Genomic DNA, 72,089 nt, shown 5'->3' with positions numbered 1-72,089 from the left:
ACTTTTCTCATAAAAAAACCACTGAAAAGGCTTTTCTGATTTTTGGAAGACCTTTGGATGTCCCTCTCATGAGCTGTGGTTGGTCCTGGCTGAGGGTGTTCCAAGGAGCAAGGGACTATGCTGTTGGCTCTGGAGGTGTCTGTCCTGCCTTATGGCAATAGGGAAATAGGAACTTGGGGTGATCAAAGATTAAACCTATTCATGGCATCAAAGGGCTTTCCAGCATTGTCACCCCCAGTCCACCCCACTACAGAGTGGAGTTGAGGGAATTTTTTTCTGTGTATATTGTTTCAGTTGCCTCTGGGAAAATTACTTTGCAGGGAATTAGAGAAAACTGGGACCCAAAGAAAGCATAGTATTATAGAAAGATTTCTAGGCTAAAATAAATCCATCACTCTTAGGATAATTGGCATGGATGAAATGTACTCTACCACAGCTCCCTAAGCAACACACCCTGCCATCTCAGCACCTGCTGATAGGAGTAATGGAGGGGGGAGCAAGGGGAGACCCCACGGCCAGACCCTGTTGTGCTCCCTGCAGAAAGGGGAACTTGATGGTACCACACAGCTGATAAGCTGCAGAGCAGTTGTCACATGAAGAAGATACGAGAGGATGTCAACTGCTGAGCCAACCACTGAGGCGATGTGACTTTCCTCAGATGAAATAATCTCCTTGTAATACCAAGGCACACCTCCATGCCAAAGTTACCCACCTCCAAGGTACTACTACACCTCCCTGGGCACGGGATACCAAACAGTAACAACAATATGTATGACTGGAGTCACTTGAGCTCCACCTAAATGTCAATAAAATTAAGAGGGTCAGTACTGAAATAAGTCTGGGGGTGGTGAGTGTTGTGGGTGTTCTGAACTCCTGAATTACCACACTGATTTAGTGTTTAACTATCTGATAAACATCTCTATGAACAAAGTTAGGTCAAGCTGACGCACTCTCTGCGAATGAAGGGACTTCTGACCAAGGAAGTCAGCCTTGGGAAGGATGAGTGACAAAGAACAGGTGGTGAAAAGAACACCATTGCCAAAGGAAGGAGCATTCAAGCAAGGAAGTTCTGGCCACAGCAGAAGACAAGCTGGTAAGGTGTTTCAACCCTCATACATACTAAAATAAATAAATAAATATCAGTCAACAGTAAGACAAAGGTAACTGTGGTAGTCACAGATTGCAACCTCAAACAGCCCTCAAAAGAGGGCAAAACCCTGCTTGGGGGGCATGTGCAGTTAGTGAAAGCCTTCCTAGTGCTGCCTGAGGGTGACCACTAATTTACATCAGCAGTGAGAAACTTGTAACCTATCCTGTGTATGATAAATGAATAAGCAATGTACTATGAAGTATAAAAATGGACAATGAGGGGAGAAGTGAAGGGAGACTTCATCGTAACTTCTGGATCAGTCGATGGGCTGAACCTGTCATTCCCCCTAGGGACGCCTATAGGGTAAGAACTTCATTCTAGCACTAACTCACGGTAGCTGTTGCTCACTGTGTTGTTTTAAGCGTGTTTTGCAGTCAGTCTATCATTACTGGCATTCTTTGCACCTTACTCTGTCACAAACTTGCATAATACAAATCTTCAGCTGAAGTTCATTATGTATAAGTCTCTGGAGATGTGAGTAGTTATTTTAAGGGCTCTGACTAAGTGATGCTGTCAGTGGGGGTCCCTGGGCAGGTTGGTAGAGTCACCCTCGGGTACAGTGGGCTGTCAAAGCACAGATAGTAGGCGGGTTGGTCAGACCCAAGGGTCTCATCTGTCTTTGAAACTGCCAGGCTGATTAAATACAAAGAGTCTGAAGAAAAAACCCCTCTTAACATGACAGCACTACTGCACATCTGGGCTGAAGCCCCCCAGCTGTGGCACCAGGCCAGCTCTGCCATAAGGCAACCTGGTACCAAGTGTCCCCGAGCCCGGGGGTGCAAAGGCTTTGCTTCAGAGCAGAGACATGGCATGGGCAAAGGAGAGCTGAGTCTTTAGCCCTAGGACTATGCAATGAAGAGCTGAAATGGACTCTGCAGGGCTTACTGAAGCACTGAAGACATCCTCCCCACCCCTGCCTGTAGAACCACCAGACACACACATATACACATACTGTTTATGAGTACTTAGATCCTTTGCGGTGAACTTCCTGGTGTCCTGTCTAGTAATGGGTTAACAAAAGTTGATACTCATGCACAAAACTTTTTCTCCTAAGAGAAATGCCACTGCTGGACAGAAGTGTCTCTGCCCAGCTGAGGCAGGGAGCATCAGTGATCGCATCAGGCTGTTTCCCAGCAGGATCCCCTGCAGCCCCAGGGACACCTGGAGGGAGCCCAGAGAAGCAAGGCATGGAGAGCTTCAAGGCAGACTGTGGTGGGAGGATGCTGTGACCTCACTGGGGGAGAAATCTTCACAGCCCTTGACCCGGTAAGTCTGCGGCTGCAGGGCAATGCCTCTGCGGTTCCTACACGGGTCTGCAACAGCTCGGGCACCCCCAGCCTGTGGGACCGTGTGGGAGCATTTTGCTGCGGAGGAGGCCAGTGTGCTGCAGAGCAGGGCTTCCCTGCTGCAGCGTGGGAGGGCCAGGGCATGTGGGCTGCCTTGTGCCAGGGCCGGCTGCAGGACTGTGAAGGTGGGTGAGCAGCCAGGGGTGCCCAGGGCTGTCCTTGCCAGCAGGGTCCCTGCAGCCCAGGGGGCTGTGTGCTGGGGCAGGGCTCTGCTGCCTGCCAGGGGCAGCTCTCAGCCTGCCGGGGAGCTTCTCATGGTGCTGCACTGTGAAGCTGTGGGTGGAAGGACTGACCCTGGTTAAGACAAGGTCCTGCTGCTGTTGAGTGAGTGCTGCATGGGTGAGAGCTACTCGCAGTTCCAGCTCATGCCCAGGTCATTTCCAAGGGGACTTTTTATGACCACGTTCACGACAGGAGTTTCTTGCTTGGCTCTGTGCTTGCGTGAATCTCTGCTGCCACTCTTCTGTGGCTCAGCTTGGTGGCAATGGAAACTCAGCTGTGCAGGTCAGAGCAGGGGCTGAGATGCTTAAAGCATCAGAGTGAGGTTGACCAGGAAGCTCAGCAAGTGCCCTCCCTCCCCACCAGCCTGCAGATCAAACCAGCATCTGCTTTCCTTTTCCCTCTGCCTTTGGGGGACCTGTTCTTTCAGGCGTGCAGGGCAGAGCTGGGCACACAGGGGCTGAGCTGGGCTCTGTGAGCGCTGGCAGGGAAGAGCCAAGGGGCCAGAGAAAGAGCTGCTGGCAGGGACAGCTGCAGGCAGCAGAGCCCTGGGCAGGGAGGGGGGGAGATGCTGAGGGGAACCCTGATGCAGGGGAGATAGGGGCACCTCCTGGCCATGCCCTGCTGTGCAGGTGCCTTCGCTGAGCAGCACACCTCTGGTCTCCTCTCCCAGCCAGCACAGCCTTCAGGTGGAGGGGTTCAAGCAGTTACTCAACTCCTCTACCAGCAGAGCTGGGCAGCTGAGAAGGATCCTGAGGGACAGAGCAGATTCCCTGACTGCCCTAAGGCACAGACAGTCCCCTTGCTTCTCAGCACTCACTCTGCTCTCCCTGAGCACAGCACAAAACCCTCCTGAAGTGACTTTGGCCATGCCCGTTCCTCAGCACGGGCAGAGCCGATGCTGACAGGCCCTTCTGCACTGGGAGCAGTTTGGGCTGAGCCAGCCCAAGGCCAGGACTGGCCCCTGCCCCCAGGGTTCCCACGAAGCCCCTGCTGCAGAGCAGGGCTCACTGCTGGGCAGCCAGCGGGCACAGCCCCTGCTCCTCACAGCACACTCGGCCAGCACTCAGCACAGCTCCAGCCACGGCTCTGAAGGAAGCTCTCCTAGGAACCGGAGAGGGGGTGACATGGGGCGGCGGGGGTGGATCTAGGAGAAAGGGTTTTCACTTTGATCAGAGAAGTAACCTCTGTCTTCTTGCTATCTTTCCTCCTTGAGCAGGTCCCCATGCCCAGAGGCAGCAGATGTCCAACAGCAGCTCCATCACAGAGTTCCTCCTGGCATTGGCAGACACACGGCAGATGCAGCTCTTGCACTTCTGGCTCTTCCTGGGCATCTACCTGACTGCCCTCCTGGCCAATGGCCTCATCATCACCACCATAGTGTGCGACCACCACCTGCACACCCCCATGTACCTCTTCCTCCTCAACCTGTCTCTCCTTGACATGGGCTCCATCTCCACCACTCTCCCCAAAGCCATGGCCAACTCCCTCTGGGACACCAGGGACATCTCCTACTCAGGGTGTGGCGCACAGCTCTTCCTGATTTTCTTTTTCCTTTCATCAGAGTGTTCTCTCCTCACCATCATGGCCTATGACCGCTACGTGGCCATCTGCCAACCCCTGCACTACGGGACCCTGCTGGGCAGCAGAGCTTGTGTCCACATGGCAGCAGCGGCCTGGGGCAGTGGGTTTCTCTATGCTGCGCTGCACACGGCCAATACACTGTCACTGCCACTCTGCCAAGGCAATGCCCTGGACCAGTTCTTCTGTGAAATCCCCCAGATCCTCAAGCTCTCATGCTCACACACCTACCTCAGGGAGGTATGGCTTCTTGTGATCAGTTCCTGTTTAGTCTGTGGATGTTTTGTTTCCATCGTGCTGTCCTACGTGCAGGTTTTCAGGGCCGTGCTGAGGATCCCTTCTGAGCAGGGACGGCACAAAGCCTTTTCCATGTGCCTCCCTCACCTGGCCGTGGTCTCTCTCTATGTCAGCACTGGCTTATTTGCTTACTTGAAACCCCCCTCCATCTCCTCCCCATTCCTGGACCTGGTGGTGGCAGTTCTGTACTCAGTGGTGCCTCCAGCAGTGAACCCCCTCATCTACAGCATGAGAAATGAGGAGATCAAGGTTGCAATGTGCAAACTGATAGCTGGGTATTATTCTGAAGCAGTAGAATTATGAATAGCATTTATAATAACTCATCACTGACCCAGCCTGTCTTCTGATTTTTTTGTAGTTGCTTGTGTTATTTGATTTCTAATAAAGTTGTCGTCCCCATTCTAATTCATTCTGTGATTTTCTTTTCTGAAGTTGCTCTGCTCTCTCTTTGACTAACAAAACCAAAGGGCCATTAAGCAACTTTATTTTGCTTATTATTATTTTATTAGTGGGATTCTTTCTTCCAAGGCCTTTCTGGAGCTGCAGGGACAGTTCCTGTGTGCAGAGACGAAGGGGAAAAGGTTCCTGGCATGGCAGCACTGCCAGGGAACACCAGCCCTTGACTTTCCAATGCTGTCCTCCTTCCACTTAACACACTCTCTTTCTGACCCCTTGCCTTGTTGTAAGGCCTGACTGCTCTTGCAGCTTGGTCACAGCCGTGCTGTGTGGCAGTCCTGTGACCACAGGCAGGGACAGGCAATGGACAACTCTGTGACGGTGCTGGCCTCCGTAAAATGTTACTGATTCATGGAAACCACCTGAATGTAGCACTGGGATGTGCTTCCTTGAACCGAGGTCCCTGTGTCCCTTCGTCACGACGAGGGCCATCTCCGAGAGGTGCCGAGCAGGGCGCTACACCCCCGGGCTGAGGTGCTGCCAGCCTCTGGCAGGGGCAGCAGGAGGCCAGGCAGTCACTGTGCCTGCTGCAGTGCTCTGCCTCCACTCGTGCCTCTGAACACCGCTGTGTGCATGAGCTGGGGTTCAACCACACCAGCAGTGCATGAGGCCAGCTGAGGTGGGGACACCTCCCAGGGCCTGGCCGTTCCTGTGTGTGACTCCAGGAACAAAGGCCACTGTCCCAGGGAGATTCATCTCACCCGCCTTGGACGGGCTCATTGCAAGTGGCTCTGTCTGATCATGGCACCCTTTTGAGACGGTGCCCTCAAATGTGTCAGAGCAATTAGAGAGGTTCTGGGGTCCTCGCAGAAGGCAGACACCCAACCTTTGATCAGGAAAAGCAAGAAGGACAATTGGGAGAAATACAGGCTCGTCATCCTCACATTAGTGTCTGGGAAAATGATGGGGGAAATACTCCTGCAGCCATCTCCAGCTACTTGTGGGACATTAAAGGGATCGCTGCACCCATACGTATTGAGGAAAGAAGGGGATGGTTTGTACCTGGACCTTTGCAAGGTTTTTGACTTTTTCTCCTGCAGTTTCTTTATAGGTAGATTGGTGACTTCTGGAGTGAAGAAATGGAGGATATTGTGCGTGGGGAGTTGGCTGGGGGCTTGTGGCTATGTCTCGAGCTAGCTCAGCGGCGTCAGGGAGTGAAAACCGACCTTGGGAGAGAGACACAGTTATGCATGTTGGAAGGAAGCCATGGGATCAAGAAGATACGGAGTAGTCTGCAGAGCTTGTGGCCTTGTAGATAAAGGGAATTGCTAAGCTGCTGTGTCTATAATAAAAAGAGAGCTAAGAGTGGAAAATTACTGAGCACAGTTACGGGCTGACATGTCTGTCCCCTGTAAAGGTATAAAAGGCTTGCCTGACTTTAATAAAGTGTCTCCGAGGTGTCTCTGAGGTGTCTTCGAGCATCTTCATGCCTTCGATCCGCTCCCAGAGTCTGTGCATCATACGCCACAGGGGCTCAAGGCCAAATGTCACCAGTGGTCAAGTCCTCCTGGTGGCCACTGACTAGTGGCATCTTTCAGTGCAAGCACTTGGGCCAACTGTGTTGAATGTCTTTATTGTCTCCCAGTACAAGTTGACAAAGTGGCTTTTCAGACCCTTCTGTGGATGATGCCAAAGTGGGCAGAGCCCTTGAGAGACGGCATCCAGTTCAACCTGCCTTGAGCAGGACAGCTGGACAAGGGGATTTACAGGGGCCTCTTCCAACCTGATATATTCTAGGATTCATTCACTCACTTCCATGGAGAGCTAAATCAGGATGTGATAGCAGGAGGAAGAAGGAAAAACAGGTGCAGAAGCAGAGACAAAACATGGTCCAGTAGAAACAGAGCAGTTCCCCTGAGGAATGTTTCTCCACCCAAACTGTAGGTAGGAAATCTGTGAGATAAATTGGGTGAGAGAAGCTTCCCTTTATCTGCTGGGTGCTGGGCCATGGGGAGGGTGAGGGCTGAGGGAAGCTGGAAGTTGTTGTGCCACTGCTGTCCTTCACTGGGCATTGGATCCCCACCTTCCATGGTCCTCAGGAAGAGCCCTGAGCCCTGTGTGAGGGACAGCGTCGACCTTCCCACAGGCTGCAGGTCATGGCTTGGCCTTTCCGCTTCAAGCAAGCCAAGGCTTTTCTCAGCAGCAGAGTGGCCTGCACAGTGCCTTTGCCTACCTGCAATCACAGCCTCCAAGGATGGGCTCTAACAAGGCCATGGGGAGGCTTTCTCAGCCATGGCCCTCAGTGGGGCCAATTATCGCTTCCAGGGACTCTGGGGTTTGCTTCTGACTTGGTGTTCTTGAGAGGTTTCTTAGCCGCCTCTCATGACCTGAAGTGCACAGCACCACAGACACCCTGGGCTCATGACGAGGCAGAAAGCCCTGACAAGCCATGTCTCTTCCGTCAGGGACATCTGCTCTTCAGGGCTCCTGCACTTCATGAGGTAAGTTTCAGCAGTACAGTTAAAGAGGAAGGCAGGCAATGAGCACTTTGATGAAGAGACAGAAGACTTGTCCAATTGCTCTTGATGCAGAGTGTCCCCCGAGGAGGTGTGGCCAGGTGGGAAAAGCAGTCCCTGGAGCTAAACACTGCGTGGACAGCCTTGCTCCTCACCTCTCCAGCCCCGCTATTTCTCTCCTCAGCCCCATGGCACTTCCTTCACTTGACATCAGACTTCTCCAACCAGCTCTGGAGATGAATACTGCAGGTTCTTTGCAGCAATTACTACCTGCTTCCCTTAGAGACCTGTGTGTAAATAGGAATAGAACATGTTGGTTTTCTTTTAATGGGATGGCGAACGGGGGACAACAACAACTCAAATACAATTTAATAAATACAAAAATTCACTTCTCAGCTGTGTTATGGTTAGTTCAAGCAGATCCTCATGAGGTCCATCATCAGTAAGTGAAGAGTTGTCCATAGAGATTATTAGAGAGAGTACTGAAATACAGTCAAAGTTTACCTTTCTGAAGGACAAAGCAGAAACTAGGTAGGTGAGAGGGACAGGTATGTTCAAAGAGGAAGAGGAGGAAGGCATCTGAAGATTAACTTCTTTATCCATAGCTGTATGTCAGAAAACCAGATGTCAACTTATCTGAAACTTCTTGAAATCCATACGAGGTGTCGACATTCTGGATCCCATGTGAAATATTTCTATGTTTCTAAGTCTCTTGTGAGTCAGTAGAAAATCTTCTACTTTGATCTACATATATGCGACAACTGGTATTAACAATAGTACAGACTCCGCCTTAAGATGCCAATTTCATACCTAATGTCACTCTGTTTTGCAGAGCTATAGGGTCTGTTTCTGGAAGCTCTCAGAAGTTTCTCTACCTCAGCACTGTCACATTTGCCTGCCTGAAGTTCACCTCTGTCTCCTGCCCCTCCCTTAGTCTGTTTGTGGCAGTGCTATACAAAGTTTTGCCTCCAGTAGTAAACCCCTTTCATATGCAGCATGAAGATCCCGGAACTTAAGGATGCAGCTTGGAAATTACATGACTCTCTTTTCCAGAAGCTGTAGAGTGCCCATGTTCTTCAGCATAAGACTCATAATGTAATTCATTAAAAGCTCAGACTTCATGAGTTTTCATTGTTGTCAATGGTTTCCAGTGATTTTTTTTCCCTTTTCTGCTTTTTTTTCCCTTGTGATAATGCTGGCCCGAAGAAATGTGGACACCCCACTTCTACTTCATTATCTCCCTCACCAGTGTGACCCAGCAACAATGTGAACAAGGAGCTAGAGCCCTTCCTTAACTAAACAAAATAAAGGTACTTGCAGTGACTTCCCCACCTGACACACAAGCAACTACAAGAAAACCACAATTTCTTCCTCCTAAGTTCCCTACCAAGTTAGAGGGGAAAAAGAGGAGCTAAGACCATCTGTGGAGAAAAGGCAATGGGGCCATCACGGAGTTCGCCCCTCCTGTAATGAAGAATGTTGCTAGTCCCATCTCAAATCTCTTCCTCCAGTGTCTCATGACCTACATGGTGTTTGTCTTTGGGAAAACCCTCATCATCCCATGGGTGGTGACCAACCAGCATCTGCACAAAAAAAGTAGGGGAGGTAGAGGAATCTCAGCACTTTCCAGTTCCTATGGAAGATTTAATGCCTCCAAGAAAAGAGCTGAAGGTTAGAGTTTTGCTCTCCACTTTCTGTCACTATCACACAGAAGCCTCACCTGCTTTTCCTTCCTCTCCTCCCAACAATTGACCAAGGAATGGGAAGTAAGGAAGCAGAAAAGTCCTAGGGCTTGGAGGACCATGCTGTCATTTCATTGGCCACACCATCAGGAATCAAGCTGGGAAGTGAGCCTCATATTCCAAATCAACAAGGTCCATGGACAGGCAAGGCTGTGCCTATGGTTGTGCCTGGAGACCCACACACCTACAGCACAGATCACACCAGGGCTGAATCTCCTGCCTGGCTTCAGTGGCCTCCTGGAGCCATGGGGGTGGAGGCCCCAGGTGAGGCTGGTCAGGGCCAGGAAGGCCTAGGGATGCTCTCAGGGCCCTGCCCCTGCCCCCATGGGAACCCACCTGCAGTGCCCTCAGCAGGCCAAGTTCTCATTCCCTCCTGTCCAAGGGCTGTGCTCTGCTGCTCTCCTTCCCCACATGCCAGGGGATCAGGGAGACCACGACTTCATAGTCACTACAACCAAATCTGGCGCTGGTCTTCACATGCCTGAGCAGCTCTTCCTCTTTGGAGAGTCCCAGGTGCAAATAAGCATCAAAGTGGGTGGCCTGTTTCATCTGGGGAACTTGCCCACAAGCCCCTGGGCCCTTGGCATCCTTGCTTACCTGTGCAGTGAACACCAAGGAGACTGATTCCCCCAGAATAAACCAGACTATCTCAACCATTGTTTCTCCTGCATAGTATCTCACAACCCAAAAATTTTTTAATTGGAAATTAATTTATTTTTGGCAAGGCAACAAATCTTTTGCCATGATGAGGATTGGTTACTGATATCTCTGCTTTATCTTGACCCATGAGCATTGCTGCTTTATTTTATCCCTTTGTCCTGTTGAGTCAGGGGAGTGGATGAGCAGCTGGGAGGCTGGCTAGCTGCTGGCCAAGCTTAACCCACCACAGGACCTCACCGGGACTGCTGCACACAGAATGGGCTCCCCTACACAAGAAAGACCCTGATACTTCAAAACAAGTCCTGCAGAGGCTAGAAGGATGGTTGGAACCTGGAGCACATTATGGACAAGGAGAGGCTGAGACAGTTGGGAGCTTTATTTTAGAAAACATTTAGAGTGAAAGACTGGAGCGCTCGGCCCAGGCCAGTTGGTGGGATCTCAGTCCATGGCCTGTTTCAATATTTGTCAAAACAAGGCCATGAGCACCTGATCTGGCTGGAGGTGTCTGACCATGGCCTTGGGTGAGTGACCAACTGTGGCAAGAGCTATGGGACTTGTGTGTAACAAGTGACAGTAGGAAACTGGCTCCCTTTATATTAAAAATAGGCTGATGAAGTTGGGTATCCGTGAGTCATGGAGAACAGAGGTGACCATGCAGCAAAGGTCCCCCATTGTGGCTGGGATATATGACTAGCTATGGAAATGAGCAGTGTTTGGACCTTCATGGGAAAAAAATTCCCCCTGGCAGCTTCCCCATGGTGTCCAGGGCACACGGCACAGAGCAGGCCCCTCAGTCCTGCTCCTTTGGTGCCTTGCTTCCTTCACCATGACCCCTGGGTCTGCCCCAGGACCACCCTGCTGTGTGCCCCCACCCTGCACACTCACACAGCTGAGCTCTACACTGGTGCTTCCCTCTCCCGCGCGCTTCCCAGCCCAGCCCCCCACAGCTCTGCTCACCTCCCCTGCCCTCTCCTCAGCCCGGGCAGACACAGCAGCCCACGCTGGGCTGGCCCCATACAATTGCCCACCCAAAGGCTGCAGAGCTCTGGGCACTCACCCCATGGCCACAGACCCTCGCAAGGGCACAGCATATGCTGGTGGGCAGAGAGGGGACTCGGCCTCCCATTCAGCCCCGGGGATAGCACCAGCCATGGCATGAGATGACAAAGGCCAATGTCTCCCTCTGTCTGTTGCTCTTCTCTCACAGAGACCTTGATTGCCCATGACTGGCAGCCCCTCTGGGCCAGTCCCTGTCCCCAGCACCAGACTGCTGGCCTGGGGGCCCCCCAGGAACCTCCTGCTGCATCAGTGACACAGCAGCCTGCCCCAGCTGGGGCGTGCAGAGAGACATCTGCTCTTGCCCAAGGATGTGGTCTCAGGCATGGCCCTGAGCAGGCGGGGCTGCTGTGCAGGGCAGCGGTGCCCGAAAGCCCAGGGAGATGGTCCCAGGCACATCCCGTTGGTCACCCACCATTTCCATTGGTACTAGGCACCCACATGCAAAGGCTCAACACAGGCCTGTTCCCTAACCATTGCCCCATGCCCTCCTCCCCTGAGCCATGGAGAAACCAAGCCCAGCAGCACACTCCTGGCGGCAATACCTTCAGCCTGTTCCTGAGCTCAGTGTTGGAAGAAGGGTGCAACATCCAGAAATGGGCACTTAGAAAAAAAAACCCTCTTTTATTACAGAGATGACACACATGAGTCCAGATGCACTGTCCTCCCAGGCACATGTACAAAGTCCTCCAGGGTACACAGGCTGGGTTCATGCCTTTGAGGAAGTGCAGTGGATGCAGACATTCTGAGAGAAACAGGACTGTCACCGAAAAAAACCCGCTGAATATATAGGATGGTTCAGAGATGACCTGAAAATGCTCTGTGAAGAGACACAGGCAGCTTATTGCTGCTGAGAGACACCTGACTGCATCAGCTTCTTCAGTGCATCCTTGAGCTCCTGGTTCCTCATGCTGTAGATCAGGGGGTTCACTGCTGGCGGCACCATCGAGTACCGAGGCCACCACCAGGTCCAGGAATGGGGAGGAGATGGAGGGGGGCTTCAGGTGGGCAAAAGTGCCAGTGTTGCCAGTGCTGAGAAAGAGGGAGACCATGGCCAGGTGAGGGAGGCACATGGAAAAGGCTTTGTACCATCCCTGCTCAGAGGGGTTCCTCAGCACAGCCCTGAAAACCTGCACGTAGGACAGCACGATGGAAACAGAACACCCAAACACTAAACAGGCACTAAAATGAAGCAGCCCAATTTCCCTGAGGTAGGTGTGTGAGCATGAGAGCTTGAGGATCTGGGGGATTTCACAGAAGAACTGGTCCAGGGCATTGCCTTGGCAGAGTGGCAGTGAAAGTGTACTGGCCGTGTGTAGGAGAGAGTTGAAAAACCCACTGCCCCAGGCCACTGCTGCCATGTGGACACAAGCTCTGCTGCCCAGCAGGGTCCCGTAGTGCAGGGGTTGGCAGATGGCCACGTAGCGGTCATAGGCCATGATGGTGAGGAGAGAACACTCTGATGAAAGGAAAAAGAAAATCAGGAAGAGCTGTGCACCACATCCTAGGTAGGAGATGTCCCTGGTGTCCCAGAGGGAGTTGGCCATGGCTTTGGGGAGAGTGGTGGAGATGGAGCCCATGTCAAGGAGAGACAGGTTGAGGAGGAAGAGGTACATGGGGGTGTGCAGGTGGTGGTCGCACACTATGGTGGTGATGATGAGGCCATTGGCCAGAAGGGCAGTCAGGTAGATGCCCAGGAAGAGCCAGAAGTGCAAGAGCTGCATCTGCCGTGTGTCTGCCAATGCCAGGAGGAACTCTGTGATGGAGCTGCTGTTGGACATCTGCTGCCTCTGGGCATGGGGTCCTGTCATAGGAGAAAAATACAGTGATAATTAAGGGGTGACTTCTCTGAGCAAAATCAAAGCAATTTCCCATAGACCATCCCCCTGTCACACACAGGCATCCTCTTTTCTAGGAGACCTTCCTTCAGTTATGTGTCTGGAGCCCTGCTTGGAGCTGGCCGTGTGGGCAATGAAGAGCAGGGCATCTGCCCACGGGCTCTTGATCAGCCAACCCCACTCTGCAGCAGTGGATGGGGGCAGGGACCAGTGCTGGTGTTCAGCTTTGTCCTGTGAAACCAGTGCCAACGCAGAAGGGCCTGTCAGTGTCTGCAGTTCCAGTGCTAGTGCTAGGAACGGGAATGGTGAAGGCAGTTTAAGGGAATTTTATTTTTTTCAGAGCTCCCCCCCTCATCTCCCCTGCAGAGTATTCTTGGATGTCAGAAACCCCGAGCATTTCTGCTTCCCTCAGGTGGAACAGGGCGAGGTCTGCGAGTCAAGAGGATTGCCTGTGTGAGTGCACAGCGAGGGGAGGTGGTCTGTCCATCTGGTTCCCAGTTTCTCTGGTCTGGCACCTTCCTGAGGTGGAGGGTGACCACACTCAAATGTTACCCTGAAAAACCAGCAGGCACTGCTGAAAGCAGACTGACCAATAAAGATTTGAGTCTTTCATAAGATCTGAGACTCCACTTGTAGCCAAGGACACACATGGCTCATGTCACCCAACCAACAGCATTTTCTCCGTCACAGCATCTTTGTGCTTCTCTGCACTGTCAGATAAATTCAAGGTGCTTGCGATATGTTTGCATCTTGGAGGGCAACTCACAGCATTGAAGCACACCCCAAGGCATAGTCAAGTGTCCTCATATCAGCATCTCAGTAAGACAGAACCAGCACATTACCCAGCCCCACAGAGGGAATTGCCCACAGCACCACAAGTGAGAGGAAAGCTGGGACACTTGTTCCCATGGACACACCAGCAGGAGAGGACCCACAAGATCAGCGTGTGAGTCTGCAGCTGAAGCACCCATCCCAGAAATCCTGACAGCAAGAGCAATGGAACAGTTAAGAAATAATGGAGACAAGTGGAGAAACAAGGCAAAATACAGGGAGGGTGCAGCTGAGAGAGGCCAGGGAGAGCGTGCCGGGCACTGAGGGCAGCATTGCCCTTGCCCAGATCTGCTTGCCGCCTCCCACACACCAACACTGCTGGGCAGCTGCTCTCACCCCCTGTGCTCTGCAGAGGGACCAGGGCACGTGGCTCAAGAGCTGCCCCGAGCTCTGCTGGAGCTCTGGCTGCAGAGGTGGTGGCTCACGCGCCTCGGGACCTCCAGCCCTGAGGGCAGAGGCTTTGCTGTGGGGGAGAGCAGGCCAGGGGACTGGCTCAGAAAAAGGGGTCTGCACTGCAGATCATAAAGATTTTTCCGTTTCTTCCTCCCACAACAATTCTGTGTGAAGTTTTCTATCAGTCCTTCTCATATCCTGGCTGCCAGGAGATTTTCCTCATGGGACGTGTGTCTCTGTGCCAGGTCTCTCCCTGTCAGTGCTCACAGATCCCATTCCAACCTCTGTGCACTGGCCCTACACAAACCTGCCTGTCTGCAGGGCACTGGCTCAGTGCAGGGTCCTGTCCACAGGGGGAAGAGGGCAGGTCAGGGCCACCCTGATGTGTCCAGCAAAGGTGCTACGGCTGCTGCTGTTCATAGGCAGAGGAGTGGCTGAAGGGACTTCAGGAGTTTCCTGGCAGACCTACTGATCACTCACAGTTACATGTAGGAGTCTTGGTGACTTCTTCAAAGTTGAGATCTCCTTTTCCATCTCTCCCTTGCCACTCCTTCCCTCAAGAGCAGGAAACTGAAGACACAGACTGAGAAAAGCCCTTTTTTATGGTAGTAATCTCTGCACTGACCTTCCTTATGAAAAGCCACGCCCAGACATGTCCTCAGGGTAACCTACACCTGTGAACAGCACTGACACATGCAGCACCCACTCAACAGCAGAAGGATCCTTCCCTACCGGGGCTCACTCCATACACTGTTGGGAGCTCCCCGGCAGGCTGAGAGCTGCCCCTGGCAGGCGGCAGAGCCCTGCCCCAGCACACAGCCCCCTGGGCTGCAGGGACCCTGCTGGCAAGGACAGCCCTGGGCACCCCTGGCTGCTCACCCACCTTCACAGTCCTGCAGCCGGCCCTGGCACAAGGCAGCCCACATGCCCTGGCCCTCCCACGCTGCAGCAGGGAAGCCCTGCTCTGCAGCACACTGGCCTCCTCCGCAGCAAAATGCTCCCACACGGTCCCACAGGCTGGGGGTGCCCGAGCTGTTGCAGACCCGTGTAGGAACCGCAGAGGCATTGCCCTGCAGCCGCAGACTTACCAGGTCAAGGGCTGTGAAGATTTCTCCCCCAGTAAGGTCACAGCATCCTCCTCTGCCTTGAAGCTCTCCATGCCTTGCTTCTCTGGGCTCCCTCCAGGTGTCCCTGGCGCTGCAGGGAACCTGCTGGGAAACAGGATGAGGCAATCACTGATGTTTGGTCTCTCACCTTTCTAGTGAGACTTCTATCCAGCAGTGGCATTTTTCCTATTAGAAAAAGATTTGAGCATGAGAATCATCACCTTTTAACCCATCATTAGGCAGGACACAATGAAGTTTATAGCAAAGTACCTAGATTTTGTCCAGGCTGACAGGTGGGATGTCTTCAGTTACCCAAGTTAAAGCAATTCATTCTGGGTTTGTACTCTCAGGGCTACAAAGACTCAGCTCTCCTTTGCCCATGCCATGTCTCTGCTCTGAAGCAAAGCCTTTGCACCCACGGGCTCTGGGACACTTGGTACCAGGTTGCCTTATGGTAGAGCTGGCCTGGTGCCACAGCTGGGGGGCTTCAGCCCAAATGTGCAACAGTGCCCTCAGTCAGGGGCCCACGCAGAGGCAACTGGAGCCTGTCCTGTTGCAGACAGAGCTGTGACACTGGGGGAACAAAGTGCCAAGGCAGGTGGCAGAGCTCAGCACAGCTGCTCTGCAAGGACAGCAGCCTCCAACAGTCCAGACATCCACAACGGATTTTAGACCCGTGAGGCAATTCCAGGGAATGCTAAGGCGCATTCCCTCCTCCAGGAACAGTTACAGAAGAAACAGGGATAATGTGTGGTTGCTTCTGAATTGAGTAAGGGCAGGTGTGGGCACAGCTGAGATTGTCTCTGTCGTCTTCTCTGCCTTCCCCGGCAAGTTCTCCCAGGCCTCTGTGGCTGCAGGCAGGACTCTGGAGAAGAACACCTGACCATGCTGGGGGTCGGGCCCCGGGGGGGGGGGGGGGGGGGGGGGGGCTGGGCAGGGGGGGCTGCCGCACTGCCCATGTGCCCAGCACCGCTGCCCACCTGCTCCCGGCGCCTGGTGCCCGCAGCCTTGGCAGCGAGGGCGCCCCGCGGGGGGGACAGTGCACTTGGGTGCTCTCAGCTCCGCTTGCACCTGCCTGCCTGCTGCCTGCACGCTGGAGGGATGGCCTGCTTTCTTTTAACCTTTTTTTATTATAAACACCAACTTTGGGGGGTTGTTTTATTTTTTTTAAAGACTGTGACCAGACATCACCAGACCCACAGAGTTTTCTTAAGCTGCTGGAAATAACTCGTGCCCAGGATTTACAGCCCAGTTTCCACCCACCCCGGCCCCTGCAGACTCCAGCAGGCATGCACCGCCTAACAGGTTTGCAGATTTTTAATCATTTTTTCTGCTCATAGCTGTGCAACGACCGTAGCTTTGGGTTTAGTCGAAAACAGCCTCTGCCTGGGTTCTCCCCATTATGAAGGCTCCTCGATACCTTTCATGGGACCTTTAGGCAGACCATGGAACATTATATTTTATTTTATGGGGCCTTCAGTCGGGATCTTCTTGTGTGCATGGAAGCGGTCATACCGGAACGCGGGCGCGTGCAGAAAAAGTGTGAGAGAAGCCAGAGATGCTGTAACTTTTTGCTTGCTACCTCTTTGGTGTGGTATCTAAACTTCCAAAGTCTTTTGGAGCCTTTTAATTTCCTGGGAACTTGGAACTCTGAAGAGAAGCTCCATGCTTTATTAGTTGTTCTCGAGAACTGCACCCGGAGCAAGACTCGGAACGTGGATTACCTGGAGAAAAGTAAAGCTGATCTCCAGACTTGAATGAAGCACTTCTGGCATGAGCAGGGTGGAAGGGATCAACTCTATTTGGAGGAAAACAGTACCAAAGCTTTATTAACTTTCTTTTCAACATAAATTCAAGCAATACCTCCAGCATAACTTCTGAGAAGGCCGCTGGTAACTGCAGGTAACATTCAGGGTGAAGAGCTTGAGCTTATGTGGTGGGAAGTGCTGGTGAGAAGGTGAGGTGTCTCTCAAGGCTATTTGAGATGGATGTTTTGAACCTGTGGATCTCCCTAACCCTTGGGCAGGAGACATGAGGACACCGTGTCCATGGGGAAAACTCCCTGTGCCTCATCTCCGCGGGACTGACACGTTCCTAACGTGCCCCAGTGTTCCTGTAGAGCTGAACTGATTTCTTGCTTGCAACCTGTTCCGCTGATCTTTCTGGATTTATCTGCTGGAGGAGGGACTCATACTTCAGGATATTTTTTTTTGTTGTTGTTGTTAAAAATATGCCTTTGAGCGCCCAGCAGCCTTTGAGCATGTGGCACCAAGGAAGAGAAACTGTGATGGCGAGGACTGGAGAAGTTGTGCGGTAAGCAGTGCTGGCAGTGACTGAGGCGCTCTGTCCCTGCTCTCCTGCCTCCCTGCTGCTGGGACCGCATGCTCGGCAAGCCAACGAGCTTCACCGATGGCCGGAGCCTGCCGCAGGGTGAGGACGTGTTCCTGAGCAGTATGTGTGGCGCAGGAGCCTGCTGCTGCAGCTGGTAGCATGAGTGCTGGCCCCCAGTTGCAGCTGGCTGTCCTCTGGCCCTGGCTGCTCATGGCGACGCTGCAGGCAGCACTGGGCCATACAGGGCTGGTGCTGGCGGTCGAGTTGGAGAGGTCGGCGGCGCAGAAAGCCATCATCAGGGTGATCCCCCTCAAAGTGGAGCCGATCATCCTGGAAGGGGAGTTTGCAAACGTTGCGGAGGTGACTCCAGCCAAAGGAAAGCTGCTCGAGGGAAGAGCAGCTGCGTGTTACCCAGCTCCACCTGCCTTGCCTTCCCGCTCCTCTCCCTTCTTTGCCCTCCTTGCTGCTTCAGCTCCCAGCACAATGCGTTTGGTTTTATTTCCCGGCTGCAGATTTATAGCCATGTGAGCTGTCCACCTGTGCCTGCCCCCCAGCCCTGCAGGCTGCGGTGAGGGAGAGGGGATGGTGCACATGCTTGGCTCTTCATTTGGTCGCAATCTGTAGCTGTGTTGTGTTAATGTTGAATTTTGGATGTGGTCGGTCGATTCCATGAAGATTATTGCGTATCTTAATTGATGTTATAAAGCTGAATGTGTAGAGTCATCTTGGGACGCTAAACATCTGACAGAAACCATGATTTTTTTTTTTTTGGTGAAATCTGTAAGGTTTTACACACACTGATGTGGGTTACTGGGCTTCTGTTACAGCTGAAATACACATCCAGACTTCCCTCACCAGAATGACTGACCCTGCTAGTTCTCACCTTGTGTGTTGCCTGTACCTGGAAGTTGTGTTTTACCTATACAGTGGTGCCTGTGGTGTCACCACCATGTATTTTTGTAAGTGAAATTAATGCTGGTTTCTGACCTTTACTAAGGACCTTTACTCGCTATAGACCCTTGTAAAAAGTCCCCTCCAGCTTTCCTGTTAGCCCCTTCAGGTACTGCGAGCTGCTCTAAGGTCTCCCTGGAGCCATCTCTTCTCCAGGCTAAACGATCCCAACTCCCTGAGCCTGTCTGCACAGTAGAGGGGCTCCAGCCCTCTGAGCATCTCCGTGGCCTCCTCTGGACTTGCTCCAACAGCTTCATGTCTTTCCTATGTTGAGGGCCTCAGAGAAGACACAGCACTACACAGGGAGGGTCTCACCAGAGCAGCACAGAGGGGGAGAATCCCCTCCCTCGCCCTGCTGGGGATGTAGCCCAGGGCACAGTTGGCTTTCTGGGCTACAAGCACACATTGCTGGGCCAAGTTGAGCTTCTCGTCCATGAACACCCCACAGTCCTTCTCCTCAGGGCTGCTCTCCATCCATTCTCTGCCGAGCCTGTGCTTGTGCTTGGTATTGCCCCAGCCCACATGCAGAACCTTGCACTTGGTGCTTCTTTCCTACTTTCTGCTAGATCTAAAGATATGGGTGACTTTCCTCCTAAGGGACATGCAGCAAGAGCACTATGTCAAATCAAGGTTCTCTTTCTTTGAGTTTCAAAATTTTTTCACAGATTGGTACTTGCATAACTGCTGCTTAGAAAAGAAATCTTTGCCCAAAGGAGCCTGCTGCGTTGCCCAGCTCTCAACTAGGTGTTCAGGCCTGGACATAACTTTTAATACCTAAGTGCAAATCACTTCTGTTTTGATGGAGTTCTGAGAGTTTTGACACCATTTAGGTAACAGAATGAAATGTTTGCATGTGGCTGAGCTTTGTTGATTCAATAGCTGGTAAATATTCCCTGGTCAGCCTTCCAAAAATAATCTATACAGGGGGATGCAGGAGACTAGGCAGCAAATAAAGCAGGGCTTTGCCGGGTAGGGGGGTGGTTTCTCATTAAATATGTCTTCAGGGAGACTGAGATGTTTGAAGCAAATGGGAAGCTAGTGGAATACGTGCACACAGCCAGTGTGCATGTTGTAAAACACATGTTATGATTTCTAGCCTTAGATTCTGTGTTAGCAATTACTATATCCAAATACAAAAAAAATTTGAAAGTATCAGAGCTGCACAACAAAGGACAACCCTGGGAAGCACAAAAGCCAGGAAACAAAACCAGTGCATTTACAGATACCTTAACTGTACACCTTCATGTTATATGGTTTGCTGTTAGATAATGGCAAAACAGAGTGTATTACTTCTAGAAGAACTAAATTCTGCAGCAGAGTAATAATGAGTGCTGCTTATCGTATGGAGCCTTTCCCTCTTTGTCGACAAGTCAGCTAAGGAGTTAATTGTATTTGTGATTACTTTTACTAAAAATGGTCTGGCACTGGAGACTGTCCCAGTGTGCCTTCCCACCCGAGGGCAAACCTGTGTCTTTTTGCTACTCTAACGTTGTTCCTTGCTTTATAACGTCGTTGTAATGGTACCCAGTAACTTACAAGCTGAGCTGCAACCCTTTGCAGCCTGGGATCAGATTAGAAGATGCCGAAAAGTGATGTTACAAGGTGGGAAAAGTGCTTGCTCATGTGTATCTCTCACTTTCATGCACTCTTTAGCCTTTTCCCTCAAGATTGAAGTATTTTGGCCAGGAGGCTCCGTGAGGGCCATGGCTCCAGGAGCAGCACTACCAGCTCCTCCTCCGGGGTGCCGTGAGCACAATGCAACGCAACTCATACCACACTGGAAAGAACAGACTTGAAATACAATACATCATACCACGTATTACAAACAGCCCAGCAGAAAACACAAGACGCACCATAGGATACAAAATACAACCCTACACACACCATACACACTAGGCAGTAAATACAAGATACAACTCAGGAGACCCTCAGTACAAGAAACACTAAACCATGCTAAACCAAAACAACACATACAGCACAAAATACAGTGCAGTTGACAATGTTATACGTACCTAAGAATACCACACGTTCCATGGAATACACCACACAAAATCTATGGTACAATATGTGAAAGTACGTTGGAATATAGAATACAAGACATACTCCTGAGATTTCAAAATAAAATACTAAATACAGAATAGAACACAAAATACTACATGGTGCATAACACAAGACGTAAATAAGTCTTTGGAATAGAACACATAACATACAGTAAATGCCATACAACCAAGAGAAAACATACAATGGAATAAAAACCACCCCACAATATAAAGTACAACTCACGGAATACTGAAAAAGTATAACATAAAAAATTCAACAGAAAACACAATCCTTTCCATTTAATGAATACAATACAGTACATACTGCACAAGAACTACACTTCAATACACGTAAGACATCCACTACAATACACAATGTAAATGTAATAGAGAATACAATACATACAAAATGCAATACTTTACAATATGATACCATAGATACCAGACTTAGAATATATACCACACAATACATTCCAAATTTTACCACACTTGCTTAAAGAAACATCTATACCATACATTACAATGCATATCAAGCAATACATACCAGACCGTTCCCCAAGCACCATCGCCTAAATACCACAGCATACCACAAATACCCTGTATTAGTATACCATGCCATACTATACTGTAAAAAATATACTTTCCCATACTAAAAAACCCAGTATACATACCATACTGCAAATACAGGAAATGCAATACAAAATGCAATACCACATTTAACATAAAACAACGCAGACAACACAATACCATATCCAATGCCAAAACACACCCCATACCACAGCCAATGCTTCTTGGGCGGCACAGTGGAGGGCTGCAAGGAGACCTGGGCAGTATGATGAACAGCTCTGAGAAGGAGCCAAAATATAGGGCTCCTCAGGCATGGGGCAACAAAGGGCTCCTCCACAGGAGCGTGATGAAGATCTCCTCTGGGGTGGCACAAGGAAGGACTCCTCCCATGCAAAGAAATAAAGGGCTCCTCAAGGGTGCTGTGATGAAGGGCTCCTCTGATGCACCACAATGAATGGCTCCTCCGGGGGGGGGGGCGGGGTGTGTGCAAGAACCAGCTCCTCCACTACCAAGCGACAAAGGACTCCTCCACCGCACTGGTACAAAGGGCCTCTCCAGGGTGGCATGAGGAGGGGCTCCACTGAGCTATAGAACCCCACTTCCCTCTGCCACTCCTCACACAACTTGCAATACACACCCCACAATACAATACAAAATAAGATACACATGAGACATTCCATACCATACCCAATATACAAAACATACAGTCCAATTCCTAGAATATAATACTGTACAACCTATAAACTACAATAAAACCAACTGATTACATACATAAATACCATACAATACAGAAAATACACACTACAACACAAGTAACAGCACACAAGATGGCACAAACTGAAGTACAGTACAATACATACAAGACAATGCAAGAGCCCAACATAAAATACAGTACATACAAAACATACCACTCCACGCAGGAAATCACACAGCACCACACATACCACACTATACAAACCACAACACAATACACATCATCCTAAAAAATACATCACAACACATAGAATACAACACTACACAACAGGAGACGGGAAATACTAATCAAATACCATACAGACAAGGCATTATAAACCATCCAACAAAAAATACAGGGCACACCCCAGAATACAAGACAATACTACACATACCGTACACACAAAGGTACATGATAAACAAGACAAAATACAATCTATGCAATACCAAACTGTACAACAGAAAACGCATGCAACACAAAATACAGCCCAATACAAAATACAACACATACCATGCAATAAAATATAGACCACAAAATACAATACATATATATTACAGTGTGTGTACTACTATGCCACACAACACAACGCATAGAATTCTACATAACACAGGCAATACACAATACAATACACAATCCAAAACAACCTGTAGTCCAATATGGTACATACCCTGTGAGACAGGCCATACAGTATCTACTACACTGTACATACCATGCAACACAATACAAGAAAACACAGAATGGAAAATGCAGTATACAATAAAACACAAAATACAATAGAACACACAAGAGAATACAGTACAGCTAATAACAAAAGAATAACAAAATGCCCACCCAATACATACAATAAAAATACAACACATACAGTAGAAGTACTATACAACACAATGGAACAACAATACACTAACAGAAAAAATATCATAAAAAGCGTACATACAATCCAATGTGATGCTACACATACAATACATATAGATACACACAATACAGTACATAAAAACAATACATGGAATACATACAGTAAAATACAAAATAAATACCATACCATAGAATAGAAAATATAACACCTACAATAGAAAACACCATACCACACTATACCATACCATATAAGGGATACCATACATGCAAGACATATATTCCATACAATATATGCCAAACACTACTATACAATACGATGCATACCATGCAGTACATACCATATAACAGTCCCTAAACACCATACCCTAAACACTGTACAATATCATAACCTACCATACACACAATACCATACCACACATACTATGCCATAGAAAATACACCTTACCATCCAAACCAAAACACCATACATACACTAAAGGCAATACAAACTGCAACATAACGCTCAATGTAGTTATGCATAGAACACAGTACCATAGCTAGTTCCATACCATATCCCGTACCACACCAAATCCCTCTGGCACAGTACGCTGAAGGGCTCCAAGACTGCCAAGAAACTCAATGGAACTGTCAAAAAACACCAGCTGGGGAATCACCCCAAAGAAACTAGGAAGAGAATGGCTCCTCCTGGGGCCATGCAGCGATGCCCTCCACCAGAATTGTGTGGTGATGCACTCTAATAAAAGCTTGATGATGAAGCACTGCTAAACAGATACACAGTGGAGCTCCCCAAAAAATCCAGGTGGTGAACTCCCCAGGAAAGCCAGGCAGTGGAGGAACCCAACAAAGCCACTCTGTGAAGGACTAGCTGGGCATTCAAGCATCCTCCAGGGCCTAATGCTGATACACTCCTTACATCCTTCAAAACCCTTGTGAGTGTGAGCAGTTCTAGAAAACAGCACTGAAATAGCTATTCTTACCCTCAGTCAGAAATACCCAGCCAACAACCGTACAGAGATAATGCCTAGCACGCTGCAGGAAAGTTCTTGAATGCATCCACATTCATCACCTTCTAGGCCTTCCTGGGAAATTCCTCATTTCTCACTGGTTTTACTGTGCTAAAGAACTGTACTACACCATTCCCAGAATGGAAATGCTGCCTGTGTTTAGCCAGGCTACACCCCACAGGGACACAAAATGCTCCATCTCTTCCTGGACCACTGCTGTTGCACAGGGATCAGTGAACTTTATGGGCAACAGAGTCGAGGAGAAGCTATCCTCTTCAGTCTTTATATTAAATATGTACTACCTCTAAAGGGAACACAGACATTTTCAAGGCCAAGGGAGGAAGGGCTTGTCCCTGCATGGCATTTAACAGTCTGTTCCAGAAGAAAAATAAAGTAGCAACATTCATTTCTGGGCTGCCAAACACCACAATCCAGCATATCCTGTAAATGCAGACTTAAAGGGAAAGCAGTGAGCAAGCCAGCGCACTTTAGATGAGGTTCCTGCAAGACCTTCATGCATACGAGGGCAGGGGGGTCTCCCTGGAAGCAAGTCACCTACTCCACCTGCCAGCAGCAGGGATGGAAGAGCAATAAGCACTCACACCGTAAGCAAAGACATCTTTCTGACACTGCTTGGAAAAGACCACTCCACACCTCCTACTCAACACACACAGAGCACCACAAAGCTGGGCAGCGCTAGAATTCAGCCTGCTCAGGCAGCTCCTGCTTGCCTCAGGGGTGATCCACATACCCTTCCCCCAACAGCCAGCACTGGAAGACTGGAGCTCCCTGAGCACAAAACCCCTGTATCGTTTCTGCACACACCCCCAGGGTGTAGCTCAGGGCATGGGCCAGGCTTCATTTATTCCACATGAAGAACTGCCTGAAGAACAGGTTCTGAATGGGCTGGCACCCATGAACCATCTAAGCCGCCCCTCACATCAACAGCACATCCACAGCCAACTTTGTTAGTTTTCAAATGCCAAGGGGTGCGTGTGTTCAACGGCCTCTTTTGAGGTGGAAAATGGCAGCAACAGAGGTCCCCGGCCCCTACCTCCAGTGCTCAGCCTCTGAACTGCGGGGCCTGATGCTAAACCACTCGGCGTGACACAGCGCCACAGCCCGGCGCACACTCGGGGCCCGTCACCGCGCCGGCTCCTCACGGCAGGGCCGGGCACAGGCTCCAGACCCGCAGGCAGGCTGCCCGCCGCCCGCTCCGGGGGAAAAGCGCCTTTCTCCCGTCGCCAGGACAAGGTGTTGGCTCACCCGGCCGTGCTCCCCGGAACTGCCGCCGCCTCCGGGCGCTGCCGCGTCCTAACGGCAGCTCCGCGCGCGCCAGGAGCCGCACCTCGCGCCGGCCGGTACCGCCCGACGGTTCCCGAAGCCGCGCGTGCTTCGCACCCACCAATGGGAGGGGAGGGGCGGCCGGGCCCGGGCCGGGCCGGAGCGGAGGGGAGCGGGAGCCGACAGCCCCGGCGGGAGGCCAAAGCCGCCCGCAGCTCTGGCGGGCCGAGGGAGGGGAGTCACAACGGCGCCCGAGGCAGAGCCCGCCTGGCAGCGCAGGGCTCGCCCACCCGCTCCTACCCAGCCCCCGTAACCCCACACCTCAGCCCCGGCCAAACCCTACCTGAAGCCAAGCCTGGGGCAAGCCCCAGTCCCAAGCCGCAGACCAGCTCCTGCCTCTCCCGGGGAGGACTCGCTGAGGCGGCTCCGTCCTGACACAGCCCGGCTCCGGCCGGCTCTCCCCAGACCGGACGGGCCAAGCCTCACCGCGGCAAGAGCCGCTGCCGTGGCGACGGCAGCTCCATCCGCGACGGCAGCTCCCCGCCGACGGCAGCTCCCCCCGAGGGGGCTCGGCCACAGCGGCGGAGCAGCGCCCACCGGCCGCAGCCGCCCGCGGGGACGCGCTGAGGCGCAGTGCCCTGGCAACAGGCAGACGCGCTCCGGGGAACCCCTCAGATTCCCTCTCCTATGGCAAGACGCCACCCCATTGGCCGGCGGCCTTGACGCCTCTGGGCGCAGCCAATGGCGAGCGCCCTGGCCACCCGCCCGCCCGCCCGCCCGCCGGCAGCCCCGGGCCCGGCCAGGCCCAGCGCAGGCCCAGCGCGGGGGGCGGCAGGCTCGGGGCTGCGGAGGCCGCGCACAGCTCGGGGCGGGAGCGGAGGGGCCCCCTCAGGGCCCGGTTTGAGTCCCCTTCGATGCCTTCCCTGAGAGGAGCCTGGTCACAAGGGGACCGGCACATGAGCTGGTAAAAAAACACTGGAGCGGTGTTGCAGAGGGCACCTCATCCACAAAGGCCTCCTCAGGTGGCCACAGAGAGGACAGCGGGCCTTCACCCCACTGCGGGGAGAGGGGACTCGGCCAAGCCCTGTAACGTGCTTCCCTGTCAGCATCAACACTGCTCACATTGACTCCTTCAGCAAAACCATTGGGGGATAAACTTGGATTACAAACCTGCAATAAACTTTGTGAGATTCCACAGCTGAGCCTATGGAAAGTTCTTACTCCCTTGCTGTCTGCCCAGATGTCACGGCAGGATGGTGAAGAATTAAGAGGCAAGAAAAGCAGAGAATTAAATTCATTTGACAATTAATTAATTTAGTTCAAAAATGAAATCACAGTTTAACTAAAGAACTCCATTTCAGGTCCCACTCCAAGATTAAGTCATTATCCAAGAGTTCGTGTGTATTCAGACAACCACAACAAAAAATGGCAATAAAGAGGGGACTGTGTGACAGGAGCAACAGAGCAGCTCCCTCCTCTAAGCCCCTTTCCAGGGCAGGTACCTGGACACGGACCCCAGATGGCCTCTGTGCCCCCTCACCTGCCGTGCCCATGAACAGGCCAGCAGAGGTTTGTCTCAATGCAATCACTGACGGTTGGTGGAAAACCCCTCCTAGGATCATGCCTGGGCTGGGGTCTCCTGTCATTCTCACCTGAAACAGTGTCTGAGGATCACTCTTCCAGAAAGACATAACCCAAAGAGAAAGTAGCCAGAGGCTATGGCTAAGAAGGATCAGGACTTCAGGAAACAGGGTCTCACAGGATTAATCATAGGGTGAATGGACTTGTTTAACATCAGCATCTTCTTAACATAAGATCTGTCTAAAGGCCTTTAAATATCTAAAAGGATGCTACAAATCAAAAGGTAATTAACTTCTTCCCATGCTCTGGGTTGAGGGCACTCTGTGTTGACCAGGCTTTAAATGAAGCAAGGGAGATGCATTTGAGGAGTTATGGAAGGAGAATTTGGGGGCAGTTTGAGAGGGATCTGTAGCACCACGAGTTAAAAGGAGGGAGAAATTACGGTCTGCGCGCCATCACACAGGGAACAGAGGCTTACACATCTTAGCCATATTATTAAAACAGATGGGTACCCTCTTAGGTGACAGCTGAAGAGAAGCACTTCTTATTCACTTCATTTGAAGTACACTATTTCAAAATGTATTTTCTGGGGAGGGGGCAAGGGGTAAAGATTTCACCAGTCACTTTTTTTCAGAGCAAATAAGCGTGTAGTACAGGGTATTGTGATGCAGGGTCTACGCGGTGAAATGTTACCCTCTGCCTTTTGGAGGCAATTGGCACAAGACTGTCAGAATGTGCCTTTTATTAGTTCACCAATATATTTACAGAATAAACTATAGCCAGAGAGAGTGTCATCATAGGACTACCTCCAGACCCAGCTCACTAAGCTGAGCTGCATTCCTGACTCACTGAGCAAATACTGGGTAACTTGACATTTGAGGGTCTGCTGAGTGCCTGAGTAGTCTCATCTGTATCTCCAACAGAGTGGTTTTGATCAGTATTCCAGTATCCTGGAGTTACCAGTTCATCCTGCCAGAAGAATAAAAATGCATCCTGCTGTTAAAGAAAGAATATAAGAACAGGGAAATGCACTTCAGAGAGAACTTCAACCTACCAGCACAGAGCAGCTCAGTGACAGCTTTGACTGTCCCAGTGTGCTGCTTTGGTCATACGCAAGTTTTTCAGTCCTGATGTACCAGTAATAAAACTTGATCTATCATGTAACATCAAAATTCACTTCCAAATGTGGTTTTGGGATTACAGATCTGACTGGGAGCCTCCAGCAGTAAAAAGCTATTTCTACTTTCAAAGTAAAGGCTAGTAGCTCCTGTGAGCAGCTTAAATAGCCATTCACAGACTAATGCTGTGATACAGAATGCTTTAACTTGAGGAAGGTTATGGTCACAGAAATCACCAGACACTGTACAAAACAACAAATGGATTCTTTCTGTATGGAATAACTTCAGCGAACAGTAAGCTGCTGGCCAACAGAAGCTGATGTTCTCCAAATTTGCAACAGTTCCCCATCGTAAATGTTTGTATTTTCGACATCTACAATTTTTGAGGGAAGGTTCTGACACACAATTGGCAGAAGATGGTCCCCGCATCCAAAAGCACCCAATGCCAGCTTGCAGCAATGGCCATTTCATTTTAAGCAGAGCACATTGAACCACCCAGCTGAAAAGCTTGAGTGTATTTGGATGTCTGTCTCCAACTGCCATTGGGCAGATGTTCCCAGGGGAGCCAGAGCCACACAAGAATAATTCCCCTGCAGAATTTCCAGATTGTGTCCAAGAAGGTGCCAAATTCACACAGCTCCAGTCACCTGTCCTGAAACACATAAAACTTTTTAACTTACTTTCTTGAAAGCTCAGGCATGCTGTGAACACATGGAAGACAAGATCCTTCAGTAGTCTTTAGAAATCACAGAGACACAGGCAGATGTTTTTCCCGCAGTATGTTGCAAGATTAAATGTGCAAAAATACAGTCATCAAGACTTCAGCTTTGTTGTGGACTGAACACAATTCCAGTGAGGTACAGGCATGGAAAGAGGTCCTACTGTAATTACAGCAAATACACCATAACCATTGTTTAGACTACCAAGTCGTTTCATACACTGATATACTGTTCTGAAGTGATTTACACATTCTCTATTTAACTCCTGCACAGCAAGAGAATCAAAGAAATGACAGCGAAGAGGAAAGCCGGTAGCACTGCACTAACTCAAAAGAACATTAAAAAAAATTTAGACAAACTCCCCAGCAATGGCCAAGAATTAGTCTGCGATACTGCAGGTGTGCAGTGTAACTCCCCTTCATCCAACACAGTATAATACTGTGCTTCAGCAAAAGAAAAGGCTTTCCTAATGCCAGTATTTCTTTCAAGCACAGGAAGATGAAGCATTAACAACCTTTACAATTGTATTTCAAACTATGAAACACCAATGGTGTTGCATAAGAAATAGATGAGGAGAAAAAAAAAATCACAAAAAAGTTTCAGAGCTCAGTCCTCTGGCTCCACCACTTCATAAAACAAAAAACCGCATATGGAATAGAAAGGCATTGCTGAATCCCCTCACCCCCATTAAAATCCTCTTGCAGTGCCTACTTCACTGAGGAAAAAGCAGCTTTCAAAGCAATTCCCCTCCTTACACATCCATGTTTTAACATAACCAGCTTGGGCATTTGTAGTGTTGTCCCCATGTGGCTACTTTTTTGCTTCTAACAAATCTAGATGCTTCTTGCAAAAGCGTTTCAACATCTTCATTATCTTTGTCTTCTGAACTTGGTTCCCAGTCAGAGTCTTTGTCGGTAGGTTCGCACTCCTCTTCCTCATCATCTCTAAAGCTGTCATTAAGGTCATAATCATTTGGTTCGTCACCATTGACACCATCTTTCTCCACAGCCCTTTTTCCTCTAGGGACAAAAATGTCATATATTCATGAATAATAAATACAGAACTAAAGAGACCTTGCAGGGGCCATCTAGTTATCCTCTCTCCTCAGCAGGAGAAAGGTTCAGCTAAAGCACTCTATCCAATGCTGACAATTTTGTGTTTAATTTTCAAGACTCTCATGAAAAGCTGTACCATCCCTCTCTGACCACTACTGCAAGGCTTACCAGTCTGATCAATTAAGAAAGTTCTCCTTAGTGGCTTTTCTTCCAGTACTTGGAGGACAGTTACCAGGCCTCTTCTGATAACATCTTCTGATATCAGAAGAAAACAGTATCAGATAACGTCTTCTGGCAACTCTCCTTTCCTGAAGGAGTGGCATACACAATTTTCCTGGTCATCTTTCTGCTACTTCTCTATCTAAACAAGGCATCTTTCTTGCCATTTAGCCCCTAGCTCTTTCTAGACAGCTATTCTGACCCTAAATTTTCTGCCGTCACCCATCCATATTTACTTAGGGCTATTTTATACTCTTGCTCTTTGGAATCTGACATGGCTTTGAATTCCCATTCACTTCTTTCTGAGCTTCAGGTGAGCAAGGAGAATCTGCTAGATCACTCACCTCCTATGTTCTCAACTTGGATCTGTGCTGAGTAGTCTGTGCTTCCTTTCTGAACACAGGTTAAGGAAACAACAAATGCTGAACACTTCTTTCCTGAGCTGGATGCAGGCTACCCGTTTCCTAGTTCAGTCTATTGCACTGCTGTCCAATCTGCTGCCTGTCCATCTTCTGCACAACTTACACTTTGTGATTAAATTGCCTTCTGTCTTCACAGTATGTCACAATACTATGTATTGGCAGGAATCAAAGACTTGGGAACCTCTATTCACAAGAAATGGATGCTGCTCGCCACATGTTCCTAAACTTTTTTAGGCAGCTTGTCTTGCAGTAGTCTTTTAATTGCTCAAATATGTTGGCATATTTAAACCAATTCCCAGAGACAGGGAAATCCTGATTTTTGAAGAAGCCTTATCTACCTGCCTTGGTAGCATCGATGCAAAGTTGCTGCCATAGCAGCATTGCCTTCTCCTTTTACTTATCGGTAGTTGAGAACCTTTAACAAGTTTATTTTGGACTTTGGCAGATGTGCACGACCATTGCTCTACCAGCCTACGCTACCTCCCTTTTTCTTACAGGCCCACAATTCCCAACTAGCCACAGTCTGTTAATATTCCAGCCCTTAAGTCATACGCCTGAGTAAAGCTGTATTTGTTCCTTTTCTTCCCAGCCTCCAGTTTCTGCATTCTTATCTCATCTGGAGATAACCTGTCAATGATCTCGTACAAGTTATTTATTTGTTGAGCAGGTCTTATAATCTTTTATATGAAACTAGAAACTTGTCTTTTCTTCTCAGCTACAGAACCAAGTCCAAATCATCCATGTTTATATTAACTTCAAGTATTTCTTAGCAGCTTCTTGAAACCTCAGGTCAGAGCTCCAGACACTCAAGCTACGCGTGTGGTGAACAAGCGAGAACACCAGTATCTGGTGTAGTCAGATCACATCCTCTGTCAGTTACATTTTTCTGCTAGTGGGAATGTTACTATTCCAGAATTATCTTAGGGTCTGATTAACATTTTATACTCTATAGCAATTTTCACCCAAGGTTTTCAAAAGCATTTACAGCAGCAGTCAAGTTCCTCAAAGATACACAATTTTACGGGTGAACTGTGCTACAGAGGCACCGAATGACTTCCTAGAATAAAGTCAGCCATGCATGACACAGCCAATACTACAACTGAGAAATACCCTACGGGTAGCAATCTATACTGTGCACCACCTAGCAGAAAATCCTGAAAATGTCAACTGCCAATTTCAGCTGTAATCCCATATGATGCTTGCTAGTTTACTGTTTACCAGGCTTTAGAGGAAAGTAATCATGCCCATGTTTACACATAACAGCAGAATTTCTTCTAAGAATCACGGACTATGGTCGTGCAGAAGGAATTACGTCTCGGAGGGAGAGCTCGAAACAAAGATGCTAAATACATTCAGAACAAAATCTCTTTTCTCAGCTTAAGCCTGTGAGAATAATAAGCCAAAGACCTGCTTAGCAAAGAAAAGCTGCTCTTCACTTTCACAGCACTGCAGGGGGTATTTTACAACAGAAATAGGAATTCTGGAAAAATACTGATTACTTCCATATTTTTCCTACAAATGTACGAGGAGCATACAATATTTTTCATCCACCAATGCTTTTAGACTTCAGCAGCGAATGATACGCTTTCTTCCATGTCTTCCCACTCCATCTCTTTCTGCTATAGTTGAATTTAGCTCCACAGCCCCTGAAACTGCTCTTTAAACACAATTCTGCCTTTCCCCTAGTACCATATTTACAAAGATGACCTTGAAACATTCCCTGAAAGTATCTCCTTCATGTGGGGAGAAAAAGCTTGCTGACCACCCCTTTACAAAGGGTTCTGTTTGGAAGTGACCTGATCAGCTTGCTAGAAAACGTACACAGAAGTATGTAGGAGAATTATGCATAGTCCATAGCCACAGCAGATCATTCATCCAAGTAGCAACAAGGTACTGAGGTCATTCAGTAGTGACAATGTAATGACAACATAACTCTAGCCTTTCTCCAGTATTTTTCCTTCTTCCCATACAGTTATTCGCCCAGTGATTAGCCTTAGACTATTTCTCAGAAAATAGACCACATTCTCTATAGGCAATTTGCAATCCATCTCTATAGGCAATTTGCAATCCATCTCATAGCAGTTAGACTAATGATGTTAAAAACTAAACATGGCAAGTACCAGTGGAGTTTCAGTGCACTTGAACAGAAATTAATCCTGCTGTGCTTAACAGTGCAGTTGTGCCAAACAGCACAAAATAAAGGCTAATGGAACCCTGCCTGTGTGATCTTGCATGGCTCGGTATGACCACCTCAGATGTGAGCTTGCTGAGTGTAACCTTTTACAAGCATTGCCCTCAAGAGAACTAAGCAAGCCAGTCAACAAGATTTGGGATGGGGGGTGGGGGGTGGGTGGGGGGGAGGGGATTAAAAGAAATCATGAAATATGAACAGAACTTTAATTAATGAATTCCCTTCTTCCCACTGTGTGTGGAATATCAGGTTTTTTCCCTGGTTTGTTCTTAAGGAAGAGGAGTTGAATTTAACAGACTGAATTTCACTTCTGTGTCAAAGTTTTACATGTTTACAAAAGAAGCACTTTTCCATCCATAGCCATGCCTGGCTGACCACCTGCCATGAGCTGCACACACAGGATCTACAATTCCGGTAAGGAAGGTGTTCTTATGAAAGACACAGCAGCAATTTAAAACCTTCAAGATTAGCTTTAAACTTCAGATATGCACACAGTCCAGCTTGCTTCGTTATTAAAATCTTAACTGCTCGCTGCACTTACAACGGTGCTAACAATTCTGGCCACGCTGTAACACACATTTCTGCAAGGGAGCGGTGATCAAGATGGGGCTTGTACTTGCATCATGGGATGTGGCAAAGCATACAGCTAACAAATATGCCTCAGAATATGCTAGTGCACAGATACAACCATATCAAGCATTCAGTGACAAAAAAAGTACACACATATATGATGAAGGAAATGGGATGGGAAAGACATTTCTCAGTGGAAAGTAGGTCACAGAACAGAATGGGGGCCAAAACACTTTGTCTAGAAAACTACAGCTATTTGCACTTCAATTTACTTTCTCTAGAAGGCAGATCTTTCTATTTTGAAGATTTCTTTAGGAAATGCCCAACCACACCTTGGTGATCTCAAAGAAGACAAGTCAGTTCCCACTTCCACTCAAGATGCAGCAGTTCCACATCCTCATGCCTTGTTCAGGCCAGTGAAAGTAAAGACGGCATATCATCAGGCTTTCAGACTGCTCTTCAAAGCTCACTTTTAAATTATTTTAGAAATAACAGGAAGCTTCACATTTGGAAGCTGAAACTGAGACACAAAATATGCCTGGAAACCAGACCTAAAGGATACTTAAAACTGGAGCCCATGCACCTGCAACATGTAAGTTAATATTATTGGCAGTAGCAAAGCAAGCTAGGTGTACTACTGGTAAATGGAAGAGATATTCGTACACAGTATTACAGGTTACATTATCAAGAGAGACTACAGCTTGCCTGTGATACTACATAATCCTCACTGATGTCTAGAAACTAAAGTTCGAAGGATACGTATGTAGTTCACAGGGAACGCTGCCCCCAGCTGAAAGGCATTACCCTTCTTCTACACTTTAGTCCTAACAAGTCTGTAACATCAATACCTCAGAGTAAATATAAGAAAAGCTCATCACCACATGCACAGGTATAATTTGAAAGTTATTTAGAGGTCAATGCAATGCAGAAGGAATATCTCAATGTTTCAAGAGCAATCAGTCTTCATGGGGTAACCTTAACTAGCTGTGGATGAACTATTGGCTCCTTTCATCCTATTATGAACCCTATTCAAGGAAGGAAGAATTGTTTTGGTCACACATGTCTGTCCTTAAAACATTTGGTTTTTTGCTGCCTGCTTCCAGGGAAGTACAGGTGTGCTCAGCCAGGACGCCTGGCACAAATTCAATTCCAGCACTATTACTTGTAAAAAAGGAAGCAGAGTTTTATTAAAATAATGGCTACCTTCTCCTCAGGTATTATCAAGCATCTCTAGCACTAATAAATGCTCCAAAACCAAAGCAGATTGGTTGCATCCCATGCTGATGGGCCCATTCATAACATCAGAATATATCATTTTTTGAAGTTTGTTGTCGTGTTCCTCTTTCAGTTACTAAAGAAAGAAATGTTACTAGCCAGGACAGCGTACAACCTAGCAATAAGGGTTATTCGGAAAGGTCGCTACAACAGAAGTCTGACTTATTAAAAGAAATGCTGCAATGGTTGTACTGTATTTACAAGTGTAAAAACTACTCTGCTACCCCCAAAAGACCTTTTTTTGCACTAAATGATTCTTGAAAGATTACGCAGATGAACAGTTCTTACAATTAGGAACCATGCCACCTGTAGACAAATGTCATCAATACTGGTTGGGGTTTTTAAAGCAGACAATTGCAGGATTTCAAAGCATTTAAATATTTTATACCATTGTTTCCATAAATGCAATTTCTTCTTAATAACCATAGAATCATAGAATGGTTTGGGTTGGAAGGAACCTTAAACGTCATGCAGTTCCACCCCCCCTGCCATGGGCAGGGAGAATGTCATAATCCTGATTTTTTAAAGTAAAATGCATTATCATTACATTTCCATAACTGTTCTGCTCTAAAGTATTGTTCTTTGCATTGGAATTAAATCGAAAAAAAAACTTCCAAGTCCAATAACTAAGAAAAAGCACAAAAAAATGCAAAGTATATCTTTGAATTCTCTAAGAACAGACAAAATGTAAACAGTACATTCCCCTCTGTTTTTCAAGAAGTCTAGTTACTGGAATATAAAAATATTTTTAGAATATAAGCTCAGAATCAGTTTTAATTATATTCCCTCCAAGCCTCAACAGAACATACATGCTATGGGGATGGGAAAAAAAGCTGTAGAAATAATTTACTGCAGTATCCATTTGAAATGTTGAGAAATACTTCAGTATATTCCCTGTTTTCACTGTAATACTCCAGCTCCAAATGGAGGAAGCAGAAGAGGGAGATCTGGTAAGACCACACTATACCATGCTTAGTTTTCAAGAAAACCTGTTAAACTCATGAAAATAGCCACTTGCCACCTGGCATTTTTGTCAAATCCTAAGATACAAAGCATACAAACTACGTCAATGGTGTCTGACCCAGACCATCTTTTTTCAGTTGAAAAACTTTTGAAAAAGTGAATGTAAGTGTGCAGCGGCCAAGCAGCCTTACCTTCCTTATCACAGACAATGGCAACACCTCATGCTTACGAAGAGCAAGGGTACAGGGCAATACAGAGCAAGCTGGAAATGCAGCGTTACTCACTCAGTGAAAGCATTTTATTCCAAGGTTTTGGCATCCATTACTGGGTTTGGGGGTCATTGTCGTCCCGTCCCCGTCCTCCTTTGAGCTATACTGAACAATTCAGCTTACCTGGAGGTGCTCTGTGCTTGTATTCTATCTTATGCTGTGGATTCTTCCTGCAAAGAAGAAAACAGTATAAGCTTGATTTGCCACCTTGTTCCACGCTTAACAAGAACCTAACAAGTTCCCAGAACTCCTTTGTATTTTGTGAATAATTTTCATTTCTTTTTAAAATAAAATTCTGTGACCAGTGCCTTACTGCAGTGTCTCAGCTTACACAATGTAGGGTGAAAAAAAAAAAAAAGTTCAATAAGAGTTCCTTTTGTTTCAGCCTTATAAAAAAAAAAAAAGACAGCTGATCAAAACCAAGAGATGAGATAGTTTCCAAATTTGTAAGATGAGATGCATTTGTTCAGCATAATAAGAACGGATTCAATTATTTACTCTCACTAAAACCAAAACCAGAACATAACCTCTGGTGCATAAAGTGCAATGCACACATAGTGCATCACAAGTCTGAGATACCCAGGCATAACTTCTATATTCTGCAACATAAGGCTACAGATCAAATAGTTTGGGAAAATTAAAGAATTTGGAAAGAATCGCTTGTCTCAAAGTATCACAGGGAAAGGCCACAGAAGGATTGTTAAAGAGAGATCACTCATTTCTGCAATATGCTGCTGCAATCCAGAAAGTTCAATATACAAGTGTGTATGTCTTCTATTAAAAAACAGCATCAATGCAATGAAAATAAAAAAAATTAAAGTCAACTTACTCTTGGATCTGCAATAAATGCTCACCTCATTCAGGCTGTGATCCAGGTCATGAACACACTGATTTATGCTATCCCCCCAAGCAGTTATCCAATGCTATTCTAAAGGTTTATCTTGCTCCCACTTACACTATGCTGATCTGTTGTGTTAGTGTAATAGAGGCTTTATTCAAGGCCGCATGTAAAAATAGTTTCAGCTTAATTTACTTCTGTGCAGAAAATTTTTAAAAATTCTAACTTTGGAAGCAAACTGTTTCAAGTTGCCCTAATTTCTGCTTCTGAAAAGAAGCAACAATTAAAGCCCACTATTTAAGAATGACATACCATGCAACATTGCTTGAAACACAAGATTAATTTCTGTAACTGCAGAACTTTTTGAATATTTCACGAAATACCCTTGCTGTGAAGACTGCCTTGTAAAACTAGTTTATTTATGTTTTCTTATTCTTCAAAAACACAATGCTCTTCAGTAGAAAAAAATTATTTTTATGTCAAATAACTTGTGACAAATTCACATACTTCAAGTTGATTTAGTTTTATAGCTACTGCTGTCCCAAAGTACATGACATGTGCATTAGAAGGGATACTTATCTGAATAAAACCATGCAAGTACAGCTTTCTATTAAATACACTGTACTGAAACAAAAACAGTTGCCTAATTCAATGTTCTGCAAGTATTGTCAGCATCAGAGCATTTGATTCCCAACTCAAGGCACAGCATTTAGATCACACAATTATGTATTCAAGTATTAGCCAGCAGATAAAGGCAACAAAAATAACATGAAAACCCTACAAATGACACCTGATGCTTTGTGGAAAGAATTATCATTTCTTTGTGGGTGCCTCCTTTCTTCTACCCCAAAAAGAATGAAACACTGATTAATAAATGATCAACTAAGCACAGGAGTTGTCTTACCTGCAGGGAGAGACAGTTTTAGTGTTGGACAGTGTCCGTTGTACTCCTGAAAAGTATATGATGACCGGTATAAACCTAGATTTCTCACCCTGATATGAGAAATTAATCTCACAGATGGTTTTTGAGAAAAGAAACGCTTCTTCTGCATTAGTTGAACATAAGATGGCTTTTTCTTAAAAGCTACTCTCATTTTGTTACACTTTATAAGGAGCACACTCTTTAGGATCATCCTGCTTCCAGGGAGAGAGAGAAAATGTTTCTGCTCAAGCACAATCTTTAACAGCAGCTGTTAGTTTCAATATGCCCCCACAGAAGGGCTGTTGCCTCAAAATATATCCTTTTGTCCACTGCATCAATTACAAATCAGTCATTAAACTCTGCTAAATACAGGTGTAAAACCTAGATATTGAGAAACAAATGGAACAAAAGGATCTTTTGAAGAAAATCGACAGCTGCTAAAAGAAACAGGAGTCAGCCATAAACTGGATTTTCTTGCTGGTACCTAAATTATGCTTTCTAACAAATCAAATACTGACTAAGATAGAGGCTTTGTACAAAATCTCAACAAATATTTTGTCAAAATCTAAACTAAAAGTTACATATCAAGAACAACACATAACAATAAATTATTGTTTCTATACAAGAAGAACAGTTTACTACAGGTTGAAAAATAAAAAAGTTTTGATCTCTAGGCCACTGAACAAGTTCAAAAAATCAAGGCTTCATGTTTACCAGTTGAAATCACAAATATTTTGCACAGACCATGGTGCCATAAAGGTAGCAATCTGTCCACAGTAAATTTGGAAGGCCACAGTCAAGATTTAACATCACTATCCTATTGTCATTTTGCAACTCCAGGGGAGAACATTCTTAACCTGTAAAACAAGAAAAGCCATTTTATACAGTGCTTCTTACCTAAAACAAGCCGTTCCATACGGACATTCAGGACAGTTATCATTGTTATCCTGAGTTACGATCGCTGTTTCATGATTGTCATTGTCATTAGGGAGACTGAACTGCTGAACTGAACTGCTGAAAGTGAACGGGATTCTTCCTGCAAAAGACAAATATAGATCAAGAACTGACTATTCCATTTAAACAGAAGAAGTGGAGGTAAGAAAGGTGTTACTGAATCAGTGACAACTCATTTTTTGGTGGTTACAGAAAGAGAAGCTTTTAATGTTTAACTTGATGCAGCATGTAAGACCTGCTTTCAGGATAACAGAAGAAAAGTTTTGTTTCAGCACATGCCACAAGAGGTTAAAACGTGAATTCTCATATCTGCCATCATCAGCTTTAAGTTTCAGACCTCCAACACATACACTACTGATATAGTCCTATAGCATGAATCTTGCTCAGTGGCTTGCTCCGTCATGACTCCCTCTGGAGTTACCAAGTGCTACACAAACCTCTCGCAAAGTCTGAGCTCAAGCTGCAAGGGCCAACCCATGGCAGCCAAGCAACTGCAGTCCTGAAGCCTTCCCACGCTCTCTGGTGATCACCTGTGAGCTTCAGGCTGGATGTCTCAATCATTACTTCTGTTCCGTATGCAAGTTACTACTCACTTGAACACTTCAAATGCCAGCGTATTATTCCAGAGGGATGAAGTGCTGGGGCCTGAGCAACAGGCCCTGAGCCAAAGCTGACCTCCAGATGAACCCAACAACCCAGCGTTAAATGTATGTATTTAGAATCCAATCATTAGCAAAATATGCATGATCATTAGTGAACTATGTATGGCCATTAGCAAAAGATGTATCTTAGATAAACTATAATCACGAGAGAAGAGACAGCACATCCTTCCTTGCTTAGAGGCAGGCAGTCAAAGCCATGAGTCCAGCTGTTTGGCCTCGTCTGGAAACCAGTGGTTAAAATCCAGTCGATAAAGGGAACTCCCTCAGTTCCTCCCCAACCCCTGGCCAGGCTTTGGTGGCATCTGACAGGAGAGTGAAACCAGATGTTTCCACATTTGGAATTATGTGAGCTTGTTTGTTCAATAGTATAAAAGCTGGACCCTCTTGCAGCAACGTTGCAGACCTCACCTACCAGGAGATGCCCTGAGTAGGACTTTCCAGCTGCCAGGACAGGCTCTCCAGATCCTCATGCAACAGGGCCTCCCCAGAGACTGCAGATCTGGAGGACAGCAACAGATCTGGAGCATGGCAACGTATTAGGGCAACGGGTGATGTATCTTTCTGAACCACTACAGCTAACTGTGAATAGTAATGATTAAGTGCATTGCCTTGCTTATCTGTTTTATTGTTTGAATCAGGGTATCGTAGGCTAATCCTTCTGTATGTGCATATTGCCTTATTTTCTGCATTAATTTGAAACAAACAGTACATCAAGGGTATTTTCTGTATTGGTGTCTGTGTGCTATCTATTGACCCTGTCAATTGGCAAAACAATGGAGCAGTCTCCTGGACGATACATTGATTATGCTCTCAGGTTTGCCTTGGCTACTGTGGCATTTTATTTGAAATACCAAATCACAATGATGACATGAAGTTGTATCGTAATACATAACTCTGTGTGTAGCTGAGCCACACCAATGTTAGTGATGAGAGCACGTTACCAGCATCCATGACTTTCTGCTCTACAACACTTAGTCGAATCCAGGGTGAGCAAGTAGTGAATACACATATGTGAATAATTCAAAGAACTTCTCTACTGCTTCTAGGCAACAGGTTTGCATACACACCATACAAGACAAGGCAGCTATAAACAACATCACTTAGTGAAGAAGTGATGTTAAAAAGAACACAGAAAAATACATTATGACTTCAGGAGAAATTTATGGGGTAGATCAAGACACTACAAAAAATTATGTCATAATGAACATACTGTACTAAAAGCAAATCTACTTTTTCCCTCTGATTTGTTTCAGAGACACTTTTTTCCAAGCATATTTGAAAGCAAGAAATGTGAGATGTTTTAATAAATGATTTTCCAAAAGATATACATATACTTCAGTGATTTACCACTAATTCCTAGTATACATAATCAACATGTTTGTGCAAATTGTAAAAGTGAACTGCTTGCCTCAAGCAAGAGAAATGATAACTTTAAACTGCAGAGTGATTACTGCTGTAATTTGTACTTGTTACAGCTGCATTTAGAAACACAAAGTCAGAAACATGTATGCAGCTAGCTACATACACAGCAGCTTCCTCACTGACCACAGGCATTCTTTCCTTTAAATCCACAGCGGCCTCTTATGAACTTTATAGGGAACAGTCAGGATTATTTTCAGCATTTCAACTAATGCCATAAGAAAAAAAAAACTTCTGTTACAGCTTTTGCAAAATGATTACTTAAGCACCGTGAGCCCTACTAACCATTCAGGCCTCCTTTCAGGCACCAAAACCGGATTAGATATTTAGTATTAATACTTTAAATCTCCATTTGCCCAGTACCTTTCACTCAGGAAACTCCGCAAGCAAGCTACAGATGAAACTCTTCCAGGAGTTACATCAGAGATCCAGTGTCCCTTAGACTTATTTACACAGGTGACAGACGCCTCCTTCTGGTCTTTTCTGTTGATTTCTGCAGACTGTAGGGTAAGTAAATACTGTTTCACTAGACATCATTGCAAGGCTGCATTTAGAGTCTTTTATTCTACGACAAGTTCTCAGAAAACATCACTTCTTAGGCCACGTTCAGGCTGGCTGCCTACTTCTTTTGCCATTTAAAAATAAATGGGATGAAAACAAGTCATTTTAGAGGCTACTTGCTTTGTTTTCTAAATGCACAGAGCTATCTTACTAGCAATATTAGCCAGAATTTGAGTTCAGTCATTTGAAACACAATTCATCTTCTCAAAGGGACACAGAAGCAGCTAATGCTCTGTGAAATCATTTTAATACTTACTCCTACAATAAGATACATGTAGCATCATAGTCATGAAGGAAAGAAGGCCTAAGAGCTGTCAGTCAGCTAACCTATTCTGTTTTAGGGGATAGCCAGTTCCTTTCATAAATTTACTTCAAAAGCTATTTGGCCAATACCAAAGAGCCCTTATTGCAGGAGAGAAAAAAGGAAAAAGGAAAAAAAAAAAAGAAAAAAAGAAAAAAAAAAGAATAAAGAAAAGAGAAAAAAGAGAGAAAATAAAAAAAGGGAAAAAATAAAAAATAAAAAAGCAGTATAGGAGGAAGCAGCAAGAGAAAGGGAAGGGTCCTGATGTATGCTCCCTATCACTGGGCTTCAGGACTCTTTGGGCCAGTGGATGATGCTCCTCAAATTATACATTACCTGTGAAGCACCTTAAACATGTCCTACCTCAGATGCTCAGGACTAGTAAAAACATCACAGTTTATCTTACCTTTATGTGGATAATTTATACTTACTCCATTTCTAGATGTTGTGCAACAATATCCAGCAAAATAATAGAAGCAGAGAAGTGCATAGCTAATATTAAGCAAACATTACCCCTTCTTGCAAAAATCTTCCTTTTATTAAGAGTTTGGTTTGTTTGAGGGTTGTTTGGGGTTTTTTTTGAATACAAGAGATCTGATTTGTAAGAGCACAGCACCTCTCATGCTGGAAGCTGCACTCCAAAGTTAGTTTTACAACAAAACCTTGCTGCACAGGAATATGTTATTAATTTGATCAAAACAAAATCATTAAGCTTTACTTGCACAAAAATCAACCAATTAAAAGCCTATTTTAAGAAGAAAGTTTTAGGAGAGTTGCCTTCTCATACGCAGAAGCTCTGAATTTGTGTACTTGCACTTTGTGATGCAGAAAATTATGCAAATAAAAATTACGCAAGTAGAACTTACAAAGTTCTTCAGAATCAATGCAGTTATCTCAAGCAGTAGCTGAGTATTGCTCAGTGAAATATTCAAGACAGTTTTCATCTATGCAGCTCCCCAAAAAAGCTCCATCTTAAAAGCTTTTCCTAAAGCAAATTTAAGTGGTAAGGTCAGAATCCCTGGCTCTTCATAATCACATGCAGGAGACCCCTGCCATCTCAAGGGCTTATTTTCTCAGCCTACTAAGAAACTGGTAGGGAAAACATAATGACTTACCAGCACTGGTTATAAAGCCATAGAATTCAAGCCTGAAGTTATGCCACAAGTGTGTGTAAGATGTTTATAAGTTCTAAATTGTAAGTCTTATTAGAAAACAGGTCTCATAAAAAGACAGATGCAAGTCTGTAGCTGTCGGATTTACAAGCTGAAGGTGAAATGAAAAATACTTCTTTCCATAAACAAAGAGCACAGTAATTAGAAGAATGCACATACAAATCCAAAGGCTGGTTGAGCATGCCCTGTTTTGACAGTTATAGGAAAGATTCACACACACCCAGTCAGCACAGAATTGTATCACAGGCTAGCCAAAGAATAGAATTGTGGATGAAAATTGTGAATTACAGTTTCAGAGATGAGAGTTCAGCTGTACCACACCCCTACTATGCAATTTGAAATGGGGGGGGTGGGTTTGGATTTGTTTTTATTTTTAACTCCCTATTCTTCTAACTTCTGAAAAACAAGCAGCAGACAAGAAAATGAGCACAAGACATTATTCAAAGAGTAAGTTCCTCGACAATCAATATAGTCAGATATAACATACACAGAGCACTTGCCTCCTAGTGGTAACAGCAGTTTCTTTCGATTTGGTAAAAGCTTCAGACTACCACAGGAAGAGCAGGAAGAGAATCTCACACTGACGGAGGATAATAAGAAGAGTCTCTGCAGCGAGAAGTGTGAATCAAGCTTGATTCTTTCAAAAGCAGTGTTTTCAAATTCATAAATGAGCTATGGGTTACAAAGTTATTCCCTAAACGTTTCAGCTATGTGTTAGTCTAATAAAATCAACTAAACTAACATTTCATCTTTTCAATTTGTGCTGTTCTACCAGGCACCTACCAAAGGTGCCTGTCATATACAGAAGACAAGTATCTCTTAATAGGAGTTTACAAAATACAGATTAGAAAACTGAAGAGCATTTAGTTATTGCAAAAACGACATTTTATGAATATGAAACCTCACCTAGAAAGAACACTGTAAGGAAATGTTATGGTTACCAAAACAGTCCTCATTTAAGACATACACTACAGCACATAGTGCTAAAGACACCTTTCATAAGGTTAATGGAAGGACTCATTGTACTCAAAAGAGCACTCAAAACAGCTCCTCTTCCTTAGCAACTCTAAAACCCAGTTTTTCCTCAAGGAAAACACCAGACAAAGAAAAACTGAATACATTATCAACGTGTTTCTTCAGAGTGTCCATTCACATCACACTTCTGTACATTTTGGACAAAAATATGGGTAACTGCAATGGCTTGCTTTACTGCAACATAGCTATCTCATTGATGCAGAATGACTACTTGGTGGTCTTGCATTAAAAGCAAATACTAGGACAAACTATAAAGCACCTTTCTTTGCTGCAAACAAGCAGGTTTAGTCTCATCACATTTCCTGAAGATCAAAGCTGATGGTTTTGATACTTCCTATTTACAAATTCCTCCAACAAAGTACGATTTTGTTATGTGCTATTTCAGAGCATTCTTTTTTCTTATAAAGCAACACTTCCCAAAAGTACTGACGCCAAATGTTTTAGAATAAAGATCCAAGAAGAAATGTGCACATGCAGACTCCTATTCCACATGACCTCTAACTAAAACTTGCCTTCCAAAACATTAGGAATCCTTCAGCACGTCAGAGCATTAAATCAGCTTCATCCCCACAGTGGGGAAAACTTGTCTGAGCAAAATGAAAAGTAGCTGGAGGAAACTAAGGGCTGCATTTGTACTACTGGATCAGCATGCCCGATGAAGCATGTCTTCCTCATAACCATGAAGGGCAAAAATTGAGACATGTGAAAGAATGCTATGTGAAAACTGGAAGTCTGATGCGCTCAATGAACACAACAGCTTTACACAGTTATCTGCAGCAATAGGCACACCAAATATACACAAGAACCCATTTACTTGTGCTCGCTTGTTTGCTGAACAACCTAAGTTTTTACTGTTGCTCAAGCCCCTTGGGGGAAGAGGAAAAAAAATACAAAAGTAATAATAGTGATAATATTTTTTAAAAAAATAAAAATCACAGGACCCCCTGTTTCCTGGATTAGCCTTATCTTTTGTGCTTACAGTGTACCTGGATTTATGTAGTGCTCAAAACCTTCTCCTAAATGGAGTTCTTAGGTCACTGGTCACTTGCTAGCCTCAGGAGCACCTCTAGATGCCTATCTTCCCTTCAATATATTAACACATGGCATTACAGATCTTTTCTTGGCAGAAAGAACTAGCAAGAGACCAGGAACTCAGCACTGGGGTTTTGGGACTTTGCTGGAACATTTATATTGCACAAAACATTTGTACAACAGATATTTCACTGTGAATTGAGAGGATATGAGTAGCAGAAAAAAAAATTAAAAATGTCCCTCAATTGAAGTATCACCAAAGACACTGACCAGATAAGGGTTAACAGAGAGTTTATAAGTGTGACTCGTTCTGGTTTTAAGAGGGGACTGAATACTTTTTTTAAAAAAAAAAAAAAAAGAAAGTGCAGATCGGCCAAGTTACAACAAAAGTAATTCTCCATTATTTAGGCATAACAAATGATAAGTATTTAAAATATTCAGATCACAAAGCATGCAATAACTTCATCTTTCATAAAAGTTTCAGCTGCTAATAAAATAAGCCTACAGGGTCTATGTTGTTGATATGGAGAAATAATGTGAAATGGGGATAATGGACATGGATTGTGATTGTATGTGTCTGCTTAAGGAATGTGGGTATGGTGACTAGTCATGGGTGCGGTGACAACCACAGTTTTGAGGAGACACCTGCCCCTCTTCCTCTAACAAAGGGGAGACGGGGAGACGCCTGCCCCTCTTCCTCTAACAAAGGGGCTATTTAAAAGAGAATAAGAAAAGATGAGAGACGTTCAAATGCTATCTAGAGGGAGGGAGTGCTAAGTCTCCTTGCTGGAAAAGATTGGGTGGTCACAATCACCTGAAGAAGATCGGGTGGTCACAAGGACATGAATCACCTGAAGAAGATCGGATGGTCACAAGAACATGAATCACCTACAAACCTGCAAGACCACCACATTCCAGGAAACGGACTGATAAGCTAATTAACATACGAAGCGGGGTTTAGGTAACAAATATGTATAGGCGTTAATTGAATATTCATTTGTTCATTGTATAAATGTGAGATGGTTCGTCACTTCGGGTATGCACGCTTGTGGAGGAGCGATCCCCCGTGCATCTGCGCGCAATAAACATACCTACTTTATAACTTTCGAGTTATAGAGTCTAATTCCGCACGTCATTGTAATAAGTAACTAAGGGTAATTTGCTGATCAAACAAGTTAAGCAAGAGGAATGAACCCACTGTGGTGGTCTTGAGAACTTCCTGAGACATGTCCACAATGTTATCTTGCTACACCAAACATGGGAACGTCCTACTTGACAAGAAACCACGATAACAGAAGAAGCAGAGGGGCGTACCGAAGATCTCAGAAGCGACCTCGGTGAAGATAAAAAGAGCTGCTCAGCTTGCTTGAATTTGCGAGCCCTTGGTGGAGCTGCGACTCCCTGGCCGCCCAGCGCTGCTTTTGCTTTCCTACCTTAATAAATATTTAGTGAATCCATTTCGGACTCAATTTTTTAAATTCAATTATAACAATGTTGGGCATTTCAATCATTTATATCTCTTCTCCCTGCCGGTACATGTACTGTACACACAGGGGACTTTATTTCTTTTCTTTTTAAAGTGGACCTTTGTTTCTTATTTCCTAGAACACTGCATCGTTTAACTTGCTGAAGTACATCACCCGTTGTTTAGGTCATATTGGCAATTAGCAAAACATCCAGATTCCTCCTTTTATACTTTTAAAATTCTTGTTATGCCATTGGTTTCTCATCAGTCCCTGTTTGCCAAAAGGTTTTTTTCAAATCAAAGCTTGTAATGACTTTACTGTTTTCTCTTCTGTAGCTAATACAGTACTTCTTAATAACAAGCTAGCTTAGGATGGGTTTATTTTTGCTTTACCTGTAACAGCCTGTTCCATACACTCAAGGTGTCCTCTCATGCTTGTTCTGTTTGGAGCTTTCTGAAGTATCTGCACTTCTGGTTGAATCAGAAGTCTGTCTTGTAATCCAGATTTGCATCAGGCTCAAGAATCCCTTCCTGGGCACCAAAAGATCAGGAAGTCCTGCCCCAGTGAGTTTGTTGCCTTGTAGAACCAGTAATCTGCTCTTTGTTTTTTGTTTCCTTGATTCTATTTCCTTTACTGGAGATCTGACCTACTCTTTTAGACAATTTACTATGCCGCTGCCTATCTTTTTTTTTTTTTTCCCCAGAGAACTTCCAAGGTTTTTTGTTCCAGTCTTGCCATTCCCTTCCATGTTTCTCATGGTATTCTCAGGAGGAAATTCCAGATGCATTCTGTGGAACCAGGTTACATTTTGAAAGACCTGAAAATGTACACTCTTCAGAATTAAAAGCTTTAAAGTCAAACTCTGCCTCATCATTCCTCTTTTCAAAGTGAGAGAATCACAGAAGAGCCCAGGCTGGAAAAGACCTTGATATAGATTAAAACCAGCCCCGGGGACAGAGTGGGCAGTAAGGAAGGGCTAATCGTTAGCCAGCAGATGTGTCACACTTGAACAAAAGGTTAGATACTTGAACAAAAGGTTAGGTGATGGATGAGGTGTAAAGAATTCTAGTAGATAACAGAAACTAAACAACAGACTGCTAATGTATGCAAAGGTAAGCAGGAACTCTAGGCAACTGCCCAAGAAGATGAAAAGTACATCTTGAAGAGGCACCAGAGGGAGGAGGTTATAATAATGAATTTTTGGAAACCTTACGTATATGCATGACTTTGTATAATAAATAATCGTCGGCTTGTTGAAAGAGTGTGCAAACTGGGAGGAGCAATCCCCTTGCACCTGACGCCGTAATAAACATACCTCTTTGTAACTCCCCTCATGTTGTAGAGTTCGGTTCTGCACATCAGTTTGGCGACCCAGGTGGGACCCTCTCTGTCCGGCTGCAGAACCTGCTTGAGGATGGGACTCCTCTGGGTGCCCCCAAGATTTCTCGGGAGGACTCCCCTACTCACCCAGATCACCGCGGGGACCAACAGGGACCATCATCAGCAGACCAGGTATGTTGCAGTTGGGTTGGGGATACCTGTAAGTCGTGAGGAGATGTCCTACATGAGGTAAAGAGCGCTGGTGCTCGCCCCTGGAAAGGCTGGGGGTGGGAATTTGGGTGCTCTCCTTTCTGTGGTAGCGGGAAGGGGCCTCCTGAGGAGTAACAGGTTTTCTCTGGAGGGGTGTGTTTTGGCCGTGGTAACTTGCGTTCTCTTTGAGAATGTGTTTTGGCCATTTTGTCATCTGTTGTAAAATTCAGTACCGGGTATTATTTGAGACCTCTTATTGATATTTGATGTTCTGGAATGGCATAACAGTGTTTGAGGTCGGAATGTCCCTCATAAAATGGTATTGTTGCTATCTATCTGAGTGAGCAGTGAGTGTGTAACGGGCCCTTTTCTGCGAGTGTTTTGTGCAACTGAGATGTAGTTCAGCTATGAAGCTAGTGCTGAAACCTGCAACTTGTAATATTTTTTATTATTTACTGTATTGTATAAAGTTGAAATGGGAGGTCAACAGAGTGGGGAAATAGTGAATGTGAGCCCTTTCGGTTGTGGCTCACTGGAAGAATATAGGAGGACCGCTGGGTGGGAGTGTGAATAAGAAAACATTGATAAAATATTATAATCAATGGTGGCCTTTACATATCTTAGAAGATCAGGAAATTGTAATACCTTGCTACAGTTAATGTTATTTTTAAGATGACAAGGGAAATGGGATGAAGTAATGTATGCAGATATGTTTTGCACATTGAGAAGCTATACAGAGTGTGGCAGGAGGGTGGGATTAATATACCACCTGATCCTTTGATTATGGCTCTAGAAAAGGATCGGGAAAAATGAGACCAAAACTAGAAAGATGTTCTTGCTGAAGTTTTTTGTGCAATATATGATTGCTGTGTTTACATTGTAAAGACAGAGAGAGCCTTAGGCTGTGGCTCCTCCAGTGGTGAAGCACGTTGTGAGATAAAAACTTGCGCTAATGTAGGACCTGAAGCGGGGGTGGGTGCGGGGGTGGGTGGGGGTGGGGGTAGTCAAGGACCCCAGGGAAGGGTTAAAGTCTTGGGGTGAGTTTGTACAAACCCCCATACCCGCTGGGAGGTGCGGCTGAGCCATGCTGGACGCATGGCAGGCTGTTTGCTGTTTGCCTGCAAAGGCACCATAGGTAAGGACACAGACTTAAAGCAACAAGGAGCAGATTTGCATTCAGGGTACGAAAGGGTTAAAGCAGAGGTGCTGTTGCAGAGGCAGGCACTTGTAACTGCTGCAGAGCAGGGAGAGCATCTCCTGCCCCGAATCCTTCTGAGAGTGGGGAGGAGGGGGTTGCAGTTGCTGACACAACAGAGCTGAAGGACCCGACAATGTCATCCCAATGGCCGCAGCATTTGCAGCACAACAGGACCGGGAACTGGCCCCCAGGTAATGGGGGCGGGGGGGCGGGCGAGAATAAAGGTGAATCTTTGATGGGAGATTTAGATGCTTGGAAGTCGGTTGTGAAAGACTATCAGGACGACCCAACAGGAGTAGAAAAAGGTTTTGAGTTGATTGTTACTGGGTGATCGTGATGTAGAAAAGTTGACAGGAAGCAGCACAGCACATGCACAGCAGGTCAGAGAAGAAAAGCTGGGTCGTGCTGTAGTCACAGCTACCGCGGTGGCTTCGGGAAAAGTGATAACTGGCAGAGGGACTAACATGAGAAGAAGAGGCAGAGGCAGAGGAGGGATGTCTGGCCAAGGTGAAAGAGCAAACCCTGCCCTGCGGGCCCGGATCTGTGGGCATATTGTAGGGAAGTGGGCACTGGCAGCCAGATTGCCCAAAGCTGAAGAACCATCAGGGGGTTCCAGTGACTGGATTAGAATTAGATTGAGGGACCTGGGGAATCTGCCCTAGCAGATCCACTGGTTAAATTAAAGCTGGGGTCTAGAGAAAAACGGGGTGGAATTTTTAGTGGACACAGAAGCAACTTATTTGGTGTTAAACTTCAGTGAGGAAAGAATTTGTTACAGAGCTACTGGCCACCAGGAAAAAGCATTCTGAAACCTTTAAAGTACAAATAAGAAAATGAATAGGAATGCCAAATTCACCAAAATCTTTGTTGGGATGAGAGAGAGCATCTAGAAGTTTAGAGAAGGAGAAATGGAAGTTAAAGATGATCAATTAATTGAAATCTTGAGCTTATCTTTAATTCAACAGAAAAGTGGAAGAGAGGACCTCCCTGAAGTAAAAGAAATCTTTAACCACGTATATCCAGGAGTAAATTCTGAGTAAGTCAAAAAAAGCTTTGCCTGTTACAGCAGAAATGAAAAGGGAGGCCTGCCCAGTTCAGGTAAAACAATACCCCTTGGTCAGCAGGGCTGCAGGGGATATTGGCACGAAAACTGAAATAAAACGCACTCTGTAGTAGTTCTACTACCAATGTAAATCTGTGTGTTTTGCCATGGCAGTGACATGTTATGGGATGTGCAGATGAAACTCTGCATTGACAACTAAGTACAAGGAATAAGGTTGGTCAGGTGCCTCCTACCATAGTCAAGGGCAAGACTGGGTTGGCCTCTCTGTTTGCCACCAAGAAGAATCTTGAGCTCCGCTGTTGGCTGCAAGCCAGTAGGCGCTGAGCGGTGGGAACATATGCTGTGCCAGACCTTGATGTGAGGAATGGCCCCCTCTGTTATAAGAGGGTCACCCAGGAAGGAAGAACATCATAAGACCCACTGGGGCACTGACTCATAGTATAAATATTTAGACTGACAAAATTGTAGGGAGAACATGAATCAAACGGGGACAACTGGAAAAGGAAATTATCCAGGGCAACAGTGACAAACTGATTTCTCAGAACTCCCAAGAAAAGGGGGGTTTCGATACCTGCTGGTCATGATGGATGCCTTGTCAGGGTGGCCAGAAGCACGCCCTTGCCGAACCAATAAAGCTAAAGAAGTAACCAAAGTACTATTATAAGAAATAGTACCGAGATTTGGGGTTCCAGCAGTAATCTCATCAGATTGGGGGCATTAGCGAAAAGGTTGCACTTGCTATCCAATACTCAGCAGTGGGTACAATCTGTAGCCGCGGGAATATTAAGGGAAGGAACATCAGGAGTACTATCTCAAGAAATAAGGGAAATAATAGGCAAAAAAAGCCCCACCACTCAGTTTGAAAAAGATCACCAGGCTTGGTGGCAACTAGTAAACTTCACCTACAACCCACAACAGGAGCAAACAGAAGCACTACAAGTGGAGACACCTTCAATGAGCACATAAACGCCAGCAAGAATACCACCAGGCCGAGCAGCAGCAGCAACAGCAGGAGCTGCCCGCAACACCACGCTGCTCCCACGCCTTCCCCCAGCGCAGCCATCACCACTGTCTGGCCGGACCCGCTCTGGACCCGCCGCCGCTGTGGGCTGCTGCCACGTCTGGCCATGCACTCCGCCGCTACCCGCCCGTTACACTCAGTCTCTCAGCTCCACGGCAGTCGGGCTTCCTTCTCTTTGATCCCAACGGCTCACCTTTACCGGTGTCTGATCCAGATTCCCAGGCTTTTCCCGCCTATCTCAACGTGATCTGCATCGCAGGCTATCCCTGCGTGTCTCCACTATGCTGGGCACCGCCATCACTGTTTAAAACTTCAAATGTCCCCTGGCACAGCTGTCACCACTGTCGCCGCTCATTACACTCAATCTCATAATCTGAAGGTTGTGAGTTCATGCCTGACATGGGGCACCAATTGTCACAGCACTATCAAAAACAGCCAGCTGCAACAAGGCTTTTACCATCAGTTTTCTATATTTTCTCCCAATTTCATCAGCTAATTGTGCTGAACTATTTTCAGACCAGTCACTGCTGTGCAGTATGTGTGGCTGTAACAGCTCTTCTTCCATTTTTCACTAGGGAGGATAGCCGGTACTGAGAGTGGGTGGTTAATGTCACCTTCGTAAGGCATTATATAACATTATGCGAATGTTGCTGTTCACCATTACCTGGTTTTGACCAGGACAGAGCTGGGAAATGGATGCAGTTCAATACTTCAGACTCAGGCAATGGTATGAGGTTGAGGAAACCTGTTGGAAGGCATGGAAAATAATACATCTGCATTTTAACAATGTGTGACTGCCAGCTGCGATTAAAGTTCAAATTTATGGAGATCTGCATATTGCTTGCTGCTCTTAGCTAAGCATGGCAGGTTTTATGCAGGAATTTTCTGTTTCTGCTGCCCAGTAAGATATGAATATTTGTTTTAGAGGAGGGTGTCGGTGCCCAGCTCTTAACATTAGATACTGGTATGTGATGCATTGTTTACTGTGTTGTCTTGAAAAAGAAAGTGGCACTGTGAAGAAATGAGCAGCCTACTTTTTTCCAAAAGCATACAACAAAAGTGCTTCACCATGCATAATGTCCATTTATTTCCAATGCTTGAGACATTGGCTTTGATCTAAAAAATTCCTGAGACAGCTTGGGACTTTTCTCTGTGTCCTTATTCAAGTACTGGAATGGCTGGGACAGTGAGAGAGACAAATTGCTGCCAGCTGAGAGTTTTCTGCAAAGGGCTCTCAGATTTGTAACCTGATTCTTTTCCTTATTAGTAGGGGTCCATTTGGGAGCAAAATACCAACATCCAGTGACAGTTAGTGGTGGAGAGAAAGTTCTATTAGTTCAGCTCGAGGCCTTTGCTACTTGATGCTTGAGATGAGGGATAAATGTTTTCCCTATCCTTTGTGATTCCTTTGTTATAAGGCAAGGGAGCCTAGAACCTATAACAGTACCTCTTACATCCTCTAATTCTGAGTAAAGAATGTTCAGAGCAGCTGTGTGGAAACACAAGGTCTCTGGACAGATGGCTTTTGCCTCTGGCAGCACTTCCAGGGTCTGTGTGGACAATGGCAATCTAAACACTCTTCTGCATTTTTTTTTTTCAAGAAAAGTGAAGGAATTAAAAGTTTATTGTGTATTGTTTGATGAGAGCTGTAAGAGCATTTTCCCTGCTCTTGCAGTTATAATTCATACAGAAAATAGGCTAGACATCATGTTCACCACACCCCAGACCAGGTTTCTATAAATCAACGGTACATGCTATGGAAATCTATTTTGAAAGCTGACAAGGAAGCATACCAAATCACATCATGTAGGGATGGAAGGTATTTATGTTTTTTAAAGCAAAAGCATACAATGCCTAATACTGGATTGTACAGTACCAGATCTCTCAAAATGATGAAGGTACTGTTTTCCAGTTTTTTAAATTAACTGTCTACTCTCCCTTATACAAATTGTAATTTTTCAGTCTATTTTATATGACAGAACCAGTATTCAATTGCTTAACACTTAATAGGAGAACATGCTGATCCATAGAAAGGAACACAAGGCCCTATTACGCTGTTTTTCAAGCAGAATATGAATTAGCTTTTTTTTTAATTCTGGTAGGTTCTATGTTTTCTGGATTCTGTCTCTGAGGCCTGATTATCTTAATTCTGGGGTGGAAGAGGGAGGATGCTGCAGGCAGCCAATCAGAGATGCTCAAATTTTAGCTGAACTGTAGGACTTAAAATACTTGATTTTGTAAGTAAACGCACTCTGTAGTTTTTAGAATGATTTTGTAAATTTAAAAAATAACTTGCATAATAACTCTTGTTTTTATAAACTTATGGGTTATTTTTGTGGTAAATATTTTTATGGCCATAAGTCTCTGTAGCACAACTTGCTAGATCAGAGAGGGGACTTAGAGGCTGGAAGTGAGACTCAGGGAGAATTTAGGCACCTAAGCACAAGTCTGTGTTTTGGGAAGAGGATGCCTGCATCTGGTGCTGCTGCATGCCTGTAGAGGTAATCAGAACCACCATACTGTATTTTGAAGCAGAAGTGATGTGTGTTTAGCAGCTGAGATCTATTCCACGTCTCCCTCCAAGCTGAGGCATGAAAGATGTTAAAACCTTATCTCTCATCTCCAAAAAAAAGCGTAGTCACCTGCTCATGGCTCTCTTCTATTTTGTTCATTGAAACTCTGCTGTCATCAAGAGAAAACTTCAAAACTCCCTGAGTAATCAAGCAAGTGCAACTCTAGGAAAGGCTCTCAAGGGACTTTCTCTAGACAGATGCTATTCCAAATTCTTTGTCTCTGTACCTCGGGTGCTTTGCTTATATCTAATTAATACTTAATATAAAATACCTAAAAACTTTAGCTGCAATGAGCACAGACATGAGCTCCTCTTCCAAAAATGGCTTTGCTAACCGTCATTTAGAGAGTCACGCTCATCCCATCTCCTCCAGCTCTGGTTTTATGAATTTGCTGCACATTTATACTTGTTCAAGAGGAATGGTGGATAGTGAAAAGAGTACCTCTACCACTTTCCTTGTGGCTTGCTGGGTAGACAGACTTTAGTGCCCATATCCTCTTTCTGGATTTACCTGAAATCTCAGCAGAGAATTTTAACTGAAAATATACTTACAGATTCATCAACTGTCAGCAATTTAGAATTGGAACAATGAAAATTTTCTCCTCATTTATATAAGGTAACAGATTTGAATTTTCCCTACCCAACTTCTATTCTTGGAAAAAGTATGTATCTAATGTTCCTTCCTCTTATTTGGAAATGAGAATTTTGAATACTCATTCCATTTCAGCCATGTCTTTGCTTAGTACTGGGAGCACTGATCACAGAATATTGCAAGAAGCATAAAACATTTGGACTTGCCTGTCTCCCTTTGTTCTCTGTGGGAATAATACGAATGGAGTACAGAAAAGATAATTGAAAGAACCTAGCAACAGTTTTTTTCAACATCCTGAAGTACAGTTCGGGTCTCAGAGTCTCTGTTAACCATGCTATAACTTGGGTTTTTTTTTTTTACTTAATCACCTCTTCAGTCACAGGGGCATAAAATGGACTGTCATTACTGGCTAGCAGTTTTGCTCTAAGGCAAATTGCCTCCAAGTTTTACAGCAACCTGTTTCTGTGCTCTGGAGATCTACATTACAATTTGGGGGAAGGTGAGTCTCCTACAGATCCTGTCTTTGGTACAGGCAAAAGGATTTTAATCTTTAAAGGTGGCTGCTGTATACAACTGCTCACTTTTTATTAATTCTATTTGAACTACCTCTTCTGTGAGTAATTCTAGCACCTACAGACAGGAAAATTACAGCTAAAATGAAGGTTATTTTTCATACAATGGCATTTTGTTGTGAGTTAGACCCATGTATTCTACAGCATGAGTTTGAAAGGACTCATATTTTGCCATTTCAGTGGTATTATTCTGAACCTAGATGTGGTAATAGTTTTGAACTGTCTTGTTGTGTATTATAGTTGCTACTCTGGCCAACTGAAGAAAATGTGTTTTTTCTTGTGCATGTTATTAAGGCCTGAAAGGTTAGGCACTGTGAATTGTAAGCTGTAGATGCTGCTGATCTGAATAGGGCCTGATGGAGAGGGTACTATTTAGAAAATGGAAGATGTGGTCTGAACCTCTTCATGCTCAAAATGGATTTCCATATTGGTCTCCCACATACTACAGGCCTGCTGTCACTAATAAATCTCTCTCACTGTGATTTAAAGAAAAATAATAGTAAGTCCTTCTGTGTTCTTGTTAATAGCATTTTTAAGTGCCAGTTCTTAGGGGAATGCTTTAGCCTCTGCTTCCTATATGGATTAAAGCTAGTTCAGGAACATAAACTCTGCAGAGGTAATGGGATTTTGGATTTGCTAATCTGAATTTAGCATTTCCTGTTAGTGTTAGATACTCTGTCGCTTCCAGGGTGGTATTACCGTACCGCTAAACTGAACCAGATGCTGCAAAACCCAGCCAGATCTGTTTTCCCACCTCTGCTCCAGTTGTCTCTCTTGTGTTGGCACTGGTGTGTATCTGGTCCTGCAGGGAAATGGTTCCAATATTCTGGCAAGCCACCTCCATGAACTGCCTTACCATGGTGTCAGATAAATGGCAGCATTGGGGCAAGTGAGAGGTTTGACTGCTCAGTCTGGGAAAAGCAGTGGGACTGCCCCTTTTGGCAGCAGATAGACATTAGATGCCTTAGATGTATTCCCAGACTGCTTTTTTTTTTTTTTTTTTTTTTTTTTTTCAGCATATGGGGTTTTGAATTATGTTCCTGCCATGCCAAACTCTAATTTTAACTATCCAGTTGCTAGAGACAACCGCATCAGTTGTGCAGGACCTCTTGCATTACCCAGATAACTTACACAGGACAGTTAGCTGTGAACAGTCACACCTGGATGTGTTGTGGTCTCTGTACGCGCCCAGGATATAGCATATTTACAGAGGCTAAGAATGTACAAGGGTGAGAGACCAGACGTATTCGTGACTTGCCAGAACTAATTAATGTGTGACTAGTGAATGAATAGCAATAATTTCTCTGAAATTACTTGTTTTGTTGAGTTTTTAAATGTGGCAGCTCTTTGTTGTAGGAGTGTGCAGCTGCACTTGGGAAACCCATGGCAGCCTGATGCTTAAGCATACAACACTTAACATGAAGCAAGAGAAAAAAAGGAAAAAAAAGGAAAAATGGTATTTCTTTCTATCCTTCTAACCTCTTGGCATCCTCACTGTAGAGAATTTTTGAGCTTTTTGCTCCTTTATAAAACAAAATAAAGGGAATAATTTTGAGGTGTTTATGATTAAGCAAATGTAATTCACTGTAGCAATCTAAACCAAACTTAAATACAATCTATGTCCTTTAAATTATCCAGACAATATTTAAATTATCTGTTATGTGTCGTCATGCTAAGATGAACTCATTTTTTTAAAATGAAATCAGATGCCAGGAGTTACAAAACCACACAGCTAACACTGAACAACTGTATTTTCCAAGGAATGGGGCCCTGCTCATAAATGGATTTAACTTTAAAAACTAGTTTGGGAAGAAATTAAAATCCTGCTATGAAAAGACTGGGATAAATGTCATATCTGTTTAATTCATGTGATTTACCTGGTTTCTTCCTAAGGAAGGTAACATGGCCGAGCCATCAACATATGCATAACATTCTTTGTGTGACAATTAGTAGTCTTGTGCTGTTCTTTCATTTTTCTTAAGACAGGGCACTGCCAGTCTGAAACAGGCACAGATCGCAGTGATGCTTATGGCTGTTCAGAAGGACAAACTTACTCAAGCCAAATATTTAACTGGACTTCAGAAGGCAGCTGGGCAGGAGGAAAGAACTCTGATTTCCTCCCATACCACCTGATACCAACTGACACCCAGTGGACGGGCTGCAGGGAAATTAATTTAATCCCACCCTCTGCCTGATGCTGCTTTCATTCCATCCCCATTTACCTCCTACCTTAGGTCTAGGAGGTCTAGGGCTATTCCCTCAGTCGTCACTTCTACCATTGTACTCTGAAGGTCTCGCAAACACCGAAATGCACCAGCCACGAGACCAGATGAGTTGAAAAAATGACAATAGTATGCAAAAGCAATGTCACAATAATGCCTTTTTGCGTCAAATACCATTTTTAGAATATTAAATGGGGGTGGATAATTTTTAAATCCTAGAACATTTATGATATTTTCAATTACACGAGTAAATCATTGACATGTTTGTTGATTTAATGTCCAAAATGGATTAACTTTCAACACTTTATTTCAGCATTATGGGAGTAATAATATATTCATTCATTAAAACACAAGTATTAAAGCACAAAAAAGGAATAATAGTAACAGATAAAGAAGATTTTTTACGATTGTCTATTTCTGCTTCACGTAAGGAGAGATGAGCCGATACAAAGCAGTTAAGACGGACTATTTCTACCTATTTCTTATGCAGGGGAGCACACTGCGGCCCTGCAGGCTGCCCCCACCCCTCTGCCACTGCCAGGGACATTAGTGCCCGTGGCCCTGCCATGGCCGCCCTGCCACTGCCACCAGCGCAGGCCATGACTGGTGGACGTAACTCCCGCCGCTGCCAGGGGTGCCCTCTGGAGCTGGGAGGCCGTGCCCCGGGCAGGGTTTTGCTACCTGCTGCCATGTCTTGTGGTGGCTGGAGTGCAGGCCTGTGTCATCCTCTGCAGTGTTCTGCTGTGCCCAGCTCCAGAGAGCAGTATGGCTGCACGGCAGTGGCAGTTCACAGCACGCAGTCCATCCTCCCCCCGGCCCTCCCCTTGTTTGCCCATTTATATTTGACTCTCAGGTGGCTGGGAGTCTGTGGGGGGCATCTCTCTCCAGCTGTGTGAGGGATGGTGGCTGCTCGCAGTTGTAACCCACAAGTGGTTTAATAGAGGACAAGCGGGAGACCAGAGTTCCTGGCTTCACCCCCTGGTACCATGTGCTTGGATGAAAACAGTGGTTTCTGCCCTATAACATCTGGAAGCTCCTCTGCGTGACGTGTGATGTTCCCCAGATGCTCCCATCCTCAGAAACAAACCAAAAAAACCCAATGACTCTAAAGTGATCTCTGAGGACTCCCAAACCCATAAGGTGGAAAAAAAATCTTGACTGCTCTGTGAAGTCTGGCGGTCTTAAATGCCATGTTGTCGGAGGAGGGAAACTGGCCTGTGATCCTGGAGTCTGAAAGGAAAAATACTGAACAAGTGGTATTTTGTAAAAACAGTGTTTTGGAGAGCTGCTAGGAAATTTGGGAGGACGTGTGCTGCGGCTGACAGGAGAAAAGGAGGAGAACTTTGATCTGACTGATAAATAGCAATTCAGAGGGATACAGCCAGCACCGCTGGCAATGCTATTGTCCCCAAAGTTGGTATAAATGGGCAGGACACCCCTCCTGTGTGCAACAGAAAATTCTTACAAAAGGCCTGGCTGTAAATTTAAAAAGCATGAAGACTAATTTTCATGTTACTTCTCAGATTTCCCTCCAAGTCTTCACCTTCCTTCTTCTCACATCTTTTAAAAAGTCTTAACGTCTGATTGCGTTGCAATCAATAGCCAAGCTCCAGCTATGGGTCTTCCTGTTCCTGAGGGAATTAGTTGTATTCCTTGGTTTTTATTTTCCTGTAAGTTTAAAGCTTGGAATGTTCTCAGCTCCTGCCTCTGATGCAGTTCCCACCAGCAGATTTTCAATTGCTACAGTGTCTGTGCTTGCAGGAATTTTTGGCTCCAGGACAAAATCTTCAGGTAACCTGTCATGCAGTATATTTTCTGGATTTTTCAGATTTCCTACTTCCAGAGTAGCTGCTTAAATGAAATACTTTGTGCTGAACAACCCAATGTTTTTAAACTTTTTTTTTTTTGTAATACCATTCCTGATCCAACACACTACTAATTTCCCAGGTGCCAAAATTTAACCACAACAACACCCCTGTTTACCTAAGCAGTTCAATTTGCAGCTTATGTGTGATTTGATGTTGGAAATAAAAATACTGATTCTTTTTTTTTTTTTTTATTAAGCATGAAATACATTTTTTTCTGGCTTAGTGTTGTGATAAGTTTGCAGCATTTAAAATCAGATTGTGAGGTTTATGAAACATCTCCTTTCTTATTAGAAGGACTGAAGATATTGTAATGTGAAACAATAACATAGTTCTCCCAGCAGCAGCAAGTTTCTAGTTAATGACTGAGGGGTTAGATCTTCAGCTGCTGTGAAGCAGCGTATTTCCATCTAATCCTGTAGAGCAGACTGCTTTACAGAAGGTAAGAGTCTGTCCTGAGATAGACACAACCTAAGAGTACCTTAGAGGAGGCGTCTGAAGCAGATGCTTGGATATAATGGCTGCACAGGAAAAAGTAAAAGGTAAAGGCGAGACTGAAACTGCAAAAACTAGTTTGTCATTCTGATAATTTAGCTGTAGCCTCACAAAAACAGAATCACCATAAAGAGGGTTTGGATGAACTCACTAAAGCAACAGAAGTTTCATCTATCCCTAAGGTACATCTGCAGTGGGATTTATGGATGTTGCATAATAGCCTGCTCTTGTGGGGAAAAGAATATCCTAGGTTTAGTGAGCTGCTACATTTTCGATCAGGGAGTATATCAGAATAATATTTTTTAATATTTGTTGTCCTGTTTCAGTCTTGTAGTTTTTTATTACACTAAATTTGTCCTCAAGTGATTGACAGCTGCATCTTAGAATATAGCTACAGTACAGCAAAATCAGACCAGTAAATATAATAAACAATACTGCATTTGGAGGCTCAGATCAGACTGAGCTACAAGTAATCCATCTTCTGAACATATTAAGTTATCTTATGCTTGCACATTGCATTAAGAATATTAAAAACTGACTTCATAAAAATTGTTTAAGATTTTTTTTTAAATAAAATGAGATATTTTAGTAGGTAATGGAAAGGAGAGGCTAAAGTTTCCTGGGTTTCTACCCACATAACCCTTATCGTTAGATTTTATCCTTAGTGGTCAGTGTTTCTGAACTCATGGGTTACTTCTTGATCCCTGCAATATACTTAGAATCTTTAAAATGATGCAATTATGAAATTATGTCTGCTACTAATGTTAGGTTGACCTTACAGGAGTCTGAGAAGTCTTAAAAATATTGTGCATTTACAGTGTTTGGGGTGCTTGCCTTTTTCTGGGATTGAATCTTTTCAGTGAAAGGATGTTTTTCCTACTTTCTGTGATCAGTCTACTAATGTTATTAACATAATACCTCACATGTGGAAATGGATTCCTGCTTATGTTTTTATTTCCAGAATTTGCTGTGATGCATTTACAGTTACTGATTAAGTGGTAGGTTTGCATTGGCTTTGCAGTTCTTCTGTAATCCTACTAACTTCTTTTTTCTCCCCTGCCCCCCCCCTGGCCCCTGCCTCCTCCAAGGGAGTAAATTGATTTATATGAGCATGCTGTTAATATTATAACTCCTTGTCTAGCCCCTTGGGTTCTAATGCTTTTAAACACAGTGCAATTATGAGAAACATTATATTGGAATGACAACATAAATCATCCCCATAGGAGTCCAAGCAGTCTGGGGAGTAATTGTATAAAGCCCTGCTGAGGTAAATAAGAACAGTAATTTGAAATAAATAAAAGACCAATGGTGCTAATGTGGATATCTCAAGAATATCATTAAGTTTGTAATGACAATGTTTACTTGGTGTAATGATATTGGATGTAGTGTAATGTTGCTGCTTAAATCATAACTTTATAGTTCATGATCCTGTCTTTTTTTCTTCAGAGAGTATGTCAAGTTGGCGGTGTTTCCACATCTATCCTCCAAACACCAGCACTTTGTCAAAGAGCATATGCACATGTGAAATGTGGTAAGATTCTCTAGAACCTTGATTAAATTTAGCCAACAAATATTGAAATTCCAAGTACAAGAATATGCTTAAGGGGATAATTTCATTCAATTTTTCCTGTTTCTTACCATAGCCAGAGTGTTAAAAAGAGTAGGGAAATTAGGTAATAAGAATATTTTCATTTGACATTCATCCACATGTACAGCAGTGTTGTTGTTTGTCTCCAAAAGGGGTCTTAGACCACTTTGTACTTGAGCACAGTGTGAATTGGGCAGCTGGGCAGCCTGGTGGGCTTACCCTCTTGCAGTAGCTTCTTTACCAGTCGGTAATTCTGTTGATACTCCAAGCTATTGTTTTACCCACAAGGGAATTAAAGTATGAGTTTAAGATACAAAGGGAAGACAGTTAATCTGAAAACGAACTACTCTAGGGATTTTTGTTAATCTTTATATTTCTAATGTGTACAAATTACATAGGAGAAAATACTTTAAAAATATGATCTTTTAACAGAAAATTCATTCCCTCAGATTAAACTCAGCAATATCATATGAGTGAAAGTATAATAAATATTATTTTTTTTTAAATGCAATAAATATTTAAAGTAGAAATTGATCTTCCATTAGATTGTTTTTTGCAGATGCATGTAAAGCAACTTTTGTAGTTGAAAGCATCCTGTGTTTATGCAAAAATGAATGCAAAATGTTCATTGTGTAAACACAGCTAAATCTTTAAGAACACATTTTTAAAAATTTGTTGTTATTAACTTTTAATAATTTCAGAACCAACCTTGGAACAAGATTAGACTTTGTGCAGTCTGTAACACAGATTTATGTGCTGCAAGTGTAGATAGGACACTGCTTTCCAGTGATATAAATGCTATCAGTCCAGGGTCTGAAAGTTTCTGGAAGAAATGCTTCTGACAGCAGGGACTTTGGTGCAGCTTGGACAAGTTAAATTGGCATGGGTTCCTTTTGAAAGTAAAAGTCACTTCTGCTTAATTTTGCCTTTTGTTTTTAAGCAATAATAAAACTTAAAAATAGTTTATATGAGAATCTTGTTGAACAGACCTTTTTATAAGTTTTTGTTATGTTTTACAATGTTGATAAAGGGTTATACAGGGGAATTAAAGAAATAAAGAATGTCTGCAGAAAAGGCTCACAAGCTCTCAGTCTGTCTGTCCTCATCCTCCCTTGGAGGTATCTGCTTCTGTTACTGTATATAAGCATAGCAGCTCTTTTATGGAATTTCTTGTGGTAATCTTGACTGACTGATTGTATGCAGCTTTTTCTCATTCATAAACAGAAACATTTCATTACCAACAATTGTTACAAGTGGCAAAACTTTTTCCTTAGAGTCTACTTTGGGTTTTGAGTGAGTTCTGTTCTTCTTGTTGAATACATGTGTACAGTAATACAGTTTAATTTTCAAATGTTGATGTACAGATTGGACAATGGTATAGATCTGACTGACACAGTTACCAGTTTTTTCCAATGGGCTGGACAAGGCTCAAACAGATATTAAAAGTCTCAGCTTTAAATACTCACATACTTAGGCAATACAGTAGTGCATGCATGTAATTGTCATTTCTACTTGTGCTCTCAGGACTCAAATCTACAGGTATCAAAACGACGCTAACGTTTGCAGCCATGGTTGATCTTGTTAAGTATGTTTATTTGGCTGGCTCCACATATGAATTTCGGGATTATTTAGGTCAGAGGGTTCATGAACATGAAGTATATTGTGCCATTCACCAAGCCTTTAGTGTTACAGTAGCAAAGACTATCAGTATAGACGTGTCTGTGTTTACTGCAGATAGTAGTCCATTTCAGAAAGGCATTATGTAACTTTTTGACTAAATTGTACAAATAATTTCTTACAAATGTCTGCATTTTAAGTATTACTTCCATATTGTTTCATAATCGAATATATATTATAGGTGTATTTGCTATCTATAACATGCATTCATATGCCAGGTTTTAGATTTTATTCTCTTCATTTTTACATTATGTTTGCTGTCCTTATTCAGCATGATCTTTTGATATTTTTAATTAAGTTAAAATACTATATAAATCTACTTGTGTTTTTATGAAGTGTATTTTTAAAATCTAAAATCAATAATAATGACAAAAATAACTGGGAAGATCAAGTAAAGATGAAAAATGAGGTATTTTTTATATATTGGCTTTATAAGTCATTGCAGATGTGCAGAAGGTGCAATGGGGAGAGAGAAGGGAGTACTCCCCTTCTCAGAAGGGTATCAGTAGCTAGATGGGTGGTCAGGGACAACCATACATCAGTGAAAAAACTCCATTGCAACACCAGTGGTTCTCCTTTCCAAAGACTTCGAAACTGGGGCTTGGAAGTTCTGCACTCCATTGTCTTTCAGTTTATTTTGGGACTGTGAAAGTGTAGCTGCGTTTTTCTGGGTCTCTTGTTTTGTTTCCAGCTGTCTGTTTTTTCTTTTTGAACTGTAGGCGTTAGTGGTAAGAACAACGTGCATTTTCTCTGTGTTGTTTTCCCATATCTCTGATGCAGTAGACCAAGTATTTATTGAGCCATATTGGTTGCTAGCGGTCACAACTTATTAAAAAGGTGCGGGTTATAAGTTTGGCTCAAACATGCCTGATTTTTTACTTCTGGATTTTACTTTGCAGTGAGCAATGCCACCATGAGCATTGCCTCAGAATTAATTTTTGAAATTTGAATTCAGTAAAGATTTGCAGCAAGTGTATGTAATGCCATCTTGTTGGAACCACAGTATGCCTGGTGTGGGTGCCAGTGAAAATTGGGCATCTTCTGCTCTGGTATGTACAAGTTCTGCTGTGGGCTGTCCTGCCAGTGTTATGCATAAGCTGTTACCAGTATTACAGAAGGCAGTGTGACTGATGTCTGTCAGCTGTGGTTCATTTATTTTCTGTCTTCTTTCAAGAGTACCTGTGTTAAATATCTGCCAATATTTAGAATTAGTTAACCACATTTGATTAGGAATGTAGAATTATTTTAATAGGAATATAGAGTTATAAGAAATATTTTAATGAAACTTGTATTTGTACAGCAACAGCTGCTATGAAATCCTCTGTATAACCCCGTACCAAGGCTGAAGGAATTGGTCAGAATCACCTAGTAGGAATGTTTTAGATAACAGACTTAAGATTTAAAGATGGTTGTTTATATGTAACCTAGGAAAACGTACTAAAATGTCAAAATGTAGAATTAATGGGAACTGGGGAGAGTCGAGTGAAGCAACTCGTAGTTACCTGCCAAGAAACAGTTACCTTAAGTGAAAGGTAATTCCGGCAGGGGGAGATCGCGACCACTGACTCATGTACCACCTACCCGAATAATACCCCAGACCCATTTCCAGACCTTTCTAACCTTTACTGCACAGAATCGGATATGGGAGGAGAGTATGTTAATGATTTTGGGGAAATACTATGTTTATGCATGAATACTTAATGAATATGTACGAATAAGTTCTATATAAGGTGTATGATTTTGAAACTTGGTGTGCGTGGATCGTGAGAGGACTCACTCATGCACCCAGCCGTCAATGAAGAAGTGTCTGCTTATCTACATCACATTGGTGTTGATAAGTTCTTTATTCCAAGGTTTCAGTAACACCTGTAGCTTGTTTCCAAAAGGAAAAGCAGCTCATGCAATTACACTCCACATCTTGATCTAGGAGTTTGATCCTATTGGCCTGTTTCAGCCAAGGGTCAAAGTGTCAGAAACTCACAGAGCCTCACTTCCCACAAATGTCATGAAAATAGGCTGGTGGAATTAATGGACTCTAAGGTGGCATTGTAAGTGTAACGTTTATTAGGCGTGGGAGAAAGACATCAGAGAAAGACGAGTACCCAACTTCAACAGAAGTTAAACCCAGAGTTTGGGTCTTGCACACCATAACATCATTTTTACCAAAACCTCGTTTCTGTATAGATTTTCTGCTGTCTAACATGGCATAAGCTATGGTTGCAGCATTTTCTGCATTTGTAACATCACTTCTCAGTCTGGTACTTTGTATTGTCTTCTATGGATTAAACTCACTTAGGGGACTTTGTATGCTTCAGTTAAGAGATGAGTTAACTGGAGACCAGGTGGGAGAATGTGACAGGAATGGGACCTTGGCTCTTGGCAGCAGTAAGTTGATAAGTCGTTTGGAACATATTGTACAACTTCATGTTTGGGTAAGGAAATGGCATCTGAAAGGATTGTGTTAAGATACTAACTGGGAGTGTCTTAGAGGAGGCACTTGGAGTAGACATGCTTAGATATAATGGTTTCACAGGAAAAAGAGTAGAAGTAGTTTTCATTAGGGTAAAGCAAACAAGGTTTTTAGAAAAGAACTTTCAGGTGCTATCAAGGAAACCTTGTTGTTAAAAATGCCAATATTGTATACTTGAACGGTATGTATTAAATGCTCTGACTTCATTGTAAAAAACATCTGATCATAAGAAAAATGTCTGCAGTTTTATTTGTTGCTTTCTCTCACTTATTCTGCATTGGTAATAGAAAACTGGAAAGAAGCAATAGGTGATGCTAATAAGGCTTTCCAGTTGGACTCTGCAAACCCTGTAAGTAATCATAGTACAAACTGTATGTTTTAGCACTTGATTTCTATTAGTGCTCAAGTTTGTTTATTTAGCTGTTACTGATTTCCTAGAAATGATTAATCTAGTCCACTGTAGTTGTTATAAGAGAGCACTACTTTGACTAGCTTTTAAATAGTGGCACTGTAATCAAAATAAGCCTAGTTATATCATTGTAAAATATTTTATTATGTAAGATATTTTGAAATAGGGAAAATTGTACCTTGCTAGAGAAATATTTGCAGATTTAAATTCTTATATCTCAGATTTTCCATGTAAAGGGAAGACTTTTCCTCTTACATGTATCAACATGGTTATGTAGTGTAGATTTGTTAAAAATCATCTTCAGACTACTGAGCTTGGGTGCTGGGAAAAAACACACGAAAATCCATGGTTTAACATAAACTCAGAAGATTAGTATATTTTTGCATCACCAGCCTCTACTGAGCTCTGAGTTGCACAGCTTAACTTCTTCCAGTACTAGAGATACCTGGAGAGTTATGTGTACAAAGTCATAAAAGAGTTTGTGGTGCAGGCATACTTTGAGTGACACTGTCACATAAGAAATGGGCTTACTGATGTAGATTAATAGTGGCCCAGTCACACAGCAAGCATGATAACTGCCTGAGCAGTTATGGCAAGAAACACTAGGATGGCATCCAGAAAGCATCCAGAATTGGTCTGGGATATTACTATTTAAGTAATGTTTAAGTATTATTAATACTTATAATAATAATATTATTATTTATAGTAATATTACTATTTAAGTAAAAACAGGTGTAATAGATGGTGTCACATTTCTTGCTGTCAGAAATGTGACACTAAGCTTCTTGGTACACACCGGCCAGATGTATACTGTTTTTAACCATAGCTGGCTCTGTTAACTCCTACTCATGTACTAAAAAGAACCTGCTAGATGGTGCTCTTTGAGGCTTCCGTCTGCTTCAGAGGCATCTTTACATCTTCAGTCTGCACACAAGAAAGGTGCTGCAAAATAATCCTTACCTTCAGAATGAAGCAAACTTTGCCTGCTGTTATCCTTTGTTTTACAGGGTACTACTGTACCTGAGCTCTTGTGCAGCGTATTGTAAAGATGTTGATTTAGGCTATAGCCTCAGGCTCAATCCTTCTCATGTCTGCGTTTTAATCATAAGGTGATGTGGGGGGGTGCATCGTAGATAGTCTTATGACAAAAGGGAGCCTGTAGCCTTTAGAAAAAAAAATTAAGACCATGAAAAGGTATAGAAATTTTAGTTTGTTTTGCTTTTCATGCTGTGTTTAAAACAAGGAAACATGAATTTAAATTAAATTAAAAAAATGAAACATGAAACAAATTAGGCTTTAGTTTAAGCACTTGTGTATCTTTTCTAAGCCACTGTTTACACTGAAGTTGAAATGGACCTCAAACACTTTTGGTTCTTGAGTTTTGATTTGTTCTAATCTTCCTATATTGTGGAGTGTTTAACAGCTTTTGTTCCTGGATCACCTTTTAGTCATTATTCCACATCCTTTCTGCAGTAACTAGTGGTGCTTGATTAAAAAAAATCAAGCCTTCCCAAAGCAGAATGCTCCTCAGCACATACAGTTCTCCCCAGGGAGAAGATGAGGGAACAAACAATATCTGACAGATGCCCGTCACATTGCTCTGTGTAACACTGGAAGGAATTCAGATACTACCCTGATAAATGTGGTATAAAAACATGCATAGAATAAAAGAACAGAAAGGCAATATATAGCAACTGATGGAGGGCTGTACTGAATTAGCTGACTGTTGACCATCATTATCTGCTTTTTTTGACCTCCATTTTATTCACTGTAATCTGCCTGTTTAATAAATGTTTTCCTATTACCACAGGCATTCTCCAAAAACAGTTGTCCTTCAGAGGAGGTATACCAGTGGAAATTTTACGGTGAATGTAGCCCTTCAGAAGGACCAAGCAAATGTTGATTATGTTTTGAAATCAGTGGGAAGATTACAGTGATTTCCCAGGATATACTGATGTGATGAGACATTGAAATTTGAGCCAATTAGCCTCTGAAAAGTTGAGGTAATATCAATGATGAAAGAATGCCAGTCCAAAAAGAACTGTCATTCTGATACTACCTTCCACGGTGGCACACAATATTTTCTAAAGTTGCAATTGTTTTAGAGCTGACTGGGAGAATACTGGCAAAAGTAGGATGAAAAGAAATTGAAACTGCCAAAGAATTGGGAATGTCTTTTGTTTCTTGCAGTATGGCTGAATATGGTATTTTGGTTTTAAGGAGAAAAAGTAATTACAGATAGATGGAACATTGTCATTAGGGTTAAAATGAGCACTATTAAGAAATATGAAGATTTATGGTTACTGAGCAGTTTGTGTGCATAATAAAAATAATACAGCATCAGTGGAACAGTTCTGGACAATGTTTCATTTCACAGAATGAAACACTTGATCAGTAAAGTATCAAAGCTGGGTTAAGTTTTATCACCTCATGACACATCTGAAGATCAGTAAAGAAAGCATGTTTTGAAATAAACGAATAAATGAGGATCAATCTTTACTGCATCCCCCCTCCCCCACTTTCTTTGGCATTTTGACGTCTCATCGGTCTTTTCGGCTGGGTTTGTATTAGATGCAAAGGGGTCTCAGCATGGGACAATATTATAACATAATAGAGATTTTTGCAGGTGAGAAATTCAAGTTGGATCTATATGAAACACACTAAATGAAAATTTGGAAAGTCCCTCAGGAAAACTTCAAGCTAGAAGATTATACTTGCTTTACTACATGAATAATTGATTTTTGGAATAGTTCTTACAAGCAGATCTTAGAAGACAGATCATGGCATTCCAACAGCAAGATAAACCTTTTCCATGTGAAATTATTTTTATGAGATTGTTAGTGTCTACACTGGACATGTGAAAGTATCAGGTTTTATGCTACCAACGTGTCCAATGATGACCAAGTATCTGAAATGTAATTAATGACTTTTTAAAGCTAAAGGAATGAAGTCACCTTGCTGGCTCGGAATCAAAGATATAATTTCAAAGAGTTTTGCCAAGCAAACTGGATGATCAGACTTAAAAGCTGCGAAGGAGCAACACTGAAGTATATGTTTAATTTTAAACACAAAAGCAATTTTATAGAATTCAGTGTGACTTAAAATTAATTATATGCTCCCTGGAATGAATCTTTTAACTCTAATCTTTTGCAATTGGACTTTAACACATGCATCTGGAGTGTTTCAAGTTCATTTGCTAGATAGCTTGCAATTTTCATATGCTGCTGATTACAGTATAGGATTGTGTTGTAAGTACTCTGGTAATTAATGTGCAATTAGTAAACAGACACTTTACTTCTAATGCTCTATGAAAGCACAGAAATTTGTAGAGAATCCTCTGTTATTTCACAGAACAGATGTATCACAGTAGCATGTATTCTGCCTTCTCAAAAAATGCCTTTCCCTTATGCTTTGTCCTTGGTCTGGAGGCAAAAGATTTGGACTTGTAAGGTCCACTTAGCATTCGTAGTTGTTTAGTGGTACCGCTGAGACTCAAAGTGCAAGTGCAGTGTGAGGACCCCTTGCTTAAGGCTGTAAGATTTGCTCAGGCACCGAGCTAGTTTTCACAGGTTAGGTTAAATGAATCTTGTTCACCACTGACATCATGTGTATTAACATTGGCCAGGTGGACACTTATTTCTTGTTATTAATCCCTCAAGGAATCAGGAGTTTTTGGAATCTGGTATCTGTAGCTTCTCCCCATGCTTGAGCTTACTCAAGGAATCATTGCTATGTTATTATGCATTTAATCCCATACTGCTGATAATCTAGTCAAAATTTATGTTCTTTTCCTATTAACAGGCCTTTCAACTGTCTGAGAAAAGTCACCGTTTTTTTGATGTGGAGGACTTCCTAGTCTATGGTATATTTCTATGGTAAGTGATAACTCATTTGACTGTACAGAGAAGTAAAGAGCTTATCTGAGATGACTCGTCAGAACAAGCTTTGATTTATTATGGTTTTGGTTTTCGGCAATAAGAACCCCTGATTATTCTGGGGTTTTTTCCCAGTGGCCATGCAGTTGTCATAGTAGAATCACCTACAGGATTTTTTTCCCCCCTGGGATCTCTGTAGAAAACTTTTCACATGCAAAATTCATAGGACTACTTTTCTCCACTGCAGGTCCGGCAGTGGCTAATCAAGGGCTAAGGATATACCTGTGAGAAGCCAAAGAGATATGACTTCGGTGCTATAAACAATTTTTTAGTATTTTTGAAGAAGATCATTCACCCTTTGCCTATACAGATCTTCTTTTATGATGGGAATTTCCCCTACAAAAGTGCTAAGAGGCAGAATGAGGAATGCTGGTGTTTTACTGGATGCAGGAGAAAGGATTATGCTAATTGAGCAGACCTCTAACAAAACCCAAAGAATATTCAGACCCCTTGCCATATGTCTTTTTTGGGGTAAACATTACCCCACAAAAAAGAATGATCTGCATGCCAGCCCCCTACTAATAGTGTCTTTTGAATTAATGAGATGAATAAACTAATCAAATGGCACCAATACAGCCATAATATTAGGCAAGTTGACACAGAGAAAGACTAACCGATTGAAAACTCAGTGAAACTGGTTATCTAAAATTTCTTCTGAGAGCAGGTAGATATTAATGATGAAGCAGTGAGTCCAAGGGGTAGAAACCTAGCTCTACATGACTGTCATAAACTCAAATGGAAATGGACACTCTATTAATTGCTGCTGAGCTGACATGTAGTAACTTCTCAAAATTTCTTCTCTCCCTGAAAAAGATTAATGTCAACTCTGAAATTAGCAGTATCCTTAACTAACATTAGCTTTAAGCTGGTATATTTTTCCAAAGCTTTTCAAAAAGTACCAGTCCCAATGTAATTTGAGTTCAAAGACATGAAAATGCATGCTATAATCAGGAATTAAATTTTAAAAACCTATCTTTGATGTTATGATAAAAACTATTAGTTTTCATTATAAAAGTTTTCATTTCAACTTACCACCTGTGAGCTGATGTGATGAACTTTCCCAACATTAATGTGCTTAGACTGAGATTGTGTCAGCTTGTTTGGTTTGTTAGTTTGGTTCTTAAGGAGTTTGACCCATCACATATGTGTGTTGGGATTAGAAATGAACACAACAAAGAAGGATGAGATAAACTAGGTTGCTGGCCTGCTAATAGCCTGCTTTTTCAGTGTGGCTGTGCTCTGCATTTCAGTAATTCCAGTTAGACCATTAGATAAGCAAATGTAGTGAGTGGTGAAATAAGGCTGTGAGCATCTTCAGTTCTTACAACAGGTCAGAACTGGTCTTTCAGTTTTTGAGATACTGAGTCCTGATTCAGAGCTGGATTTTTGTATAGCTGCCTAGCTGGGTAAAATTCATTATTTCTTTGAGAACAAGCACACTTCTCAACTAACTATATATATAAATAACTAACTATGAAAGCTGCTTAATCGGTATCTTTAAATGAAAGTTCAGTAAGGGAATGATTGTTAATACTCCTGTATTTTCTCTGTTGTGCTAAAAGGCCATAAACGAGGCTGCAAAATGAATAGTTCTGATCTCCCATGGGAATAGTGTTATGAAAAAAAGCCAGGCCAGGCTGTTACACTAGCAAGGGTTTAAGAATTGGTTAGACTTTTGCTTATGCCAGAGAGTGATAAAAAGTCATTTTATAGAGCTAGGTAAAAATAGTGTCCTTTGTGCCTTGAGAACAGTCTTGGAAGCTGTTCTGTTTAAACTGACTGTTCTTTTCATGCTTCCCATGACTGAGAATTTCTGTTCAGAAAATTGAGTATTTACAACAAGATTGCCTTTACCACTATGCTGAACTTAAATGTAGTCATAACTCTCTGAAACTGATATTGTAGCACTTGTTTATTGAGAACAGAATGAGGTAAACCCTCTTTTTGTTTTATGGGTTTTTTTAAATACATATATTGCTACACTGAGGCTGAATTAGTTTGTCTTATTTCATGTCTATGTGACAATGCTTTTACATACGTAAAATTACTTTTCTGTAAAACGGTCACTTGGTGGAGACAGATGCTGTTTTATCCTGAAGAGAAGCTCTGTACACAGCTATTACCCTTTATTGTTCAGAGTTGTTCTCAGGTCTGAATTTTGATCATCAGAGTAACATGTTGCAATGGTTCCTTATATATAAAACATGAAAGAAGCTTGTAGTGAAGTGAAGGTCAGTCTTTTCTACAAGTAACAAGTGATAGAAGAAGAAATGGCCTCAAGTTGCACCAAGGGAGGTTTAGATTGGATATTAGGAAAAAATTCTTCACCAAAAGGGTTGTCAAGCATTGGAACAGGCTGCCCAGGGAAGTGGTGGAGTCACCGACCCTGGAGGTATCTAAGAGACTTGTAGTTGTGGCACTTAGGGACATGGTTTAGTGGTGGGCTTGGCAGTGCTAAGTTGGACTTGATCTTAAAGGTCTTTTCCAATCTAAACAATTCTATGACTCTATGATTCTATAATTTGCTGAGGTAATGTATATGAATTTAACTTCTCAATATGACAAATATGATGCATGAATATTCCTCAGTTTTTTCTCTTAGCTCTATCTTAAATTTTGTTTATGGTGCATGGATTTGGTACTGATTTCTATCTGACACTTGATATGTAGTTGCTATGGCTACCATTTAATCTAGAAACTATGGCAAGATTGTGAACAATTACAATAAAGATGAATTAGGAATAAGTATTCCATGGTTTTAATGTTGATCCAAATAATTACACGTTTCTCTCCCTGTATTTGAGAAAAGCTTATAAATAATGCTCTTTATAAAAAACAAGTAACACAAAAACCAAGGCACACAAGCATCACTTTGGGGGTAAATAAAACCACCATTAAAATACAGTTCACACAGTATTTTGCAAAACATCTTATAGTAAATATCAAAACCTAAAATACTCCTCTTTTACAATTTAGCTATACCAATATATGAATCATCTCTATTACTTAGGTATTGATCTCTTGGTTTACCATTGGATTCTTTCAACAGTTGCAGCACAACTATGTTTTGTTCCATCAATAACATGTATCCTGCAGGATATATATTATAGGAAATAAAAGGTCGAGACTACAGCTTGTTGTTCTTGAATTGTGTGGTCATTATTTCTTGGCATAGTACCCCAGGCAGTGCTGTCCTCATTCCTGAATTTGAACTTGCAAATAACACATCTTTACTTGGTGATGT

The 72,089-nt window shown here is 43.8% G+C and overlaps 1 protein-coding gene and 1 pseudogene across 1 annotated transcript; one reads left to right on the top strand and one right to left on the bottom strand.

Moving 5' to 3' along the window:
- Positions 1-3,942: 3,942 nt before the first annotated feature.
- LOC129784709 (olfactory receptor 14A16-like) lies at positions 3,943-4,896 on the top strand. Its single transcript, XM_055807622.1, has one exon. It carries the CDS (start codon positions 3,958-3,960, stop codon positions 4,894-4,896), a length of 939 nt encoding a protein of 312 aa, XP_055663597.1. The 5' UTR covers positions 3,943-3,957.
- A 23,228-nt stretch (positions 4,897-28,124) lies between these two features.
- On the bottom strand, positions 28,125-47,372 carry LOC101912242 (aprataxin and PNK-like factor; annotated as a pseudogene).
- Between the last annotated feature and the right edge of the window lie 24,717 nt (positions 47,373-72,089).

The sequence above is a fragment of the Falco peregrinus genome, chromosome 6 (genome assembly GCF_023634155.1).
Source record: "Falco peregrinus isolate bFalPer1 chromosome 6, bFalPer1.pri, whole genome shotgun sequence".
NCBI lineage: Eukaryota > Metazoa > Chordata > Aves > Falconiformes > Falconidae > Falco > Falco peregrinus.
The sequence above is the reverse complement of the archived record's forward strand: the minus strand, read 5'-3'. Positions and strand labels throughout refer to the sequence as shown.

Excerpts from the sequence above, each read along its gene's own strand:
- LOC129784709 (XM_055807622.1), top strand. The coding sequence starts at position 3,958 with ATGTCCAACAGCAGCTCCATCACAGAGTTCCTCCTGGCATTGGCAGAC.